Here is a 50,735-nt window from a genome sequence, read left to right as displayed (position 1 = left end):
AGGAACGCATATACATTTACATGAATTTCATACCCGATGAGGGGAGATGTGAATTGTTAAATAAAACACGGGACACGGAGCTGCTGCTTCACCATCAGAGTCTCTGTATTTTCTGAGCAGCGCGCCCCCTCCCCCAAAAAGGTGAACGCTTCCCAAGAGAAAATAATCAAGCAGTCAGTGAATCCTTCAAGGCTGTGCAGGGAACATTAATCGTCACAGATATAACACTATAAAGTGCACTCGGAAAATACATTCACTTGTTTCAAGTTCAGTGTTACTCTAATATAATTTATTTGCAATTTTTTCTTCATTTACACATTTATTATTATTATTTTTAAGACCACCACACTCACACTTTCCCCTCCATGATGGCCTTCAAGAGGCTGCATGTGGAATAATTATAGCCGGTGTCTCAATGGGAGGAAATGAACTGCAGCGCTGAAAATAACACTCTGTGTGCTTAGAGTGAGGAACAAAATGCATCCACACTAGCGTAATTGTGATAATAATAACAGCATTAATAACAGTAATTAACAATTGCTGACTTGATTGAGGCTCAAGGATGGGTTCTCGGTTTTGTCAGATGAATTTGTCAGCATCCAATGCATGAGGCTAGGAGATCAAGTGATGCACTGCAGATGAATAGCCAATACTCAAGTAGATATTTTGATCCATCTGGGATCCGGAAAAGCTGATTGGGTTTGGAAGGTGGAGAGAGTATCCAAATCCAAACATTGAAGTTCTTGAGAAGGATGTGAGAAAACCTGATTTATTAAATTAAAATTACATTTAATAAATCAGGCTCTGCTCTAAAAAGCCATCCAGGATGTAGACGAGTTAGTTTCTTCATCAGAATAGATTTGGAGAAATTTACATCACATGGCTCTCATTCTGACGGCACCCATTCAAGGAGCTCGTTGGTGAGCAAGTGATGTAATGCTAAATTTCTTAAAATTGGTTCCAATGAAGAAACAAAGTCATCTACATCTTGGATGGCCAGAGCATAAGAATATTTTCAGAAAACTTTTCCTTTATTAGTTAAATAGAGGCACTGCAGGGAACCAGAAAGAGAGAAAAGATCAGGTTTGGAAAAATGGAGGAAAAATATTGTTTATACCCTCCCCGAGATTTTGATGTGGTTCAAATTGACATTTAAGAAGTGAAGTGACATGTGGACAAGTAAGGTGACCCATACTTGGAATTAGTGCTCTGCATTTAACCCAAGGTTAAATGCTCAAGGGCACCTCAGTCATGGTATTGAAGGTGGGAGAGAGCACTGTACATTCACTCCCCCCACCTACAATCCCTGCCGGTACGAGACTCGAACCCACAACCTTTGGGTTACGAGTCCAACTCTCTAACCATTAGGCCCGACTTAACTCTATGTAATTACGCTTATTGGTGGACAATTAGGAGTGACCCAAATATCAACATTTTCACACAGTAATTACTATGCTGCTCCTTGAAAGTGAAATACAATATTTAAAAAACAGAGCTGTTTGTTTGTGTCTAATAGAGGGTGAATATGGCTCATTCTGGCTGCAGCTTAAAACGCTTTGTCTCTTATCTAAGTAATGAACTCAGCACATCTATCTCTGTGGGGATCGTGAATCGCAGCAGGCAGTTCAAAGGGGAAAGTGTTTGCTCTACAATAGGGGTTTGGAGGTTTGGTTAAAATCTGGATGAATATATATATATATAGCAGTGTTGATCTGAGACCAGCATCTTTGAAATAAACACTTTAAACGTCAAGAGAGCACATTATACATTAAAAAGCTGCAGGGCATTCAGTTGTTTGTTTTGTCATTAGTGAAATGACTAAAGGGTAGGGCCCAGGGTGGTTGTAACGCGAATAACTTAAAAAAAGGCCTGTACCCAGAAGGAACTTTTAATATGTCCAAGAGCATAAAGTAATGTGCAAAAAAGAGTTAAAAAAATGACCCTAATAAGATAATAAATAAGGGTGCAGTGTAAACTGTAAATGATAGAAAATGGGTTTAAAATTACAGTGCTGGTTTTCTCAGTAGAATAGCCAATTTTCTTCCCTTCTTGTTTTTGCATAACCTGCATCTTAAGATCAAAATATTTGAATCAATCATTGCAGAATTTATTGTAAGTTGGTGCAAACATCATCCAAAGTGTTAATATTTGGAGTTTTCATTTTACATTTAAGACTTTGTTTTTTTGGGCATTCATTCATCTGAAGTTTACTAGAAGTTGTAATAGCTATGCACTGCGTTGCCTTGCTATTATCCTTGAGGTAATGCATACCTGCTCACCTCATCTCATCATCTTCTGACAAAAAACCCATATAGTGTTATCACCGAACGAATCAGACTGGGACTGCCATGCTCCAGACGGCAGAATGAATCCAATCTTGCCAATGAATATCATTGAGTGTCCCTGATTACCCACACAAATGCAATGGATTCTGTCCAGTATGCCATACAAAGAAAAATGGCTTTTCATATGCGTCAACATGAAATTTCCTCTGGAAATATTCAGTTTGCACAGATGATTGAGAGCTGTCTGTTGAATGATGAGTGGGTTTCTGCTGGCAGTTATGTGTCCCTGATGAAGGACCTTGTGTGGATGATGAAAGAGTGACAGTGGGTCACGACTGACATTTAATTTATTGTGGCCTCCAAAATTATTTCTATATTTACATTGACAAAATATATGAATTTCTTTGTGTTATATTTTTGCAACATACCACAGACTGTTATATATCAGCAAAATCAAGAGTACTGAACATTTATTGTGCTTATACAACAGCTCAAAAAACAAAACATTAATATCCCATAACTTCCATTTTGACACAATTTGTCAGTTCATCAAATTTATATATATATATATTTTTTTTTTCTCTGAATATTGTTTCAAGAGAAGTCAAAGCTCCAAGCTTTCCGTGTCATCAAACAGTACTTCTTGTTATGTTGTAAGTTGGATACAGAAATTGGTAAGACTGTTAAGTTGTTAAATTATATTTGCACACTTTCCAATTTTCTTTGTGGAATATGTCCATAATTAATGTGTTGTGCTACATTTGTTCTTATACTCTACTAGGACATATGTGTTAACTTGAGGGGACTTGTTTCATGTCCATTAAAATTATAAGACGATTTGGTTAAAAGTAATTGCAAAAATGACTCATAAAAGTGGTGTTAGCTCGGAGAACATTTCAGTGTGTTTGCAGATATCACTTGCTTTGATATTTCATTTTTAATGCAGAGAAATTAACTTTTGAGTTTGAGTAAAGTGTCCAAATAATTGTTGGGTACTGTATATAGTGAAAATCAAATCATGTAAAACAGCTTATGTGTGGCTTTTCTGGGTTCTGCAGTCTTGTTGAAATATAGGCAATATGATCATTTTACTATATCTTTATGGTTTCCAAATTATGTTAAACTGAATGAGTTAAAGGTTCCAAGTAAGTGTTAATCGAACAAGCTTTTTGCAGCCAAAAGACTTTGAAATGACCAGAATTGGTCTCACAAATCTTTATTACCAAGATTAGTCCAGGTCAACAGGAATTGCAAAGGATAAGGTCATCAACCAATGAGTTTTAAGTAACACAGGTTATCTTGAGTCTCTATTTGTTATTCATTGTGTGTGTGTGTATGTGTGTGTGTGTGTGTGTGTGTGTGCTTTGATGGCCTCAGTTCAGCATCTGCTATGAATTGGATTTTTCTTGGTAGTCAATATATGTCAAAGCACATATCCTGACATTATCCTGTCATTTGTGTTTGTGAAAAATGAAAAAAAAAAAAAATTTGCTTGAGGCCACAAAATTGTGTATCCCAGCCGTAGGAGAGAAGTCACAGAGTGAAAAAGAAAAGCAACTGTGTAAGTATTGCCAGTTCTGAAATGTTTGTAGCCAACATTCATTGACTAAGAATATGAAGATAATTATATTCTTAAAATATCCATGTTTTAAATGCATTTTTTAAATAGAATAGGAGGTTGTGGCCGATTCAAACAAAAGACTTAATGAAAGTCAGTGAAAGACTTGACATTTTCCAACATTCTGACACAACCAATTGAAAATGTTTTGGATTTAATGTCGGGATACCCGCTCATAAGGAGTGAATAGTCTGGTTAAATGAACAGATGTGGACAGGAGAGTGCACAGTGAGTCGGTAATGTCCCTCAACACAGCTCTCAGTGGTCCATTTGCCTGAGTCCCAGTTATCTACTTATCGACCTTGTCACCAGTCCATAGCATTGACTCACACTTTGTGGATGTGTTAGCATGAGTGGGTGTGTCTGTGCATGTGAGGGTGATTAACTGGAAGTGGGTTACAGATTAATTCTGTAACATGTTCAGTTTTTGTCCTGTGTTCCATAGAGCTGTGCTCCTCCGTGATTTCCTGTATTGATGAGTCCTTTTGATTAGCTTTTCTCCTCTCCATCCGTACACTGCTACTGAGATCAGGTAGGACTTTTTACCAAGCATGTATTTTTAAGTATGAAAACAAAACTTGCTTTGTGTAGTAATTCTTTTTAATAAAGGATAATGGGGTGATCCATTGAACAGCATGCAATTTGGTGTTAGGGTTATGTGACACTGCTGTAAATGTTTTTTTTCTGCATTTGGTTATTTGAGAGTCTCTGCTGCCCGTGTAAATCATTGTTTGCACTTTTAGTCTTTACGGTTTTGTGTTTTTGAGGTAAAATGACCGCTCAAATGTAATTTTACAGATATGGATTACTGTGGCTCAAGGAAGTTTCAAATACAGTTGTTTTTTAGAAACTTTTCACAATGTTACAAAAAATGTATATTCTAATTCAAATACGTTTCTGTTCATCAAAGAATCCTAAAAAAATGTATCCCGCTTTACACAAAAATATAAAGCAGCACAACTGTTTTCAACATTGATAGTTTGAGCACCAAATCAGAACATTAGAATGATATTAGAAGCATCATGTGACACTGAAGACTGGAGAAATGGCTGCTGAAAATTCATCTTTGCAGGAAATAAATTACATTTTAAAATGCAATTATTTTAAATTGTCTATTTTAAGTTATTGTATTTTTGATCAGATAAATGCAGCCACGGTGGCTTCTTTCAAAAACATAAAAAAATCTTACCAACCCCAAACTTTTGAACAGTAGTGTGTGTAGAATAAAAGTTAGAAGTAGAAGCAAAACAATTAAAAATGTCATGCAGTGATGAGTGATGATATTTATCTGTACTCATTTTAATGCATAAGATAATCCGCAGATTTGATAAGATAAAACACTTATTATTACTGAATCAGATTTCATTTAACATGATTAATATATTCATGTTTCTTGTCACTTGTCACTTGTCATCTTATTTAGGGGGTCCTGTGAACAAGACCTATTTCAAGCATTTTAATTACTGATTGACACCGCAAGGTTCAGTTAGATGTTTATTTTAATGTCTTCATCCCATGCTGGCAACGAAATGTAAAATGTTCATGGAGAATTAACGCTGACAATACTATAAATCTGAGTGTTGCTCCTAAACTAATGAGCAACTGAAACAGTGTGAAGGAAAATCACCAATTAATTTTTGTCATTGTGGGTCAGTATAGACAAGAGTGCGAGTGCCTGACGTGAGAAAGCGAGTAGGGAGGTTAGCAAAAAGAGAGTAGAGCGACACATGCAGGAAGAGAGAGAGGACACTGGGCCAGTGCTGTAAGTGGGTTGAGTACAAATGGGGACCCATTGATTGAGCCTGTGAGTTAGAATGGCCGACAGCATTTCTCTTTCTCCTCCTTTCACCATTGTTCTTTCTCTCTTGCTCTGCTGGCCATTGGGTGTGAAGGACACCAATGTGACAACCAATTATCCCGTTTGGAACCCAGCAGAGCTAATCAAATGCAGCACCATGCCTCCTTATTATCATCTACAAGTTTATGATTCCTCTCCTGAGCAAGTTTATTACTGATCTGAGCTAGAACTATAGAGCAATCCTATGAATAAGTGTTAGAGAAGTAGGAACATTTGGGGAAAAAATATAATTACGGGGCATAATATATTAACTGCAACTTGATTACTTTAGAGGATCTCAATCAATATAAATGATCATGTTGATTTTAATAGTATATTCAAAAGTTTGGGGTTGGTTAGGTTTTTAAAAAAAAATTTTTAAAGTCACTTCACTGCATTTATTTGATCAAAACTACAGTAAAGACAGAAATATTGTGAAATATTATTACAATTTAAAATAACTGTTTTCTATTTAATGTATTTTTCATTGTCATTTATTTCTGTGATGGCAAAGCTGAATATTCAGCAGCCATTACTCCAGTTTTCAGCGTCACGTGATCCTTCAGAAATCATTCTAATATGCTGGTTCGGTGGTCACATAACATTATTTAGTATTATCAATGTTGAAAACAGATGTGCTGCTTAATATTTTTTTGTGGATTTCATGTTTTTCATTATGAATAGAAAGTTCAAAAGAACAGCATTTATTTTCAATAAATCTTTTGTAACGTTATAAATGTCTTCACTGTCACTTTTGATCAATTTAATGCATCCTTTCTATATAAATGTGTTAATTTCAAAAGCTTTTGAATGGTAATGTATTTATTTCAAATTGCACAGGAGACTGATTTAGAACAATAAACAATTTGCACAGTGTAGTGTTCAAAAAAAAGTATGTTGCACATTTATTGGATTGTATCCAGAATATGTGTAAAAGCCTGAGAGAGTTGTAATTCAATTTCACAGTAATTCAGCTCCTAAAACGTAGAAGTTTCATTTGTGCTGAATAATGGTAAGTGCATATCAAAATCATAACCAGTGAAAAATTGCTAATGGCTTTATAGTGAAGCCGCTGGCCTTGCAGTTGGACTGCATGAGTTTTCCTCTGGTCGTGTAATTATGTATCTTTCCATCGGTCATTTGTTCTGGTAATTATTTCACTATTGATCTGCTGTTGGCAGAGATTCAGCAAACAGCTCAATGCCCAGTGTGTGCCACTGCCGCCAGTCATGCCCCTGACCTTCTGTTATGCATGATCAAAACTCATAGCAAGTTTATATTTTCAAGATGTTACAGAAATACACATTTGGTTTGCATACTTTTTGCATTCTTTCTTTGACATATTTATAAATATGAAATTATCTTTTTTGTATCATCTCAGGATGGATCATGATCGAGACATGGGCAACAGTCGTCACCGTTATGATGAGGAGGAGGGTGAGTAACCTTAGGCATGAAACCACAAACACACACACACACACACACACACACACACACACAAATACAAGAGCTGAATGGTTAATCAGGTGATCAGGATGACAGTAATTACATGTTGAGCTAATTTAGGACATTTTACCCTAACTCATAGTTAGGTTGTAAAAAAACTGAAGACAAAAGTAAAGTGAAATATTAAACAAATAAATGAATAAAAAAATAAAGCTATTATTTAAAAAAAAGAATTATTATTATCATATCTTCTAATGAATAGATTTTGCAATGTTAGATAAAGTTACAAACAAAATGGGGTCATTAAATATTAAAGCAATGCACTGTATGTAGTTTTGTGTGTTTTTGCCACTTTGGAGTCCCCATACGGTTAGTGGAATAACTTGCATACATTTCTCACATGAAATTGCAGCAATAACGAACAACAATGATCCACTCAATTCCTGATTGACAAAATCAAGTCCCACTCTCTATATTTTTTCTTGTTCGAGAAGTCATTTCACTTGAATATATATGTCAAAATAAGGAAGAAAAGACTATGGATATACAGTACATAGCTTATATAAGTTTGTAGATATTTGTTTTAAGGTTACCCTTCAACAGCTCCTAATATTTACTGAGCAGCTCCTGAACCAGAAACAAGCTTTTTACCCCACTCACCTTTTCTTTCCATTATCTTTTCAAGATTAGACAGGCCCAATTCAGGAAATAAAGTGTCACACACATCCTGCCATTTTGCCATCTCAAAGAGACAAAAAATTTAACATCACACAAAGCATTTTATGTCCAAATTAGTGAAGTTATTATTACCGTGCCAGCAGCTAAAATTGTTTTTCACATTTCCTCTCACTTTCACAATTAACCAGACAGTTTTTCCTCCTCCACTTCACATCTCATAAAACATCAAATAAGACGGGGGATAATTATAGTTGTGACATGAAATTACAAAAGCAACTGTTCCCTGAGGGAGAAAATAATGTATGAAATGTACTTTTGACTGAATCTTGGGAGTGTTCTCTGATTGTTTATGTTTTTGAGTAAAACAATATTAATTAGTCTTCAGTGTCACAAGATCCTTCAGAAATCAATCTAATATGCTGTGTTGCTGCTCAAGAAACATTTCTTATCATTATCCATGTTGAACAGTTATATTTGTGTGGAATGAGTGTTTCCAACAATTGCTTTGCTCTAATAATTAGATGAATTACCAGTTAAGAGTGAACTTAAACAGTATTCTTACATTTTGCTTAGTCATGTGCTTTTATCAAGTATTTGTACTTTGACAGAACTGGAAGCTTATTGCAAATGAATATAGGCCATTTATTTATTCTACAATGTCAGTATTAAGGGCTACTGTGTCAATAGATCATGACACTTGATCTTGATCATGTTTGCTTGAGTGGGCAGAACATTTTTTATGGAGCATGAAATTACTTTTCAAAATCAATGACATCCAAGACATTGAACTACACTCTTAAAAATAAAGGTGCTTCACGATGCCATAGAAGAACCTTTTTGTCTAAATGGTTCCATAAAGAACCTTTAACATCTGAAGAACCTTTCTGTTTCACAAAAGGTTCTTTGGGGCGAAAGAAGGTTCTTCAGATTACAAAAAGGTAATAAAGAGATGGTTCTTTAAAGAACCTTTAACTGAATGGTTCTTTGTGGAACCAAAAATGGTTCTTCTATGGCATCGCTTGAAGAACCTTTTGAAGCACCTTTATTTTTAAGAGTGTTTACGTCATTAACCTTCTTATCAAAAAGTGTTGCGTCTTCCACAGATCATCAGTCTATCTACATTGGTGTGCCAGTGCCTCCCGGTTACCGTCGCAAACGCAGGAGGAGACGTTCGTCCATGTTGAGTCATGATGCAGATGTAGAACGAGGACTTAGACACGACCATCAGAGACACGAACACTATGACTGTGATAACAGAGACCGGTACGATCTCGAGGCAGGAGGCCTGGATCAACCAGAACACAATCTGCCACCAGACATCAACAGAATCAGTGAGTCCTTAATCAGTTCCGTCCGAAAAGAGCTTAAAGTCATTCATATTAGTGATTTGTAAAGTGTGTCCAGTATTACATGATATGATGATACTTATGATGATCATATGATGATGTCTTGTGACTGAGCAGGATATAAACTTAAAACTTTACCAACACAGAACTTTCCACAAACTTCTTTATTGCCAATATGGTGAACCAACAGACTGGTGATCCAAAAAAACAAACAAAAAAAACAGGTAGAATCACAATGGATTCTATACATACAGGTGCAAAAGATGGGAAATGGTTCAATTCAAGTGCTCTGTTAGACAATAGACTCAAGGAAATGTATCTGAAAGTGAGAATGCAAATTCAAGGGGACTATAGGGAGCAATACTACCATACATTTCTTTGTTTGTGTGTGTGAAATAAATAGAGTTGTGCTCTGTTTATTGGATATATTCCCCGCACCCGCACCCTCAGTCTCAATATCATGATGTGCCAAAGGCAGGATAGAGCCGTCACTGCAGAATAGAAGACCATGAAAAACAATTATGGTGATGCATCTCTAAATGCTTGAGAATAAACAACTTGCGGGGCATCAGAGTTTGCAGTCAGCATTGAATAGAGAAATAAGCGCACGTTTCCAAGAAAATGATTTTCATTTGTTACTTTTATGCTAAATGATGGGTCATATTGCAGGTCAAAACAACATCCCATGCTAAATAACATTATTAATGAGTTCTGATTTATTAGGTACGTTCAGAATAGAGCTGATCAGTAATCCCAGTAGAGATTTAAAAATTAGCCATGGATTTTCTAGGGAATTTCTAATGGGTTTTTAGAGAGGTGGTTTTTGATTTATGAAGAAAATAACAATTATACCTCAAACATGAATTTTGAAGTGGCTGTGTTTTTTTAGATGCTAACAGGTGCTATTTTTTAATATTATATTTATATTTATATACTATTAGTTACACTCTTAAAAATAAAGGTGCTTCACGATGCCATAGAAGAAAATTTTTGTCTAAATGGTTCTATAAAGAACCTTTAACATCTGAAGAACCTTTCTACTTCACAAAAGGTTCTTTGTGGCAAAAGAAGTTTCTTCTGATTATAAAAAGATAAGAAAGAGATGGTTCTTTAAAGAACCTTTGACTGAATGGTTCTTTGTGGAACCAAAAAATGGTTCTTCTATAGCATCGCTTGAAGAACCTTTTGAAGCACATTTATTTTTAAGAGTGTAGCTGAATTAGCTTTTATTTGTATATTTCCAGTTTGCATTTTAAATTTAGCTTAAGTTTTAGAATTTTTATGTGCTTTTTTTGTTTTTAACATTTAAAAAGTGGCAACAATGATATGATTTTTTATGCTCTTGTCGAACCAGACAACTGTGGAAGTCTATGCTACTTGTTAGCAGCTTATGTTTAAAAGAAAATCACGTTTGATTAATTGAGATACGTAATTTCATGTCTTGAAACAAAACATGGATGTTTTTTCAAATAAATTTGAACATAGACCTTATTTTTTTTATTCATTATTTAAAAAACACCGTAACAAAATCCATTGGAAATTAAGGGAACTCATGGCGAATTAGCCTTCCTGGTTGGCCTACAAATGAACATCATGACTAAGCAGTCTAAGCTCTATGACTGAAAACCTTCCAGTTTTTCAGCACTAATGCCATGGACTAAATAAAGGCCATAAACTCCTTTGCAGCTGACATGGAACTCAGTGTTATTGATCTTCTTTCTCTCTCTTACTCTCAGCTGTGAGTAATTAAACTTCATCACACTTCAGCTTCAATAGACAGACCACCATTTGTAACAGCAAATATTTTAATATAAATATTTCAATCCTGGAATCATTGCTGGATTCATGCATTAATGAACTTTTTTAATAGTTCTGCATTTAACTTCAATTTAGTCAGCTGCTTCTTAGTAATCAAATGTTCACGTTTCATATTGCTGAATTATGATAGCTGAATTTGCATTTTTGCCACTTGCCCATTTAATAAAGCTGTCAGTTTCTCTGTCAGCTGTGTTCTCAGTGTTTAATCTAACATGCTTCTCTTCACACATGTGACCCTGGACCACAAAACCAGTCTTAAGTCGCTGGGGTATATTTGTAGCAATAGCCAAAAATACATTGTATGGGTCAACATTATTGATTTTTCTTTTATGCCAAAAATCATTAGGATATTAAGTAAAGATCATGTTCCATGAAGATATTTTGTAAATTTCCTACTGTAAATACATTAAAAATTAATTTTTTTTTTACAACTTTAAAGGCGATTTTCTCAATATTTAGATTTTTTTGCACCCTCAGATTCCAGATTTTCAATAGTTGTATCTCGGCCAAATATTGTCCTATCCTAACAAACCATACATCAATGGAAAGCTTATTTATTCAGCTTTCATATGATGTATATATCTCAATTTCGAAAAATTTACCCTTATGACTGGTTTTGTGGTCCAGGGTCACGTATAATGGACTGGAGGTTTAAGGACCCTTCTCTCACTTGTGAAATTTCACGCAGACACATCAGCACTGGATGACACTCTTTGTCGGTTCTTTATTATGCTGGCATCTCATTCACATATTAATATCTATGGGCTTCTATTCTCCACGTGTCTTCCTGAGGCATATCTTTAGTCCTCAGGAAGCCTGTGTGTGGCCCATTTGGATGGAGGATTAAACAGGCAGACATGATCAAACCGTAGTTGGAAATAAAGATGCACCTAATAGGTGTTAGAGCTGAGAAATGCTGAGCATAGAAATGAGAACAAATAAAGAACAGAAAGACCCAGACGTTGCCATATACTCCCTGGCATCGCCTCAGACAAGCCCAGAAAAACAAGCACAATGTGGATTCACGTTCAGGTTCAGTCACAGCTCACAATTTTATTCCTCACACACAAAATGAATGAATAATGGCTTACACTGCCCCGGTTTTCCTCCAGGCACAGTCAGCCATCACAACACCGGATCAAACATACACAGTGGGTGTCCTTGTTGTTTCTTCTCAACTTTTGGGCAAATACTTTCACTGTGTGTGGTGCTGCATGCAGTGCACTTTTTATTTATGAGGGCCATCTCATTCTACTATCTGACTGAGCGAAACCCAAACAGGCAAGTTTTCAATCACTTCTCTTCCTGTTCATCTCACAGTGTCCCCAGCAGCAGAGCGGCTGCGCTACATTTTGGGGGATGATGAGGACACCATGCCCACACCCACTCTCTTCACTGAGATGGACACACTGCAACACGAGGGCGATGAGCTGGAGTGGAAAGAATCAGCTAGGTATAAAAACATACACACAAAGGCAACACAAATGGCATCAATAGTCTTATACCTATTGCAAATTCAAAATCATTGTAATGAAAAGTTTGTAATTTTGTAATATTAAAATACTCCTATGTCAGCTAAATACACAGCAGAAATTGTACAATGATCATATGGGTCTGCATGGCACTTTCAAAACATTGCGTAGCTCTGTAGCCATAAAGCTTCCATGCAGGGATATTATTGTTAACTAAAATGAAATCTTAAACTGTTAAAAACATTTGTGTTAATTGAAATAAGGCTGAAATATAATAAAATATAAATATTAGATAAAAAACTTCAACTAAATGAAAATTTAAAATGTTGCAGCTAACTGAAATACAGTTGAAGAGTTAAAACTAAAACCGAATTACACATAACTTAAACCTAAAAAGTAATAAATAGTAATACAAATAAAATAAAAATGACACAAACAAATTGCTAAAAATTAAACTAAACTTACAATGAAAAATAAAAAATAAAAACCGATAATTTTAAAATATTAATAATACTACATAAATAATACTAAAATAACACTAATTAGTTCTTGCATATGTACTGAGCTGTACCAAATGAATAAAACAGCAAAGAATATCATATTTATGTTTATTTCATCCGAATGCACAGATATTTGTAATTTGATATTTGTAATTTTGCAGCTGAAAACTCATCTCTTTCGATGCTACTTGACTTCATCCTAAATAATTTTTTTTTTAAAAACTTTGTCTTTCTTTTCATTTATTCCTTCCCTTTCTAGCTTGTACTTATTTGAATAATGCCTAAAACGTAGTATTACAAGCACTTCCTGTGTCTGTTTGCCACTTTATTAAGAAGAATCGCTGTATGTATTCCCCAATTGTAAGTCAGTTAAAAGCCTCTGCAAAATGACTAAATGTAAATGTAAATTTTTAACATTTATAAATGGTGCTTTTTGCCCCCAAAATTGATTTAGCCCATCATGTCATAGCAAGAGGGCATAAAAACATGCCATTGAAGCATATTTCATATATATAATTTCTACTTTATGTTAAATGTTACAGAATTTACACATTTGCATTGAATTGTAGAGAATATAAGTGAATTTCATATAAAAACATGTAATTTTTAAATGTAATATGGTTGGATATAAGGCAACATATATTTTCAGCCCATGACCAAAAATCAGACTCATATCAAGTTTGATTTATGGCCCTTCATACTAAGGTTTGGGCACTTCTGCTTTAGTGAGACAGACATTTCACAATTCACCTTAAAATAAACACAGCATCTGGACCAGAACAACATCAGAAACGTACTGTTCCTTTTTTCTCTGCTTGACTTCAACTTTGTGTGTGTGTTACTGTGCATATCTGCAGGTGGGTGAAGTTTGAGGAAAAGGTTGAGGAAGGTGGTGAGAGATGGAGCAAACCCCACGTTTCTACGCTCTCCCTGCACAGCCTGTTTGAACTGCGGACATGCCTACAGACAGGCACCGTGCTGCTGGACCTGGAGGGATATTCACTACCACAGATAATCGGTCAGCAACCGAGCTCTTTATTCTCGGTGCTTGTCATCTAACGGGGGCTACTGATGTTTTCTGAACCATCAACACCTTTGTACAACAGATATCATCTTGCATACTGAAGTGTAGCTAAAAAAAAAGTTTATTTTTCATTGCTTTTGTCATGCATTGTAAAGTTTTGTTACCATACCAGTGTACTTTCAAAGCTAACCACTTTAACTTTTGTCTCCTGTAGATGACATCATCGAACGTCAGATAGAGGAAGGGTTGATTGGTCCTGAGCTGAGAGATAAAATCAGCTTTGTCCTGTTGAGAAAGCACAGACACCAGACAAAGAAGCCCATCCATCGCTCTCTTGCAGATCTGGGCAAGTCTGGCTCTGGAGTCAGTGAGTGTTCAATCTTCATCTCTTCATCCATCCCTACACATACTGTATTCTGCAGAATAGGTTGAAAAATGAATGAAGAAATTAAGAATAACTAAACCATAGCACTGCAGTGGAATTGCAGCATTCTCTTGTCAATTTGTAGATGCCTTGTGTGCATCTTCAGGTACGATGCAGCCTAATTGCTTGTTTTCTTAAAATGGCAGTTCATCCATTATCTGCTCACACTTTTGTTGTTCAAACTCTTGCAAAAACAAAATGAGTTGATCAGCAGAACATTCAGGCTGCTCTTTTCCACACAAAGTGAATATCAAGCTCAGAAAAGGACAAAAAGGAATTGACTGAAATTTAGGTATGAAGGACGTTAGACGATTTTCAGTAAATATGACTTTAGATTTATCCCACAGAGCTGTATAGCTTAAGAAAACAATGTTTCTGTAATGTTTTGCCCTTTTTGGAGCTTGACAGCCATTGATCACCATCCACTTTTGCTGTTTGTAAAAGACTGACATGGCCTTTGTTAAATTTGACCTGAACATTGCTGAATAAGATGATAAGGGCTTCAAGTGACTTTCTGATGAACAGTCCCCAATCCCATTTTACTTCTTTCCAGGGGTTATTTCATTGCTGTCCTTTTTTCGCAGTTCATTGGCATCAACTTATTAGAAGAACATTGTCTGCTTAATAGTTCATTTAAAAAGTTGTAATGTTGCTTGTGTCTCAAAGCTCGGAGCCCAGCCCGATCCCCCGTTGCTGGAGCAAATTTTAACTGCTCTACAGAAGATCTTCGAAGCAAACAAGCAGCCAACTATGGCCGACTACGTGAGTCTATGTGCCCCCTTTTCATCCTGTGATTCTTGTCTCCATTTTTAATTATTCTACTCATCTAGAGTCAGTGATCTGTTAGTTTGGTTAAAACCAAAAGTCCATTCTGCTTAGGATAATGTGACGTGTGTTTTTAATTTGCAATTTCATATAAAGCTTTTCGATTAAAGCTGCCTGCCAAGAGTTTTTAATTAGTTAGTGAGTGATGTCAGATTAGTTGTCAAATAGCTAGCTGATGGAATAAGGCTTAATGAATATTTAGCATTTTGATTCAATATTTGTAATGAGATTCCTGTGTATATTTGTGCCTGTGTGTCTGCAGGCCACGCTCAGAGCAGAAGTATGAATGACATTGCAGACACACCAAGCACAGACCAGGTGAGTCACATGGGATCACAGAGTGTCTTTATCTATACAAATGTAGAAAACCACAATCTTTCCAGGCACAACAGACTTTGTATAGTTCACAATAGCAGCTGCACGGATCTTTTGTGTTTGCTTTGAAGCTATTTGTATCTGCCGTTACCAATTTTCCTTCACTTTCAAAACAAAATTCAAGCAAGACAGATTCTAGAAATCGAAGTCTCTTTTGCTTTCTTCAGCATCATTATATTGGAATTTGATGCATGATTGAAATCAATTTTTTTCTTAATAAAAATTTAAAAGATATATTCTTAGCTACTTTAACTCCAAGAACACTGTTTTTGAGGTTACAAAAGAATCAACTGAAAGTCACCAAAATGAGAAAACCTTGCCATTCCTTTTAATAAATAAACATTTTACATAGTATAATTTGTGCCATTAAAGGGGTCATGTGATGTTGCTAAAAAGAACATTATTTTGTGTATTTGGTGAAATGAAATGTTTATGCGGTTTAAGGTTCAAAAAACACATTATTTTCCACATACTGTACATTGTTTCTCCTCTATGCCCCGCCTTTCTGAAACGTGTCGATTTTTACAAAGCTCATCGGTCTGAAAAGTAAGGTGTGCTGTGATTGGCCAGCTATCCAGTGCGTTGTGATTGGCCGAATACCTCAAGCATGTGACAGAAATGTTACGACCCTTACCATACTGTGATGCCCTTTCCGGCCGGAGCAACGAGACAAAAACATTAAAACCCATTATAAACGAGGCATTTGTTGCATCCAGTGGGGACATAATTACGGATTATAATGACTTATACTGTCTTTTTACACATTGCATCGCGCCGCATAAACATAAAACCACGTCTGCATTTGTGATCGGAGAAATGACAAACAACAAGCTCTACTCTACACTGCTCAAAACACGTGTTTGAATCATCAGTGGCAAATCCTTTAAATATGAAAAAGTACTTACAGTCTGTGAGTCAGAACAGCCGGCATTGTAGTCTACTCTCCCAGCATCAGGAAACAGTCCTCCATTAAATGCGCTGCACACATCTGAATATTTGGGTTAAACTGTTCTGGAACAGTGTTGTAAATACAACTTAACCACTGATTTCTAGTCGTGTCCTCTTTTGGAAGACCAAAGCAAGTAGTTTCGCTTTCACAACGAAACACACAGCGTCACACACGGCGGGCTAGAGTGAGCAGCGACCGGCGGCCTAGAGTGAGGAATGGCCGGCGTGCTTGAGAACAGCGTGGCCGGCGGATTCGACGAAGGAGCGGCCGGCGGGCTTGCGGCAACCACATGTGACGACCCTGGGCTGAACTCCGCTTCGTCCACGGTAATCAACAGTCCACAGGGGTGTGACAGATCGCCCCCCTCCCGGAAGGCGCGTCCTCGCACAGTGGAGACAGAGGGAGGGGCGGAGGGGGACTTAGGAGGAGGACAAAGGAGTGTATGTGGGATGGTGACAGGGGAAGGCAAAGGGCTGGCAGGCAGACATGACAGGTGGAGGCTACGGTGGAGGACGGACTCCCAGGAGGAGGATGACTAACAGAGTCCAGGGAGGTGACGATGGAGGGAGGAGCCAGGGAGACGACAGGAGGGAACCGGAGCAGGAGGAGGAACCAGATGGAACCCAGGCCACAGCCATGATAGCGGCCCACGGTGGAGCAGACGGAGGGAGGAGCCATGGTGGAGGAAGGGCTGACAACTCCAATGGGTCAACCGATGGCGGCGGAGCAGGGGGGGAGGAGCCTGAGGCGGAGAGCCGATGAGCCAGGGAGATGCCGAGGATCCGGAGGGCCAAGGCGGAGCAGATGGCGCCGGCGTCCGAGGCGGATCCGGGGATCCGGAAGGCCACGGTGGAGCCGGAGCAACAGAGGACTGAGGTGGAGCTGGAGGGAAGGAGGAGCCTGACAGAGCCTGAGGGACGGAGGGTCGAGGCGGCGCCAGATGAGTGGAGTCCCAAGGCGGCGGATGGTCAACGACTGACCAAGGCGGAGCCGGATGAACGATGGAGCCCGGTGGAGCTGGTGGACTGACGGGCCATGGTGGAGGCAAGGGAGCTAGGAGCCATGGTGGAGCCACTGGGTCGCAGGACTGAGGTTGAGCCTGGGCCTCGGAGGCTGAAGGCGGAGTCGAGGGATCCTCCAGACTCAACGCCAATGGAGCTGGAAATAGGCAGACCAGCGGCGTTATGCAAATCTTCCCACATCGTGACGTAGATGTCACGGTCACGGTGTGTGGAAACAGGCAGGAATGACGAAGACGACAAGAATTCCAATAAGCACTTTAATATCCACAACAGGTAACATCCCGGCAGAACATGAACACAAACACGAACACGAACACGAACACACACACACACACACACACGAACACACACGCACGCGAGCGACTGAGGTTGAGCCTGGGCCTCGGAGGCTGAAGGCGGAGTCGAGGGATCCTCCAGACTCAACGCCAATGGAGCTGGAAATAGGCAGACCAGCGGCGTTATGCAAATCTTCCCACATCGTGACGTAGATGTCACGGTCACGGTGTGTGGAAACAGGCAGGAGGGGCAGACAGGTGAGTACAATGAGGTGATTAACTAATAATGAGAACAGGAACAACCAAATAGGGACATGGAGGGAGAACCCACAATCAACAGTCCACAGGGGTGTGACAGTAGACATGTGGGGGCATGTTTAAACGAGGCGTTATAGGAGGCCGTGGTTGACTCTTAACTTTTATAAAGAATATCTCTTTGGATTTGAGACTTTAGTCTTTGCAACTTTACAGATCTTCTTTATGCACCAAGAGCTTGTAACAAATTGGAAAATTTTAAATCGCATCATATGACCCCTTTAACATAATTGTATTGATGTATTTGATAGTTTGTTGTTATGAGGAGGTCGCTGTGATTGTGTGTGGCTCTGCTGATCTGATGTGCTATGCTTTGCCATGGCCTGGTGTCTGGGTTGGTATTGATCTGCCATTGGGGAAATGGGCCATCTGACTGTGTGGTCCTCGTGCTAAGCTCTCACATGCAGAGAGATACCCGGAATCTGAGGTCTGATCCCTCTGGAAAATGGTGTCACAAATTTTGTCCATGGACACACAATGTATAAGGTTATAGCCACCAGTCATGACACTCATTTCTTACTGTCCTGCTTTTTTTCATGAAGATATATTATAACAGTGAAGTTTTCATTATTTTTACTTTTAAATTGTTAGTTTTGTTTGCCTGAACAAAAAGCTTCCATTAGATGGACAAAAGCAACATGATTATATCCAGACAATCAGAAAACACTGAACAGTCTCTTTGGCGTACTGAAACTGAACTTGAAATTTATAAAAACAGAATGAGTAGACTAGTATAATACTGTACACATCTCTATATAAGCATATTTCAATACAATGCTAAAACACTTGATTAAAACATGTAGACTACAGCTGAAAAGTTTGAGGTTAGTAAGATTTGTTAACAAGAAATTCAAATTTTCATTAAGCAAGGATGCATTCAATTGATCATAAGTGACAAAGATTTCTAAAAGATTTCAATTCCAAATAAATGCTGTTCTTTTTCTATTTGATAGAAAAATAGAAAAAGAAAAAATTTCTATTTATCAGAGAACCCTAAACACATATCACATTGACAATAATAAGTTTTTTTTTCTTGAGCACCAAGTAATTAGCATATTACAATGTTTTCTGAAGTATCGCATGACTCTAAAGATGGAGTTCAGCTCTGCTATCACAGAAATAAATTACATTTTAAATTATATATTAAAATATAAAACTATTTTTTAAAATTGTAATATTATATGACATTATTACTATTTTACCGTATTCTTAAAAATTATTCAGCCTTGGTAAGCATAAGAGACTTCTTTCAAAGAAGACTTCATACGAGACATCTTTCATTAAAAACCAAAAGTTTTGAATGATAGTTTAAATCATTGAAAAAATAACTGAACATTTATATCTAGACTTTCCCTCAAAAGGCTGTCAGTATAACTTTTGTAGGACTTCCAAAACCATTTTGTGTTGTTTATAGAGATGGGAAAATGTAAAGCATTGTATGGAGGAATTCCATCTGTTATCCAAAGAAGTTAGATATTTTGGTTTTTAGAATAGGCCAACATAGAAACACATTGAGCTTTGTCTGCCAGATAAATCAGCGTAGCATTTCTGAACTCCATTCTTACGCATCCCTGACACACAATGTGAAGTTGAGATAGAATCCTTCTACATGAACGTTGTAACGCCAGTGGACATATGCTTGAATTAAGATTTGTCAGAGAAAAAAAAAGAGGAAAGCAGAGAGATTAATATAAATCCAGACTGCACTTTACTCAAGGGCTTCAGATGGAATTGTTCTGTCTTCAAAGTGATAAAGGCTGCAGACATTTTAGTAATAGAGTTTAAAATAGTACAAGTAAATGTGTGTCAAGTCAAGTCACCTTTATTTATATAGCGCTTTTAACAGCATTAATTAGGAAAATTAATGTGTGTCAATAATGCTAAATGACAATGTGTGTGAAAAGTTTCACAGACGGTAAATAGCAGTAAATCAACTTTTGTGTTGAAGTGTGCAGTTCCAGATTATTGGCACATATAAAGAGCACAAGATATACATTGTATTTGTATAGAACCTTTCAATGATAAAAAGCAGCACACATTGAAATGACAACATAATGGTCCTATGATGAAACAGAAGGGTTATATAACATAATGGCCCTGTGATTGAACAGAAGTGTTAAATGACAATATAAGGGTCCTGTGGTGGAACAGAAAGGGTCAAATAACAACATAAAAGTCCTGTGATGGAACAGAAGGGTTAAATGACAACATATGGGTTAAATGACAACATAACGATTATATGATGGAACTAAAGGGTTAAATGACAACTTAACCATCAGATGATGGGACAAAAGGGTCAAATGACAACATAAGTGTTCAATGAAAGAACAGAAGTGTTAAATGACAATATAAGGGTCCTGTGGTGGAACAGAAAGGGTCAAATAACAACATAAAAGTCCTGTGATGGAACAGAAGGGTTAAATGACAACATATGGGTTAAATGACAACATAACGATTATATGATGGAACTAAAGGGTTAAATGACAACTTAACCATCAGATGATGGGACAAAAGGGTCAAATGACAACATAAGTGTTCAATGAAAGAACAGAAGTGTTAGATGGAATGAAAGGGTCAGATGACAACATAAGTGTCCTGTGATGGAACTGATGGTTTAAATGACAATATAAGGGTTCTGTTAAATTACATCATAAAAGTCTTTTGATGGAACAGAAGGATTAAATTGCAACCTAAGGGTTCTGCAATGGAGCATAGGGGTTCATTGACAACATAAGGATCCTATGAAGGAGCAGAAGGGTTAAATGCCAACATGAGGGTTCTGTGATGGAACAGAATGGTAAAAGACAACATAAGGATCCTACTGTACCTATTAAATCGGGGGGGTTTCACTTTTATTTCAGCTGAAGAACAAGTTTATGAAAAAAATCCCCAGAGATGCAGAGGCATCAAATGTTCTGGTTGGAGAAGTGGACTTCTTGGAAAAACCCTTTGTTGCCTTCGTTCGGCTGTCTCAGGCCACCACTCTTGGAGGTCTGACGGAAGTCCCAGTGCCCACCAGGTAACAGATTTGCACATTAAAAACTCACAACATGTCTGCAGAAAGATTATGGAAAAAGTTTAATGAACTAAAATTAAGTTTTGAATATGTTTTGTCTTAATGAACAGATTCTTGTTTGTGCTACTTGGTCCTCCTGGCAAAGCCAAATCTTACAATGAGATTGGACGTGCCATTGCCACGCTCATGGTGGATGATGTAAGTTTGATTGTTTTGTTTGTTTGTTATGCAATTAATATTTTTAATACAGTCTACAGTAAGTTCTTATCATTCTTAATGTGGGATTCTTCCAAATAATCCTGGGTAAAAAAAGATAAACTCATACATTTAAAAAGATCCAAGACTGAGTTCCTCTGTTTTATCCATAGCTCTTCAGTGATGTAGCATATAAAGCCAGGGACCGAGAGGATCTGATTGCTGGCATTGATGAGTTTCTGGACGAGGTGATTGTGCTTCCACCTGGAGAATGGGACCCCAAAATTCGCATAGAACCCCCCAAAAAAATTCCCTCAGCAGACCAAAGGTAAAACTCATTCTTCTGCAGCTTTGGTTGGCCCATAAGTTTCCCATCCTAACATTCCTCTTTGTTTTCTCGGAGAAGGAAGTCTGTGTTTTCCCTCAATGAGCTGGGTCAGATGAATGGGACAGCAGGCGGCGGAGGGCCTGTTAGCGAGGATGAAGAGATGCCTGTTCCACATGAGCTTGGCGAAGAGCTGGCATATACAGGGAGGTGGGTCCATTGTTTCATCCATCCATCCATCTATCCATCCACCTAAAGTTATGTATTATTTTTCTTCTATCCATAAGGCATACAAACCAGGCATTTATCCAGCTGCATTAACTCAGTGCAACTTGAAAGATACAACACCAAGTGAAGGATATAACACCCACATGTCAGAAAAATAAAATAAAAACCAGAATCACTTAGTTGAAAAAAAGGATCACCCCCTTGTGTCAGTATTTTGTTGAACCACATTTTGCTTTAATTACAGCCTTTAGTCTGTTGGGATATGTCTCTACTAACTTTGCACATAAAGGCTTTGCAATATTTGCTTCAGAGTTACTGTAGGCCTCTTGGTAGCCTCTCTGGCCAGTTTCCTCCTGGCACTTTCATCTAATTTGGAGAAGGTGATTAGCAACACCTGATTGAGTTTACAAGTAATATATTTATGAGGGGGGGTAATCCTTTTTCCAACTCAGTGATTCTGTTTTTGTATTTTATAATTTTTTTTCTGACATGTTGGTGTTATATCTTTCACTTGGATGTTATAAGTTGCACTGAGTAAATACAGTTGGATAAAACAAAAACTGTGTCCGTTTTCATTTCAGGCTGCAAAGCAACAAAATGTGATTATTTTAAAGGGGGGTGATTCTTTTCTATACCCACTGTATATTTTAACAAAATGGTCAAACTGACGTCATCAGAGAAGGAACGCCATTCCAGAGGGGAAGCTAATTTTCAGATTTTAATTAAAGATTACAATGGAAAACCATTTTTTTTTTCAGTGGATTAACTTGCACGGATTGATTGTTAACCACAAGACTAGCAATGTGCGCTAACAAAGAAAACAGTGTCAATTTTGATTCCATGCGGACTTTAAACATTTCTTAAAAATTTTCAAACAATATTTTTACAAGAAAACATTCAAACTGTTCTCTGTAAATTTAACGGTTCTAGATAAAAATGAATTATTTTCATTTGAATTCATTTCAATTTCAATTCTGTATCCTGTTTGCAACCTCCATTGTTTATTGAAATGTAAATGACATCTGCAATTAAGTTCTGAATGATTACAGCCCTGCTGACTGAGCATTCATCATGCTGATCTTCAGGACCTGAAGGTCTAGTACTTCAACCTTGCAGAGTCTCTAAAACACTTCGGCTGTACATTTTTGGTTATAGCTTGAGTTTCAGGAGCTTAAAGTGATCTTGCCTTATCTGTCTTTGCAAATAATTGAAAGATGCCTCAGAGCTCTGAGGTTCAGGAGAGTTCATATCTTGATCAATATATCAAAAAAGGAAAATGTAATGTGCTTTTTGGCACTTTCGCTCGAGGGCTTGTGAGGACTTAGAGATAGAAAATGGGTGCCAGTACTCGGTGCGAATAATCAAGATAGAGCTCACTTCTGTCTGTCTAACACAAGCTAAAGAGGACAGGTCTCTGTTGAATAATGGATTAAACGTCTATGTTTACGGGACAGGTTCTGTGGCGGCCTTTTCCTTGACATCAAGAGGAAGCTCCCCTGGTACCTGAGCGACTTTTATGAAGGCTTCCACATTCAGTCCATCTCTGCAGTGCTCTTCATTTACCTGGGCTGCATTACCAATGCAATCACCTTTGGGGGCCTTCTAGGGGATGCCACAGACAATTACCAGGTACACCTCACAGTTTTCTACTTGACAAAGAACATGACAGTTTGTTTAAATTTGCATGTCATCTTCTTTTCTAGAGATTTTATGAGCACACTTGTGACCCAGCTTCATCTATAGCTGTCTTCTTTTTGTCCCTCTCTTTTTCACCTTGTTTCCATGTCTCTGTCCCTGTGTAACTCTCTGTCAGGGTGTGATGGAGAGCTTTTTGGGCACCGCTCTAGCAGGAACGGTATTCTGCTTGTTTAGCGGTCAACCGCTCATTATTCTCAGCTCAACGGGCCCCATCCTCATCTTTGAGAAACTGCTTTATGAATTCAGCAAGTGAGAGAGTCCTCTGCACCAATCCATCATTATTTCACAGTCTATTATTGTGGACAATACAGTCTCGATTGCTCACTTTCATCAAACCCTTAAAAGACACTCATAAATCATCTCTCTTCACTGATCCAAATAAGTGACTTCTCTCTTGCTCTCTACTAGTGTTCACTGCTCTTGTATTTATCTCTCTTTATTGTTTCTTTAAACTTTTTTTTTCTTCAGAAATAATGGGATTGATTACATGGAGCTTCGACTGTGGATCGGAATACACTCCTGCGTGCAGTGCCTTTTCCTGGTCGCAACGGATGCCAGCTACATCATAAAGTACATGACGCGTTTCACCGAGGAAGGCTTCTCTAGCCTCATCTCCTTCATCTTCATCTCTGATGCCATCAAGAAGATGGTGGGAACTTTCAAATACTATCCCATCAACATAGACTTCAAACCAGACTACGTTACGGCCTACAAGTGCGAGTGTTTGGCACCAGACACGAGTAAGTCCATTCTTGGCATAGAGCACGTCAGTTTTGAAATGGTGGAGAAGTAATTGGGCAGTGAATTAGATGTAGAACAAATTTGCATTAATTTAGTGTGTCAGGATTTGTGCACTAAGAATAAATGGTAACACTTTACAATAAGGTGCCATTAGTTTACATTAGTTAATGCATTGTATCATGAACTAGCAGTGACCTACCATTTTTCTATTACATTTATTAATCTAGTATTCATCAAATATGCTACTGTTCAATGTTAGCTCATATTTGTCTGTAATATTTATGTTATTAATACTTATGGTTAACTGATGTTAATCAAATTTGTTTCGCTTTTTAATTATTTTTTTATTTTCAATTCTATTCTTTCATTTTGTTGAGGTTGTTTTAGCTTCAAATCATTTTTCTTATTTGTTTTTACTTAGAGCATTTAAGATTGATAACTGTCTTTAAAGTCGACATGAATAAAGCTATGTATATGTTTTATTTGTTTTTGTGCATTTATTTATTTTACATTTTAATCAAAATATCATAACTCAGTTTTTCGGTGAAATATTGGTGACATAGAAGTCGGTGACTTCTCTCTGGTGACATATACTGAACTTCTCCAGTGATTTAGTCCACCCCAAAGCTGAAAATTCAGCTTTGCCATTACAGGAAATAATTGCATTTTAAAATGATTTTAGTTATTTTAAATTGGAATATTTTCACGTATTTTGATCGAATAAATGCAGCCTTTGTGAGCATGAAAGGTGACTTTAAAAAATCTTGAACATTAATCTGGATGAATATGCTGTAGAAGTATGATTCGTTGTTATTTCATTAAACTTTAACCATTAACTTATGTTAATGAATCAAACCTTATTGTACAGTGTTACAGAATAAATTTCACTTTGGAGTCACTGCACTGTTAGTATGCATTAATTAACATGCCCAATAGTAATTTCTTGATTAAACAAATTTCCTTTGGGTGTTTGAAAAGAGCTGGCTGAGTGCATGTGATTATTGTAACTTATTTGTGTTATGTTTGTTTTTGCTGCAAACGCCAAACGTGGCCTCTGATTGATGTGAGTACTTTTTCATAAGCACGAGTTTAAATTGGACAAATAGCATGTTTTTTTTATGAGTTTGTGTTTATCATATGGCTTGCAGCAATGAATGTAAACTAGCAATGCAGTCTTTTGAAAGTGGTTTAGGCGTGCTGGATTGTTTCAAACACCAGATTAACATTTCAGTGGAGCTACGCCTGCAGTCATTTACAATGGCCAAAGCTGGCTTTGATCCTGGATAAATCCTTCTAACAAAGTATTATTGAGATTTCAATTTGTTCTGCTCATTTTCCTCTCTGATTCTCCCTCTCTCTGTTTGTTCAGTGGCACCAATGATCTTCGATGTTGTAGTCCCAGTGCCAGATAATTCCTCTGCTCTCTTTGGTGTAAGTGCCTCATGTCTTCACCTCACTCACATCTGTGTTAGCATGAGCTCAGATTAGATTACAGCTTTCGAATCCACTGTATTTGCACTAACTATCATTGATTTAATATCCCACGATGATACTTTGATACTTTTTTTGTATTATGTCATTATGAACGAAATATCAATCCAACATAAATCCAGTTAATGTATTACAAATGGATCGTTTCTTACTGATCTAGGTCTGCTGTATGTTTTTGGCCCTGTCCTGTTTTATTCTCTTTTTCTCTCTTTTTTTTCTATTTACCCACCACACAACCCTTCAATCCTTTGCCCTGTCTACAATCCTCCCTCCTGTCCCTGATTTCTACCTTTTTCTCTGTGTTTGTCCCATCTTCTCAGTTGAATATAACAGCTCTGGACTGGACTCAGCTGAGTAAGAAGGAGTGTGTGAAGTATGGAGGCTCACTGGTAGGAAAATCCTGCAAGTATGTTCCAGATCTTGCTCTCATGTCCTTCATTTTGTTCTTCGGGACCTACACTATGACTGTAACTCTGAAGAAGTTCAAATTCAGTCGCTATTTTCCCACAAAGGTAAGACCAGTGAAGTTTCTTTGTCCTCTTTCTCACCAAACTCCTGCAAAAACAGATTTTCACACTTGCACTTTTCTGTCATTCACTTCGACCTTGTTAGTATCCTGGACATGTCCTTTCCTCCTTCAATTTTTCTCTGCTATGGCAAAATCTGACTGACTATATCTTGTTTAAGATAAAAGTTGTCTCTGTTCTTTAATTCTGCATGATCCTAATAGCTGATGGGATTTAGTAAGATCAATAGGATCTTTGATAGTGTTAGTGCTTTATACCTGGAGACTCATGAAAGGTAAACAAGGTCATGTGGTTTTAATCATGCTTGTGACGCACAATACTTTAAACTGTTTATTTAAACCATGTATTTATGCTATGCACTTTTTTAATATATATGATACATATTTTTTTTAGAAAAAAGGAGAAAAAGCTGAAATCTTTTTAAAAGTACATTACCAGTTAAAAGTTTGGAATGATTATTATTATTATTTTTAGTCTCTTATGCTCACCAAGGCAACTTTTTTTTTCATTGAAAATATTAAGCTGCAGAACTGTTTTCAACAATGATAATAATAAGAAACATTTCTTGAGCACCAAATCAGCATATTAGAATAATTTCTGAAAGATCGTGTTATGCTGAAGACTGCAGTAATGGCTGCTGAAAATTCAGCTTTTGCCATCACAGGAATAAATTACATTTTAAAATATATTAAAATGAGAAAACATTATTTTTTATTTTATTTTAAATTGTAATAATGTTTCAAAATGTTTTACTCTATTTTCAATCAAATAAAAAAAATGCAGCTCAGTCCATGAGAATCTGAATGCAATAATAATAATAATAATAATAATAATAATTGAATAATAAATAATAATAATAGGTGGCTAGTTTGCAGCTCAATATATTTTATGTAGCTTTGTGATCTATTTCTGCAGGTGCAACTATGTGTATATATATACATATATTTATTTATTTTATTTTATTTTTCTTTCTATCTAGCTTAGGAAGTTGATTAGTGACTTCTCCATCTTCATGTCCATCATGACATTTGTGGGGCTGGACATGCTAATAGGTTTGGAAACTCCCAAACTCATTGTGCCCACAGAGTTCAAGGTGAGAGTAAATGAAGTTCAGCTCACATGTGCTGGAGAATAAAACTGATCTTGATTTTTTTTTGTGACTTTTCAATAAAGGCTCTTCTTTAGTTTTTCTCATTGTTTTATTGGGTATTTCCTTTTCAAATCACGTAGCCCACACGCGCTGACCGGGGTTGGTTTGTGATGCCATTCGGAAAGAATCCGTGGTGGGTTTACCTGGCAAGCTCCGTCCCTGCACTTCTCGTCACCATCCTCATCTTCATGGATCAGCAGATCAGTGCTGTCATTGTCAACCGCAAGGAAAATAAGCTAAAGGTACCGGTGCAATGAGCAGATCTTTCATCACCCCTGTTCTTTTCATTGCCATTGAGTTCCTCACATTCTCGCTCTGTTCGTTACAGAAAGGTTGTGGGTATCACCTGGATCTATTGTGGGTGGGCTTTCTGATGGTAGCCTGCTCTTTTATGGGCCTGCCGTGGTACGTGGCGGCCACTGTCATTTCCATCGCTCACATTGACTCACTGAAGATGGAGAGCGAGTCTAGTGCTCCAGGAGAACAGCCGCAGTTTCTGGGTGTGAGGTGAGACAGACATATACAACTTGTTTAGCAACCATAGCTGGTGTGTTGTGGTCTCACACTGATGGTGTTTCTGATTGACTCTGTACAGATTTTCAGCTTACCATGTTAATTATTTCCTTTAATAACAGCCATAAACTATAAAACGTTTATTGAGAGTGGGCTATTAAGACTTATTACAAACTTGATTGTCATAAAATCTAGTTTGCACGAAGAGGCGGACCACCTCCAAATGCTAATTAATCTACATGGAACAGATGCCAGACCTCAAAATGTAGCTATAAACGGCTTAAATCATCTGGATACAGCTGAAATGCTTAAATAAATGCATTTGAGAACTGTGTTTGGTGTGATCACTTGCTATCATGTTATGACAAATGCTATGTTTAAAAATGTACATTAAGTCAAAAATGGAAACAACACTAAAAAGGCTGCCAAAGTAATACATGTAATAAGTTGCTACTTTGTTGCAGCATAGCTCAACACAAATTATACAAATACATATGCTGTTCAGTACATATCTGAGTTCTCCACTCACAGAAAGATTCTATTGTCTCTTTTCTCTCTCTCTCTCTCTTACTGCTTATCTTCCAATTACAGAGAACAAAGGCTGACAGGAATCCTGGTCTTTGTGCTGACAGGAGTGTCTATCTTCTTGGCCCCCATCCTGCAGGTGAGCTTGTTAAAATGATAGAGATAATTAATACTGACTCTGACCTATTATTTAGGGTAGATTAGCAATTATTATCATGAAAAATGTTCCATGTCTGTATGATCAGCTCTACTTTAGCTGTACTATTTCGAATGGGGAAAGAACAAACCAGTGTTATGTACACTACTGTTCAAAAATCTGGGGTCAGGATTTTTTGATGTTTTTGGAAGCAGTCAGTTATGCTCAACAAGTCTGCATTTATTTGATTGAAAATACAAAAACAGTAATATAGTGAACTATTATTACAAAATTGAAATAACTGAATATATTTAATACAATACATTACTCCAGTCTGCAACTCAAGTCTCGTGATCCAGCAGAAATCATTATATTATACTGATTAGGTACATAAGAAGCTATTATTATTATTATCATCACAGTTATAAACAATATTTATGTGGAAATGATGATACATTTTTATCCAGGATGCTTCTAAAAAGAAAGTTAAAAGAAAAGCATTTACTAAAAATAAATCTTTTGTAACATTATAAATGTCTTTACTGTTTGTTTGTCAGTTTAATGCATCCTTGCTGAATAAAAGTATACATTTATTTTCCTTTCATTTCATTTTCTTTTCTCTCTTTTTTTTTTTTTTTTTAAATCTTACTAAACCACAACTTGTGCACAATGTATTTATGTATTTTCTAAACTGAATTTCTAAAACAGTTAAAGGGAACACGGCATAGCAGCCTGAAAGTCATCTTCAACTGGTCAGATGCAATCATCTTACAGAGGTTTTATTCATCAGTAAATTGATTGGATGGTGGAAAGTGGGCGTTATACTGAATAGACTGAGAAAATGAGTTCATGTTTATTAAGATTTCGTTTTGCCTTCATGTTGACTTTAAATGTAACTGCTGTTGCCTTGGCAGCTGAAGTGTATGTATTTGTTTTCTGTTTATAGTTCATTCCTATGCCGGTCTTGTATGGAGTCTTCCTCTACATGGGTGTTGCTTCTCTTAGTGGCATCCAAGTAAGTGCCTTTAGGGATCTAACCTTTTCCCAACCCCTCCTCCTTCTCCTCACAGCCATTACCAATCTGTTTGGAACAGCTCTGATAGCCGATGTACTTTTATTGTTTTTGACATTCCTACGTTTTAATATCATAGAAAATGTTCAAACCATACAGGGAAAACATTACAACTTGCACTTTGTGTGAGAGTGTAACACTCATTTGCATGCACGCTACAACTGTGTTTAGTGATTAGAAATGAGTGATTTCTCCACGCTGTGACAGTGCAGGGATGGAAGAGCGTGGTGTTGTGGGAATGGATATTTGCATGCTGGCTGGGTTTGCTGAGGCAATTTTGAGCTGCATTTTGATGAGGCTGTCAGACTGCAGTGAGAATCCACCCTCTGTGGCCAGGTGCTACTTTTCTGTTTCTCTAGTAGTAGTCCAGTTTAATGTCAGTTAGAGAACAAGAGGAGGACAAAGGCAAAATGATGGACCTCAAGTGGAGAACTTTGCAATATTCTGAATGAATACAAATGTATTTTTGTTCTTGCTGCTTTGAGGCTAAATGTTTAAAAGCTGAGTTTGACTCTAAATAGCAGTTTGTTCTTTCATATTTGTCAAGCTTTGGCATGTAGATTGTTGATTGTCTTATATAAGTGAGGTAAAACAATGGACAGAAAAAAATCAATAATGTCAATGTCAAACAAAATGACTTTGTTGTTTCTGACTCTCTCACTCTCGAGCTTCAAAAAGTACATGATAGCATTATAAAAACATCATAAAAGTTGTCCTCACGACTCTTGTGCTATAGGTTACATTTCAAGTCTTCTAAAGCCATCTGATAGTTTTGTGTGAGGAAATGATCAAAATGAAAGTTGTTCTTCACTGATAATCTTACCTTTAAATGAACTGCAACTAGATCATTGAGTAAGTCGAGAACCTGATAAATCCGATTAGCGAATAAATCTGGATCGCAGGTACTGTGTGCTCAAACTACACGTTCCCTACCGTGACCTCTTACAGGCGCCAGACTCCAACTCAGAGTGGGCAGCACGAGGCCAACCAGGCAGTTACTACTACTGATACAGGCTTTGATAGTTTTTTAAAATGCGAGAGCATTTCCTCTTAAAAACACATCCACTCTACTAAAGACTGCATTAATACTTACAGTAGAACTAGATGACATGGTTTAGAGGTAGCTCTCTGCATATTAAATGTATAACTGCTAAGACCAATAAATAAGGTCATGCAAGACCTTGTATATAGTATTTTGCTATATTCTCATTGCCCTTGCCATGCGCTTTGAACCAATGCAGATAGAATTGTTTTCATGCAACCACCAGTATTTTACTCTGCATGCTATTATATAAAATGTGTGATTATTTTGTGTCATGCATATTGTTTTTCTTTTGCTTACATTTTCACACCTAAAGAACACACCTATAATTATTGAACTTCCATTATTAGATGTGGGTACAGTTTCTATTTATTTCGTTGAAATACTGGGAAAGATGGCAGTGAGAAAAGTTTATATTTGATTTACTTTTTTGCAAGCTTTTTAGTAGTTATAACGTGTGTAATGTAACAGTGTATAAGAATTTTGGTTGTTTCTTTCCCTGTATAATTGCGATTCCAATAAGTGTGCTTATCTAGAATAACTGTGCTTTCTAGGGTTCCCCTCCCCCCCAGCCTGGTTCCTCTCACACTATATCCACATCCACAACCCATTCTCTGTATCACTCTGATGTAGAAATGATGTAAAATCTGCTGGGTTTCATGTCTGCATTGCTGTTCAGGGGGCATGGTTTGGATGAAGTGTTCACTTCAACAAAGGTTCAATTAGTTAACATTAGCTATTGCATTAGGCATCATACTGAACTATTATCATAATAGATATTATAGCATTTCTTAATTTTTACATATACTATATGTATATGTTAATTGTTAATGTTCATATATATTCAACATTTTATAATAAAACTATTACTTTATATTATATTTTCTATATACAGAAAATATATATGGGGTCAGTAAGATTTCATACATAAGATAAATGTATACTTTTTTGAGCAACAACAAATTAAATTGATCAAAAGTGACAAGACTTTCACGTTGTTACAAAAAAAAATGGTAAATGCTTTTCTTTTGAACTTTCAATTTATCAAAGAATCTTGAAAAAAAAAACTATCTACATATGTTTCCACAAAACATTAATAAGCTAATAAATAAGCTAATATGATTTCTGAAGGCTCAAGGCTGCTGAAAAAACAGCTTTTCCATCACAGGAATAAATTATATTTGAAATAGTTATTTTAAGTTGTAATATTTCACAATATTAGTCTTTACTGTATTTTGATCAAATAAAATCAACCTTGGTGAGCATTAAAATATTTTTTTTTTAAATACTGACCATTGAAAATGTTGAAAATTTAATATATTACATTATATATTTTATATTTTTGAACAGGAATGTTAAAAATAGATTATAAATGTCTGATATAGAAATGAACATTAACCAAAAACCAAAATTATTTCATGATTCCTAATGCAGAACCTTATTGTTAAGGTATACAATAGTTGCCCTGGTATTTATCACATTTAAACACTATAATCTCCTTAACCTAGGGCAAGCATACTGAGCCTTCTTCCTGATTCGGGTGTCCTCATCCACATTCTTTCCCCTGAAACACTTGTGCAGTCACCTGCATCTAACATCTTAATACAGACTGCTCCTCAGCTGTTCCTCCTTCCTGTAATTGCCCTCGCCTCTTACTCCTCCTCACTCTTGTAACTGGAAGTTGCCATTCCACAGCATCACTCTGCATCTGAAGATCTCCTGTCCATCGTCCCCGGCGATGCCAATGGCCAGAGGGATGTCCTGCCCCGTGCCCCAGGTGAAGATTGAGATGGAGTCGGACTATGACGACACAGATATTAACCCTAGAGGCAGACACAGAGATCACAGGGACATGAGCAGCGAAACAACGCTATAATGTCGGTTCTGCAGTTGTGCAGTGTGGAACATTGCACGCTCCGTCTCAGCTTGTTTGAAGATCCTGTGTCGCTAACACACACGTTCATGTTCACTTATGATATACAGAACGGATCAGACAGCACTTTATGGATAGACATAACGATATGCTATTAATGCATTAAACATCATTTTTGTTTCTAAGTAAAAAAAAAAAAAACAGCTGTAATTGCAGAAAATTTTATTAATTGGAATCAATATAACACCATATATAATGTGAAGGCAGAAATATTATTTTCTTACTACAAATGAGAATATATTTGAGACAAAATCAGTTTATATATATATGCAGTGAAAACTTTTTGTATTTTCATTTTAGAAAACTAGGTCAACTTTATATTCAAGATTCAAGTACCTTTGATATGATGATTACAGGGATAAACAATTATGATTTTTTTTCCCTCTGTAACTGCTACCTCTGGGTCTAGTAGTGTTGCCTTTCTCTGAACAGTCATGCTTTTCCTTCCTTTCCCTTTGTTGTCCTGCTTATAACACTCAAAAATCAAAGTTGGGGAAAAGAAACAACCAAAGAACAAGCTCTGAAATAGCAAACAAAACAGATTTTGGCCCGAAGGTTTCAGAATGTTTGTGTGACTTGTGTTCCGTGTATGTTGGATGTTTTTTTCTGTATATGAATAAGTGTAAATGGAAAGGTTGCAAATGATGGATATTGGCCAACATGAGATTTAACCGCTGTAGGAATAAAAAAAATAACTTTTTATAAGGTTCTTTACAAAATAATAATTCTGTTAGTATTGCTATAAGCAATAATTCTGTTTCCTGGCAACTTGCATTTTGGTCAAGGAAATGAGGTGGGCGTGGCAGATTAAAAATATTTACTGAAATTAATGTTTTTGTACATATAAGCCATATACCAATTATTATTCTTATTTTTGTTTGTTTGTCTGTTTATTTATTTTAATGTACATCTCAAATTCCTTGTATATATTAACAGTTCATCCTAAAATAAGACATTGACTAACATCAATAGCAGGTTTAAAACCACTACATTTACAATCATTTGGATATTTAATCAGGTCATTTACAGTCAAAATTACCCATAAACATAAATCAACTCTTATACCTTTAGTACTGATTTTGAAGAAGGCACCAACATCATTTTACCGATTGCTGACCCACTAAACAGAGTACAATAAATTAGACAAAAATCTTTAGAACAGCATCCATATGCATTGAACAACATCATGTTAAAGAACATGACAATGTACTACTAGTGTCGTCAGGGTCCATGGTGAAGCCATCACTGAATCCGTCACTCTCCACTAGTGTGGGTCTCTTACCACACATAGGGCAGAGTTTGTTCCTCTCATGTGAAGCTCGCATCCATATGATCAGGTTCCAGCGTGTGCCTGAGGAGATGGGTAGAGCTCCGTGCATGTGCTGGCCTCTGTGAAGCAGACCTTCAGTTACATGATGCTCCACCTCCACACACTCCGTCTCACTCAGAGGCACCTAAAACAAACGTACATGATCAGGACATTGTAAATACACCCTTAACATGTATTACTAGGCTGCATGCTTGTGCTGCCCACTGTTTCATCCAAAAGATTCAATGCCTTTGTAAAGTGAACTATAATCATGAAATAAAATCTCTTCTTGAAGAAAGTGTTCGCTTGTGCTTTTAGGGGGGGTTGAATGGTGAATGTGATAATATTTCATTTTATTTTATTCAACTGACTGTATGCATTAAGATTATACATTAAATCAGGTTTTCCAAACGTCTTGATGCAAAGGCCCCTTAAGTAAGGACTCCCCTTTTCTATATATATACACTGATTTGTACTGGTTAGCGTGTGAAAATGATTAGGCATGATATTATGCATGTGGTTTCCAAAAGTAAATAACTGACATTTAAATTGTTAATGCACATAAAGCCATAGCAAATTACTATATCTATTATAAAATCTATTTAAAATGTATTATACTAAATTTTAAATATTTAATCTAGAAAATACTCAGAAAGAAAATATTCAGTTTGTATTATGTTGTATTAAGCATTTTTTCTACCCAATATTAGCGCTTAATTAGACTATTAACTTGTTAATTTTGAGAGGCCAGATGTGTGTGTGTGTGTGTGTGTGTGTGTGTATATATATATATATATATATATATATATAGTTAGATGTAGAAGCTTGAATATTGATATAAAGAGTTATTAATATCTCAAGTTTGACAGGCCAAAAACTGTGTGCGAATTCTCAAAAATATATTATAATCATCAGATCATTTTCAAGCTCTTATTATAAACTATAACTCCCAGCACCTGTCTCATGTCTCCAAAGAACAGGTTCCCTTCCGTGAACTCTTTCCCCAGTGATACATTGAGAGTGACTTCAGCGTTGTCATAATGATAGCTAAGGTCCAAGTCTTCACGCATAGCATACTTGACCACGAAAGCCTTGTGACTGTCCAGACAGCTTCCTCCACAGTCGCTGTAGAGCAGAGCCGTGAGTGGATGCAGATAGACCTCCCTCAGTGGGATGATGAAACTCTCATCAAAGCCCAGTTCACTGAGGAGAATCTGTATTCATTGAGAGAGATGTCAGATTATTATTAAACAAAGAACAATATTAGTCTGCCTTTTAATGGCAATATCAATCACACAATCTGGGTTAAGTGTTTATGATAAAAATGTGTACTCCATAATTGTTCATGGTGTTCGGCCGGCCCTTCGGTGCGTCAGACTGTTCAAAATGCTCCAGCTCTTCTATAAAGTCCTTGCAGAATTCCTTTCGGAACACCGGGAATCGGAAGACCCTTGGTGCTGCAAAATATACAATTTGTTGGCATCATTTTTCCATAATGTCCCAGCCTCAGAGGAGACAAGAGCAGTGGATTTATTTACTGTATCATGTATAATTATAATAATTTCCATAATTTGGAAACTGAGAAAAGAAGCAGCTCACCTGCCTCTGTCTGAATGAGATTCATCAGTCCTTCCATGGTTGCATCAGTAGAAGTACAGTATTTTACCAACTGTAAAAACTCTGGGGCCAGGAATGACTCCTTGCATGGGATAGATGATATTATAATAGATCAGTGAACGATTCTGAATCATAGACTACCTGCACTGCTGAATAGAAGTACCTGTAAATAATAAACATGTTGATGTAGAGGTGTATAAATCTCCTTGATGGTAGCTGCTCTCTCTGCCGATTTCAATTCATAATGCTGGCGTCTCTCGATTTCCGCATGAATCTATAAATAGACGACTGAGTAAATAACCACCCTCTTTACAGCCTTGATGTCCATCGTTATCACAAGAATGAATTCTGCTCTCTCACCTTTCCAAGCACGTCTCTGAACTGAGATTCAGACACACAACCCAGGGATCTGAGGATCTTAAGCAAATGTTAGTGGTGTACAGACACAATGGCTAAGTATTTAACATGAAGACATTTGACATTGTTGTTGTCCAAAGAACTTACATTTTGATAGTCCTTCCTGAACTGGTTCTCCGAAACGAAACGCACGTGAAGTTTGTATTCTTCAAGAAAAATATTATCTCTGAAAAAACAACTGCACGTGTAAAATCTCTCCATAGTGTTTTCAGATTTGACTAATACAGATTGTGTAATTCTAACTACATACTGCTATATATTTATACAGGTCTAACAGCTGTTTATACAACTCTCGAGCCCGGTGGGTTAGACCAGAACTGTCAATCTCTTCAGAGCTCCGCCCACTCACGGAATGTTTTGGAACAACCAGAAATATGTCCGTAAAGAAACAAACTGCTTCACTAAAATAAATACATAATTAAAATAATCAGATTTAATGATGCTACATTTTTCTGTGTAGATGAGTATAAATATTCGAGACATATCTTGCATGAGTTCCTATCTCAAAAGAGTGATAAAAGTAATGTTTACATCCTGGTACGTCACTTAATTCCTTCCGTCCGACTGACTGTTATTGTGTGTGAGTGTGCAAATTCGAGGCAAAACTCGAGTTGTTCAGAAACACGTTTTACTTGTCCCCTGTAGTTTTTAATTTAAAATTGGATAGTTATTTAGCTGTGCCATCTGGTATGTATTTAAAGCCTGCGAGCGTATATTGGCAGCAGAATGTTGAGTGTGGACTCGTTGCCAGTTGCCGAGGAGGAGGTGGTGGAGTCCTGCTCTAACAGACTGGGGGACATTTACACGTTTGTTGCCGAAGGCTGTTATCCTCAAACCGTGAATACTATTCGCAAGAAAATCCTTAAAAGATATGCTCGGAAATTTATGATTGACGGTGAGAGCAAATCTTGCATATGTTACATCAGAATCGTTATAATATCAGTACTCTCTCTGGAGATTACTTCCATCAGTTCCCTGGAAACATTGTTTAAAGACAGAAAGCTTTTTATTTTCATTTCTCATGTTACTATGTTAACTTTGACAGGCTGAACAATAAACTGTTTTTTGTGTGTATTTGTAGTAAGGTCATTTTTTTACATTACAAATGAACAGTAACTTAGATGTGTTTATTTAATTGTTTGTTTATTGTTTAGTGCTTTGTTTTGATATCTCTTACCTTTCTCTATGATCAATTCTATAGATGGCCGGTTGTATTATGTGGGCCCAAAGAAAGAAGAAAAGCGAGAGGTAGTGATTGAGGCAGAGCGGAAGAGACAGATATTCCTGGAGTGTCACTTCAATGACATTGGGCATCACCTGGGACAGAAGAAGACTGTTCACAGGATTCAGAGTAAATACTACTGGCTTGGCATTGTCAAGGATGTTGTGGATTGGGTATGCAGTGGATGTCATCAATCTCACTCTTTTAGGAATGGAGGTGTTTGGTATTGTCATGTTAGTCATTCATGCCGTCATCTACAAGTCACTCTATCATCTGTTTCAGATTAAAGTGTGCGAAACGTGTCAACACGCAGAGCGAAATAAAAACCTGGCTAGAACGGTACGGCCCATCAAAGTGGACGGTCCTTGGGACATTTTGGCAGTTGAAATAATTGGTAAAATTTTGGATGGGACTTTTAAGCAGTCTAGTCTGTCACACATTTGCCCAAATATTGTAACCAAATGTCTTCACAAACAGGTCCATTCCCAGGCACTGTACATGGAGGGAACACACACATTGTTATTATTACAGATTACTACAGTAAATGGGTAGAGGCCTTTCCTGTACAAAAGAAAGATGGTCTCTGTGTTGCACGATGCATTTCATCATCTGTTTGCAGGTGAGATAAAATTGCACCATTAATGAAGAATAAATATGCTGATTATTGCTAAAATGCATTTTTTCCCCCTCCAGATTTGGCCCTGCAAAGACAATATTTTGCTCTCAAAGTGCTGACTTCTGTGAGGAGGTAAAACAGTTTGTCAAAATACCAACCTTTTATGCAAAACTGGTGTTCAACTGTATTTTAACAGCATTATTATTGATTATTATAGGTTACAAAGCACCTGTGTGACCGGTGGAACATAGCGCAGAGAGTGTTGTCCGTAGACCAGCCGCAGCGGAACGCCCCGTATGATCGCAGCAGTAATCTGCTCAGAGATGCCATAAAACAGATGGTAGTGGAGAAACAGGTGGAATGGGATGATTTTCTCGATTCAGTTTTGGCCACCTTCAGGACATCAGTCAACCCTACAACAAAATTTACACCACACTTTTTAATGTTTAACAGAAACGCCAGCATATCTAGTGAGGTAAGAAAATTAACTTTTAAAGGAGACATATTATGCCCCTTTTTAGTAATATAAGTCTTTCTGGTGTCCCCAGAGTGTGTCTGTGAAGTTTCAGCTCAAAATACCCCACAGATCATTAATCATTTATTATATCATTTTGAAAATGCCCATTTTGAGTGGAAGCAGAAACACGTTGTTTTTCGTGCCTTTCTCTTTAAATGCAAATGAGCTGCTGCTCCCTGCCCCCTTTTCCAGAATAGAGCTGTGCCATTACAGCTCATACCTGCTAAAAACATCTGTTTTGGTTCTGATTATCATGTTTATCGCACTGAAATCATGCGTTTTTAAACATATTAGTTTAAACTTCTGAAATATGGTTTTCTGAGTGCGCATGGGCAGAAAGCGGCTGTCACAGCATGTGAGTACTAAACAAAGTTCTCATTCACACACAAGTTTGTTAAAAACAGTAGCTGTTACAAAAACAGTCGGTTATGTCTGTGAAGGTAAACAGCTGGGAAATAAATTGCATGTTTATTTTAGATCTGTGTGGTGGCAGCAATATACAGTAAATAAATCAATAAATCCACTGCTCTCTTGTCTCCTCTGAGGCTGGGACTCTAAATAGTGTTCTGTGCTCGTCTGTGCAGCCAAAGACAGAACATTAGCATTAGAACTGGACTGGTACACCGTTGTCGCTTGCGAAATCAAATGACGGCGCCGTGAGTGAAAACTTACAGATTAAGGGACGGTAATATTATAATGAGATCCCTTTGCCACGTCACCAAGGGTGTTTTTTCAGACACTTGCAGAAAAGGCGTACCAAAACAAAGTTACTGGGTTAATCTTTTTCATGTTTCCTTGGTTGGTAGATGCACCGGGGACCTGATTATAGCACTTCAAACCTGGAAAAGTCAGATTTTCATGATATGTCACCTTTAAGATATGATCATTTTGTGATATGAATTAATGATTTAATGTAAGAAGTAGTGTGCTTTATTGAAAAAGTAGTCCATAAAAAACCTAATTAATCACAAATTTTTCTGTAAATAATCGCACCTAACATTAGAATTTAATCATAAATATATTTTCACACTTAATGTAGAAACAAAATAAAGACGGTATATTTTACATTTGTTTATTGGCATCTTAGCATATACTTGCTTGTAAGCACTATGAATGAAGGCAAGTATCAACGATTCCAAAACTGATGCTGATATCTGTTAAATGGATTCAATTTCTAGGAAGAAATTGAGTAAATACAGCCATTCAGCATTACAGTAAAATTTGTGCCATTATTTTAACATCCAATAAGCCTAAACTGTTACAGAACATTACAAAAAATTATAACTTTTAAAGTTAACTTAAAACAATCTTCACATGAACCTATTATAATAAATGCCACATTTAGCTGTGCCTTTAATTTAGTGTTGTATATAGAAATATAGTGCATGTTTCTGTCTCTGTCAGTGTTAGCTCCCTTTGTTTTAATGAGAGCTGTCAATCTAATTTTACCCCCACTAAGTTTATTTTGAGCATTCATTTTCACAGTTAATAAGAAAATGAATAGTTAAAAAATGTGGTATCAATATTTTTATGTGAGAATCAATCCTCTAGATACAACGTCAGTATCACAAGTGTTTACACTTATTTCCACACTTACACCTGCATGTCTTTATCTATCACAAGCACATCACTGACAGGATGAAAAACAGGTAGCCAGACAAAGCTTGAAACACACAAGTGTCCTGTGTGTCACACACATCGTCCTCACAAAGAGGAGCCAGAGGAGGTGATCATAGGATAGGTCTATATGCAGACCATCCTTGGTCGAACCCACTCTCTCTCTCTCTCTCTCGCTTCACAGAGCTGGTGCGTGGCACACAGATGGTAATAAGCAAGAAGTTACACTGACTGAATTGCTATTAATAATCAATTTCTTCTTTTTCTTTCTCATTTTTTAAAAACACAGTTTGATCCTCTTAGTTGCTATCAAGACCAGGAGGATGAGACTGTTAATGAAAAGGACACAAATGCTTTTCTTTCCTCCATGCACGAGCAACAGAATAACATCAAACAGATGGTAAAGTCTGGGCATTTGTTTTAGTTCAAATTTTCTTAGTCCTGTTATTTACTTATACAGTACGGTTCTCAATTCCAGTCCTTGCGTACCACCACTCTCACATTTTGTATGTATCTCTTATCACTTCAGATGTTTCTTCTATCCGACCTTAAGTGCCCTGTGAAGTGGACATCACAGGATATTCCGCCATGATTCCAGTTTGAAGGGAACGTATATGTTCCATTCAAAGGGCATTAAAGTGTGCAAGATGTGAATTTAAATTGTATTTATTTACAGAGGCCTATTATGTCACACTTCTCTAGTACGCTTCGTCTGTATGTGAGTGAAGACGCTGCAGTTGGTGGCATAGCTCAAATCTGTGAATGAATGTTCCAAAGTGAAGTAAACTTCAACTGATTTCCCATGCTCAGGGAGTAGGGAGCAAAGAACACTGTAGGGACCATGTCAATCGAAACAAAGTTTATGCATGGAGCTCTCTTCTAATGAGCTAACTGATGATCTGAATCAGGTGTGTTAAATAAGAGAGACATGCAAAATATGCAGAGCGTTGGTACGCGAGGACTGGAACGGTACAATAGAACAGACTGGAGCGTTCTATTGTACATGTTTAACAACTAGCATTTATTCAAAAAGCATGTCTAGAAACACTGATTTTAGTGCAGACAAGCTTAGAAACACTGATTTTAGTGCTTTGAAATTGTAATTTCACACCATTCTCCTGATAATGTTCTTTTTGCCTATACAGGTAGTAACAAATATGAATGTCGCATACAAACAAGAAAAGAAAAATGCAAAACGCACGGCTAGAAATATGCCTTCCATCACTCTCACTGTGACGGACCCATTGTTCACAGAGGAAACGCCCTCAGCAAAAAAGCTTAAGGAAAGCCTCTACCTGTGTTTCCCAGTTGAGACAGTCCTAACCACAGTCCAGAATGTACCCGAAGCCAAGAAGAATGGCTTAGAATATCCTCGTAACAGACTCTGATGTGCACTGAAAATCTTTTTTTGATTTGACTAATCATAAAGCACTATCCGCAAAGTGTATTTGCATAGGCTACAGCTTGAAGACTTGATATCTGCAGTAAGTGGTCCACAGAGAGCAGGTCAAGCAGATGAACTCATGCTCACTTTGTTTCAGCACATAATGTAGCAAGATTAAAAGATTGTATTTTACCTCATTGACACTGATGATAGTCTTAGTTTTTGTTTAGTCACTGAACTACACACCCAAAGATGTAGAAGTTTGTTTTGCTTGGTTGACTCATGTCCCAAAAGACATTTTTATCTGGATTTGCTTTAGTCATCTGACGAACACAGATTTCAGTATTATTATCTGAAAGAATGTTGTGTAAATATTAATTATGAAGATTGTAATATTCAGTGTTCATTATCACAGAAATTAGATGTTCGGGGTTTTTTTTAACTGATTTTTTTCAGATCATTATTATGTGGGACATTCTACCAGAAATGTACATTATCTGTCCTTGACTTGTTACAGTGAATAAAAAGTATTACATCCAAAAAATGTCTAAAACTGACTGATGGTTGATTTCTGTGAGTTGTTCTGTAAATGAATATGTCATTCATTAGGTTCTCAGATATTTTTTAATTTATTAAAAACACTTTCGAAAATTACAAATCCTGTTCTTGTCCTTGTCCCCAGCCAAATTGGACTTTCATAGTTTTGTTATGCTAAAAACTTATTTAGAAAAAAAAACTCCATCAATAAGTTTAAGTTTTTATCATTCACATCAACTGATTAAAAACATGAAATTATACATAAATTCTATTTTACAACTGTCCCCATATTTTCGGTCAGTCCTGTCACGTTTACATAAAACTCAACATAAACTGTGTGTAATTCGCCTTTAAAGGTATGACTCAAAGGAAGTGACATAATTTGACTGAGGTGAGGCTGACACTGATCAAGGCGGAGTTCTGTCATTGAATTGTATGATTTTAAGCTTGTTTTTGTATGATTTTTTTGAGGAGGACAAGCTAAAGGGTCAGCCCCTGTCACGGTAAAACATCCCAGAAAATAATGAATTTTTTTAAAATCCAAAACATGTCTAAAAAAGTTACTGAAATTCCTTGATTGCATGTCAACAGTTTTAATGCTAGCATGCTAGCAGGTTGAGTAATGGCCGTTTAAAATGGCCGACCGTCTGGCCCTGTCACATCCCTGTGTGTGAGGGCCTGACAGTCCTGTGACACTGCCTTACAAAAAAAAATAACTAATAATTACAGCTAACTAACACAATAAAAACATGATTACATAATAAAAAACATGATTTTTGAAAATTAAAAAAACTGAGGTATCTGTTTTTGCAAATAAACTCTTTATATATAGATGTAATTGTCATCTATATAAGCTTTATGTAATGAAGACTGTAATTATTCCAATTCATACAGATACCATGGTAATATCTACATTATTACCTAGGAAATTACATGCAATTTCCGTTATTACCATGTAATTTCCTAAGTAATAATGCAGATATTACCATAGTATTGCCCTGTTATTACTGAGCCGTAATATTATGTGGTACCACAGTTACTTTACTTTGTGCTATTCAGTTAAATGTCTATACATTTGCTGTATCATAGTAAAATATACTTTATATATTATGAAGTTATATTTATATTTATTACACCCGTGTACGCGTAGCACAACACAGGGTTATTGTTTTCACTCCTGTCCGAGTTTGTGCCATTCAAGTTGGTAATTGTTATTGTTAAATTAATTTTAACATAGTAGTAGTACCATTACAATTTTGTTTTCACTCCTGTCTGCGTTTGTGCCATTGTGCAATTCTAGTTGTTTATTTTTATTGTATCTGGCCATGTTATTGTTAAATGGAATTTTAATAAATTGTTAAATGAAATATGTTTTTATATTGAAATCAAATGAAATTAGTTTATTAATTTGTCAGTCATATTCTAATAAATTAGGCCATTATTATATGTCCTTGGCTGAACTTTACCATAGTCTAATATTACATTAACATTAAAATTATAATAATAATTAAAAATAGGAATGCTTATCAAAACTTAAATAAAGAACACAAAACATAACTTTTTCTGCATCAACAAAATCCATAAAGTCAGTCCTGTCACAGCACCGTCAGTCCTGTCACACAGGAAATTGTTATAAAAATGTAATATTTGAGGAAATATTGAAGAATTCATCTCTGTAACTGTGTAGATGAAGGTTGGAGTATATATCCACTACTATGTTTTTGAAAAAATTTCCTATGCAAAGGCAGTTTTTTTTACAACTATATGAGTGTCTGGCGGGGTATTCTGTGATTTTGTGTACTACAGTTGACCGAAAAGTTGCTTATATTCCTTATAGAAATTACAAAACCATGTTAGATACAATCAGGGACATGTGACCAATAAGAAAATGCTATTTGTATCAAAGAAATTCATTAGGAAACCATTCTAACATATACAAATTAGTCTGTGACAGGGCCTGACATTTTGGGAGTGAAATGCGTATAAAAATGTATTTATTTCAATCATTAAAACATGCTGAGATGGCGCGATATGTGTTTCATATATTAACATGTCCTCCATATGACTCAACGTTCAGATTTAAGAATAAGATATTTTTTTCACCCAAGATTTTTACAAGTGGAAATGTACATTTCTGGTAGAATGTCCCATGTGTCTATTTTTGTCTTTGATAATGAGTCCAAATTTGCAAACTGCATTTTTTTAAAAGTGCTTCATTGTTTACTTAATCACCTATTCATCCATTGCGTGGAAAGGAAACTTTAAGGTTCTATATGTCATTAAATAGGTATAAAGTTTCAGACTTTATCTCATAAATACTTTTTGCTCCGTTATGTTTTAAATTATGATAAAGGACTCTTTTCATTTGTAATAAATGGATTTGTTAATCAGTTAAAATCAGTTACTCTGTGGCCAATGTGACACATCTCGTGTAACTTCCTGTTTGGCTTTGAAATAACGAGGCTTGACCCGAAGGTGCAAGAATGTGACCACAGACTGCAGCAATAAGCTTGTGCTCACCTTGTTACTTGTGACATCATTTGGACAGCCTGCCACATGTCTGAAATAAACCGTTTAATGTTGAAATGCCATGTTCTCGTTTAAAATAATATTTTATAATTCATATAACTTTTGTTTGTTAAATTTATGCTACAAACTGGTTGCTAAAAATATTAAGAATTACAGCGCCATTAGGTGATATTTTAGCTTCTAGCTTCATTTAATTATGTATATATACATATACTATAGTATATATACTCTTTCCACTTCTGTTTCAGTTTTTTTTAATAATCTATTTCTTACTATGTGTCAGTAAGTTGTTGTTATTTTAGCATGTGTTTGCCTCAGTGTTATTTTTTTTAGGATAACTGATGAACTAATGTACTTTGATTTGTATTAGTTTTAGTTACAGTTGTAGTAATGTTGTCATTTTATTAGTTTTTTTATTATGTCTATGTAGGCTTTTTATTAAGTTTTACTTTTATTTATTTTGAGTTATTTCAGTACTTCAACATACAAAATAGAAATAAAATAATATATATATATATATATATATATATATATATATATATATATATATATAATGTATTTATAAATATGTACATGTGTGTGGCTGTACATACACATGTAGTTGTTTTTTGGTGTTTGGCTTAGTGTTATGTTAGAATCATTATTATACGCATACCTTTTTGTTCTTTTAATATTTTTGAATTGTTTTTAGTTTTATTTATTTATTTTATTTATTTTTTCCTTTAAATGTTTTAGTTTTGAAATGTTGTTGTATGCATTTGTCATTTTTATTTAATTTATTTCATTGTCTTAAATGTGTGTGTGTGTGTGTGTGTGTGTGTGTGTATGTGTATATATATATATATATATATATAGTATTTATAGACTTTTAGCTTTTAGTTTTAATTACTTTTCCTTATTTGTAAGTCGCTTTGGATAAAAGCGTCTGCTAAATGACTAAAAGTAAAGTAAAGTAAAATATATAAACACCAACCTATTAGAGCTGCTAAAACCTATTTTTAACTTTAAAACGCACTGATAACAACGCCACAATGGTGGTACAATAGAAACCCATAAAAATCCTTCAAAGCCTCAACTGTGCTTATTAATAAAATAAGGATAGCACAGAGTTCCTTTTTTTTAATTACATTTTTTAATAAAAAATAAAATGTAGGAATCATATGAATGCACCTTTCCCTATAAAATAAAAGTTCTTCATACTTTTTACTTAAAAAAAATTATTTTCCTCAATATTTAAGAGTAAAATTATAACCTTGTGTAAAAGAGGTCGACTTTAGTATACTTCGAGGACTTGCTATTTAAATAAGATACTTAAAAAGAACATACTTAAATGCAAGCTGGATGTAATTTTTCAGACACTTAAATGCATGTTATTTACAATTAAAAGAAAAAAAAATTATAGTGCAGATGTATGTGAATTAGTTGAATTTGAGCTGATTTTTGATCCACTTGATTATGACTTGAGTACATATTTATATATTGTTTCATTTTACAAGTGTTCTGCCAACTGTGATAAGCATTTATAGTAAACTAAAATATACGTGTTAAAAAAAAATTGTACTTTGCCAACGCATCAACATAAGTGTACTTCTTAAAGCACGACATCAGTGCACTTAAGTGTATTTTAGTGTGTTGCGAAAAATAGTTCTGGAAGTATAGCTACTTTTGAAGAACACGTTTAAAAGTGGCCTTTTATTTTATAAGTTAGGTTTTCACTTTATACATCTGTAACGCAAATACAACCAATTATATCCATTTGAAAATGTCCTCACGAACTTTCCTTCAAAATATGTAAATAGACAACTTTTGTACATCACCAATGTGACCAGAGCCCGTTCTGATTGGCCGGTTGTCACGGAGGCGGGGCTTCAGTGCAGTATTTTTCCCCCTCGTCCTATCATTGCTCCGCGCCGGTAAGGAGAGGCGATGGATGTTGCCTGCAAATTATGGGACTAAGATGAGTTTTGTTATTGTACCGGGAATGCTGATTTACGAAGGGAATAAAGTGCTGATTTTTAGACGGGAAATATTGGGATTTTCATGTATTCTGTACTGCCCCAATGAATGAGTCTGTGATAGTGCCGGGTGTCAAGCTGCGCAGGCCAGCGAATCAACTTGACTGCCGCGGTACATTGACATAGACTTTGTTTCACTCGCGCACCTTTTATTACTATTCCAGACATTGTCAGTCGCTGTCGTGTCATTACTAATGTTTACTCGCCATATAGAATTCACTTCCATATAGATTTTTTTACCGAGAGCATTTGTATTTCAGCAGCTTCAAGGCTCCTCAGCAGGTTTAGGAAAATGAAAGTTGCTGTGATTATTAGTGGAAACCTGGTTTTCACTCTAGTGGATGTTGTGGTCACCACAGTCTTGTATGTTCATGGATCAAGTCTTGATATATTTTCAGATGAATTAGAGGAATTTGACATACACCGCTCAACAGTGGACTTGTGGGGAACTGTTCTCATACGGGCCAGTCTTCTTTTCGGGGCCTCCGTCGGGGTGTTCTATAACAGGAGTGATGGTCCACAAAGGGTTTCAAACATGGGTACACTGGTTTCTCTCGTATGCCTTACCAACATGACTTATGCTCTTGCCAAGTTGTTGATGCTTTCTGAGGAGGGAGCTCTGATGTATGCCCCCTGGTTCCTAAGTTTGTTCTCCTGGACTTGCACATCAGCAATAGGCATCATGATCTCATGGAAGCTGCTGTCACAGACTCCCAATGCTGTATCTGAAAGAGAGGATAGCGAGGAGACGGAGAGGCTGGTGGATGGCATCGAGACAGAAGATGAGTCCAGTAAGAAGAGCAGGAAATCTAGGAAAGAGCATCCCCATTCAGGGGCCACAATTGGCCGTCTCTTGTCGTACTGTAAGAAGGACTCTGGTTTGCTGGCCATTGCTTTCTTCTTTCTTCTCCTCTCTGCTGTGTGTAAGTTCACTCTCATAGTTATGGCTTAAATATTCGAAGAAATTTAATAAATTAAGTAAACATCATAATTCAAGTGATATTTTATGAGTTAATCTTTTATTTATCTATCATTTGTGACAGTAAGTAATGCTAATGTTGGCCCAGCAGTCATTCTTAATAGACAATCTCATGGAATGTATAGTAAATGTACAGTAAGGTTGTATACATTAGCATCAGTTAACACAATATTTAACATGAACCAACAATGCTTTTAATGGACTAACAATGAACACTTACAGCAACATGAATCGTGATACATGATGCATTAAATATTTTTACTGCATAAGACCTTATTGTAAAGTGTTATGAAATGTATTTAACGTATAATGTCAATCTAGCTTTTGAGAGTTTGGACTGGAACTGGAATTTTTCTTTTAGTTATCAAAACACAACCTCTCACTGTCTTTATTTTTTTTTACATAAAGTATCTTATGCCAATGTCAAGGCTGCATTTATTTGATCAAAAATAAAGTAAAACAGTAATATTGTTAAGTATTATTACAATTTAAAAGAATGATTTCTATTTTAAAATATAATTTATTCCTGTGATGGCCAAGCTGAATTTTTTTTAGCATTCATTACTCCAGTCTTCAGTGTCACATGATCCTTCAGAAATCATTCTAATATGCCGATTTGATGCTTATGAACATTTTTATTATTATATCAATGTTTTTATGTATTATTATATCAACCAAACTTTTGAAAAGTAGTGTGTATAATTTTATACACACATTTTATATACATTTTAATCATATTCACTACAGCAGTTGTGGATTTCCAAACCTAACGGTCTGAGTACAGTTAGATTGCACATCATTGCAGTGTTATGATTGTGCTAATCTTTACTCTAGTTATTACATGCTTGTGAATGGCTTGATTTGTCATACTTAGATGGTAGCACATCTAGCACATTATATTGTTTGACATATTGTTTTCATCTCTAGTGTTTATCAGCTTTAATTTTCCTCCCCATAGGTGAAGCTTTTATACCTTATTACACGGGGCAAGCGATAGATGGCATAGTTATCCAGAAAAGCATGGATCATTTCGCCAAACCATTGATTAATCTCACTGTTTTGGCTTTGGTCAGGTGAGCAGTTCAATTAATATTTTTTATAGACAGTAGTGCTATTTATCACAATTTTATTTTTATTTATTTATTTATTTTGTAGCTCCATAGGCACTGGGTTTCGTGGAGGTGTCTTTTCCGTCACCTTTGCCAGGTTAAACATTCGACTTCGGAACCTTCTCTTTAGATCACTAATGCATCAGGAGATTGGGTTCTTTGATGCCAACCATACAGGTAATGTTATGGCTGCAATTATAGCCCTAATCAAACGTAGTTATTTTGTTCCTTATATTTGTAAATATGTATGTAGGCCTATAATTTCCCAAGAAATTACAAAAGAAAGGCAACACAGCACTTTCTAGATATTCTTCAAACAGACTCCACCCATTTTGTTTTGTAGATTTCATCATTAGATTTACGATCTAATTGTATTTTTGCCAGTTTTATTTATTTTTAAAGCAATTTAAGATTCAAGTCTGAAAATTTCTCTTTGGCCTCATTGATAGAATGGTCAGCATTCTACAATTTATAAATCGAGGGAACGAAATAGTAAATCGTGCACACAATTTAGCCTACTATTTTTTTCCTGCATGCCATGTATAGCATTCAAAATGTAATCAACAGCAAATGGCCAATAGGCTATCACCATTATATTCAAAAAAAAAATCATTGGTGTCAGTCTGAGCAATGATACCAATTTTTGTTCTCTCTCTCTTCCTTCCTTTTTTTGTAACGTTTTTATCTATAGGTCTCTGAGTTGGCCTTGCAAGTAGCAATCCTGTTTTATGGAGGCCACCTAGTGGTGACAAATCAGATGAGCGGAGGGACCCTTATTTCCTTTATCATCTATGAGCTGGAGCTGGGAGAGGCCCTGGAGGTATAGTGTTTTTCTTTTAATATGTGTGTGCGTGATACTCATATGATGAATCTGAAATACCAAGTCTTACTCTCTGTTCTTTTTACAGAGTATATCGTCAGTGTACACAGGTCTGATGCAAGGCGTTGGCGCTGCAGAGAAAGTGTTTGAATATATTGACAGGAAACCTAAACATACCCTTGATGGTCGAGAAACTCCAGAGACATTAGAAGGGCAGGTGGAATTCAAAAATGTGACATTTGCATATCCAACACGGCCAGAGATGGATATATTAAAGGTATTCTTTACTGAAGGTAGACTTTAGATAGAAGGTTACTGACTAACAGCAAAGTATAACACTATAACCTAACCAGGCATAATTCAAATTGTTGTTTGTTTCTGACCATATAAGATATGTTCTGATTCATTGGCTGTGATTATGTCACATTGCGCCACACTGTCACAGATAAATCGCTTGTTGCTGGAATCCTATTGCATCATACCTATTTATGTGTAAGGGCTGATTAACGTTAGTGATTTTGGCTAAAAACACAAAGGTTAAACACCTGATTAACGTCAGGTAGAAATAACCTATGAACCACAGAATTATTGAGATACTTTATGACAGTTACTTGTGCCCCTGAGTGTAATTCTTAAACTAGGTTGGCTACAGTTGACGTAAGTGGGGTGTAGCGATGCAGTTAGTGTATTGCAAGTGCATTTGAATGCTACGTTTATTTGTTTTCTCTCTGATATGCTAGTGAAGCAGTAACATAATTCCTAGACATAAGAAGGAAACTAAACCCACATTTTCTTCTCAGAATGTATCCTTCAGTCTTCGCCCAGGGCAAGTAACTGCACTGGTAGGGCCCTCTGGTGGTGGAAAAAGCTCCTGTGTGTGTTTGTTGGAGAACTTCTATGCCCCTCAGCAAGGCCAAGTGCTAGTGGACGGCCGACCTGTGAAAACCTACCACCACAAATATTATCACTCTAAGGTGGGATATATGCTGAGGCTGATCTGTCATACTGCATTTCGAAAAGATACATTATTTTTGTAAATACACTTTTAGAATTTTAATTAGTTTTATCGATACTTGTATTGTTTTCAATGCAGCCTGTAGTACATTATATGACCTTAAGAGGGCAGTAGTTGCTGATAATGCAAATAGTGGTGAAGTGGCCTAACCAAAAGCAAATTAGAGATGTAAGTGCTTTGTTTTTTAATAGGTAGCACTGGTGAGCCAGGAGCCTGTTCTATTTGCCCGCA

At 36.4% G+C, this 50,735-nt stretch overlaps 3 protein-coding genes across 6 annotated transcripts in view; 2 read left to right on the top strand and 1 right to left on the bottom strand.

Moving 5' to 3' along the window:
• Positions 1-4,320: 4,320 nt before the first annotated feature.
• On the top strand, positions 4,321-29,975 carry slc4a5a (solute carrier family 4 member 5a). Of its 2 annotated transcripts, XM_016275024.1 has the most exons (22): positions 4,321-4,435; positions 7,122-7,177; positions 8,968-9,195; positions 12,349-12,481; positions 13,858-14,018; positions 14,239-14,391; positions 15,115-15,210; positions 15,536-15,591; positions 21,071-21,228; positions 21,336-21,423; positions 21,594-21,748; positions 21,827-21,955; positions 23,428-23,602; positions 23,787-23,920; positions 24,140-24,411; positions 25,809-25,843; positions 26,224-26,415; positions 27,410-27,523; positions 27,661-27,822; positions 27,909-28,087; positions 28,685-28,757; positions 29,701-29,975. In XM_016275024.1, exons 2-22 carry the CDS (start codon positions 7,123-7,125, stop codon positions 29,953-29,955), a joined length of 3,003 nt encoding a protein of 1,000 aa, XP_016130510.1. In that variant the 5' UTR covers positions 4,321-4,435; position 7,122; the 3' UTR covers positions 29,956-29,975. The 2 variants fall into 2 exon arrangements, with proteins under 2 accessions (XP_016130510.1, XP_016130511.1); XM_016275025.1 differs by lacking the exon at positions 25,809-25,843 and having other exon boundaries at positions 26,237-26,415.
• A 2,246-nt stretch (positions 29,976-32,221) lies between these two features.
• On the bottom strand, positions 32,222-36,457 carry ogfod2 (2-oxoglutarate and iron-dependent oxygenase domain containing 2). 3 transcript variants are annotated; one of them, XM_016275027.1, is made up of 8 exons: positions 36,232-36,457; positions 36,088-36,144; positions 35,891-36,001; positions 35,710-35,809; positions 35,443-35,567; positions 35,067-35,324; positions 34,084-34,255; positions 32,222-32,691 (listed from the first exon to the last, which is right to left on the bottom strand). In XM_016275027.1, the coding sequence occupies exons 1-8, from the start codon at positions 36,343-36,345 to the stop codon at positions 32,669-32,671; spliced, it is 960 nt and encodes a 319-aa protein (XP_016130513.1). In that variant the 5' UTR covers positions 36,346-36,457; the 3' UTR covers positions 32,222-32,668. The 3 variants fall into 3 exon arrangements, 2 of the variants coding, with proteins under 2 accessions (XP_016130513.1, XP_016130512.1); XR_001609461.1 differs by having other exon boundaries at positions 32,653-32,691; positions 33,138-34,255; XM_016275026.1 differs by lacking the exon at positions 32,222-32,691 and having other exon boundaries at positions 32,761-34,255.
• Positions 36,458-46,862: 10,405 nt separating this feature from the next.
• LOC107587418 (ATP-binding cassette sub-family B member 9-like) overlaps positions 46,863-50,735 on the top strand; it is a 5,607-nt gene continuing 1,734 nt past the window's right edge. Inside the window, exons 1-7 of the mRNA XM_016275219.1 lie at positions 46,863-47,504; positions 48,519-48,633; positions 48,716-48,860; positions 49,361-49,489; positions 49,578-49,766; positions 50,290-50,463; positions 50,696-50,735. The exon at positions 50,696-50,735 is cut by the window's right edge and continues 120 nt beyond it. Coding sequence (XP_016130705.1) covers positions 46,874-47,504; positions 48,519-48,633; positions 48,716-48,860; positions 49,361-49,489; positions 49,578-49,766; positions 50,290-50,463; positions 50,696-50,735 — 1,423 coding nt within the window. The 5' untranslated portion in view covers positions 46,863-46,873. The remainder of the gene's footprint in view (positions 47,505-48,518; positions 48,634-48,715; positions 48,861-49,360; positions 49,490-49,577; positions 49,767-50,289; positions 50,464-50,695) is intronic.

Source organism: Sinocyclocheilus grahami, unplaced genomic scaffold (genome assembly GCF_001515645.1).
Source record: "Sinocyclocheilus grahami isolate Dianchi unplaced genomic scaffold, SAMN03320097.WGS_v1.1 scaffold92.1, whole genome shotgun sequence".
NCBI classification, from domain to species: domain Eukaryota; kingdom Metazoa; phylum Chordata; class Actinopteri; order Cypriniformes; family Cyprinidae; genus Sinocyclocheilus; species Sinocyclocheilus grahami.
This window is presented reverse-complemented; position numbering and strand designations above follow the sequence as displayed.

Bases quoted from the DNA above. Each gene is read 5' to 3' on its own strand.
- slc4a5a (XM_016275024.1), top strand. From the start codon at position 7,123: ATGGATCATGATCGAGACATGGGCAACAGTCGTCACCGTTATGATGAG. The intron at 7,178-8,967 runs GTGAGTAACCTT...CGTCTTCCACAG, and splicing joins CCGTTATGATGAGGAGGAGG to ATCATCAGTCTATCTACATT. The intron at 26,416-27,409 runs GTAAGACCAGTG...CTTTCTATCTAG, and splicing joins GTCGCTATTTTCCCACAAAG to CTTAGGAAGTTGATTAGTGA.
- ogfod2 (XM_016275026.1), bottom strand. From the start codon at position 36,345: ATGGAGAGATTTTACACGTGCAGTTGTTTTTTCAGAGATAATATTTTT. The intron at 36,145-36,231 runs GTAAGTTCTTTG...CATTTGCTTAAG, and splicing joins TCAGGAAGGACTATCAAAAT to ATCCTCAGATCCCTGGGTTG. The intron at 34,256-35,066 runs GTGCTGGGAGTT...CGTTTGTTTTAG, and splicing joins TCTTTGGAGACATGAGACAG to GTGCCTCTGAGTGAGACGGA.